The sequence below is a fragment of the Mesoplodon bidens genome (genome assembly GCF_964165515.1).
Source record: "Mesoplodon bidens genome assembly, chromosome: 12".
In the NCBI taxonomy this organism is placed as follows: domain Eukaryota; kingdom Metazoa; phylum Chordata; class Mammalia; order Artiodactyla; family Ziphiidae; genus Mesoplodon; species Mesoplodon bidens.
In genome coordinates, this window is record NC_138168.1 from 67,621,750 (window position 1) to 67,693,838 (window position 72,089).

The following is a 72,089-nucleotide window of genomic DNA, read 5'->3' on the forward strand; positions in this document are numbered from 1 at the left end:
CCCGTGTCCCCTGCATCGGCAGGCGGACTCTCAACCACTGCGCCACCAGGGAAGCCTAGCCGACTTTTTTATTGAATAAATTTGACATGTAACATTGTGTAAGTTAAAAAAAAAAAAAAAAAAAAGAGTCCCAGCTGAAAACCTAAAATGGGCAGAGGTAAAGCTTCGCCTCTCCAATAGGCCCAAAGTTTCTGCTAAGGGATAGGTGGTGGGCAGGAGAAGTGAGGAAGCACATCCCCTGTCTTTTCCTCATCTTCTACCACTTGCCCCCTGGCTTCTCCAGAGTGGCCTCCTTTCTCCTGGTCCACCATGCTGGGAATGGCCCCATCCGAGGTCTCTGCGCTGGCCCCTCCCTTTTCCTAGAATACTCTTCCCGGGATTTCCACATGCCTCATTTCTTCATCTCCTTTAGGTCTTTGCTCAAATATCATTAAGGTGGAAGCAAATTCTCCTAAGCCCATGGTCTCAGCTCTGAACATTCAAGATGTGTTACTTTCTAATGAATGGGGCTGTTTCCTTAGGTAGTTATTTTTACCAACCAAATAGTGTCATTACTGTTATTTGGTTTTTGTTTGTTTTTATTTTTATTTTTGGACCTCCTTCAGTGCATCAAGTGGTGATGTGTACTTGGAAAGAGTCAAATGCCACCATTGGTTTTGTTCACCCAGATCACTACCCAATCAATCGTATTTAGCACATAAAATTGTACTTAGCAGAAGTTTTCAGGAGGTGACAAGCATGCACAATTTCCGGAAGATCCTTCCTAGAGTTGATTTGCTATCCTGAACATAGATAGTCCAGTGTCCTTTACCTCGTCTGTCTCCAGATTTCTTCTCTCATTTTTGTAACACCACTGCTAACCTCCATCAAAGAAAATAGCAATCCCTCTGTACCAGACACAGAGGAGATTTTACCTGTCTTCATTGAGTCTGCCCTGCTCATCTGTGAAAAAGATATTATTGTGGTCTTCCTCTTACAGACCAAAATCCAAGCCTTGGGGAAGTAAAAGAGCTGGTGCAGCTGCAGACGGTGAGGCTGATTTTGTACCCAGGCTGTCTGGCCCTGGAGCCTGCCTCTCACCCGTCACAGCAAACCAACAGAGAAGCCTCAGGAGAGAGGAGCTAATGGAGGAAGCAGAACAACGAGAGGATGAAGACATTCCTTCTTCTTTCCCCCCGCCTCCTCCCCCTGGCCGGCCTTCGTTAATCACTGAACGTGTTTGAACCTTAAATGTATATCAGGTCCTGTGCTCCAAGCTTTACATCTTCTTTCATTCTCACAACCACCCAATAAGGTAGGTATTTTTATTAGTAGATTTTACACGTGGGGAAACTGAGGTCTAAAGAAGTTGTGTATCTTGCCCATATGGTTACAGGTCTGGTAAGATACAGAGCCAAGGTCATTTGGGTAGCACTTAAATTCCTGCCATATTCTGCTAATTGAGTTCTTGGTCTGACCAAAGACCAAAGGCATAGTCTACTCAGATCCACACATTTCTGGGAAATGGAGGATTGAATTGTTTTTATGTTATCAGTCCTGGGCAACTGTACAGTCTTGTGAAAGTTACTTGAGACACTTATACTGAGAGGTACCCATCTGTTAACTGGGGGTCCTAATGGCCTTTCTCAGAGGTATGTTGGGATGATAAGATGCTCTCTGCTCTTGAAGAGTTCTCCATGGATCCCACCAGCAAATTCTCACATGTTATTTATGGTCTATTCTGTGCTAGGCACTGCTCTAAGCACTTGTCATGTATTAACTCATTTAAGCCTCACAGTGACCTACAATCCCCACCTTACAGATGAAGTAATTGAGGCAGAGGGGGTTTAAGCTAGTTGCCCCAGTTTTTCTAGATAATAAAATGGCAGAGTTGAAATCCAGATTCAGGCAGTCTGCCTTAGGAGCTATGCTGGTAACCAGTATGCTATCTTGTCCTTGAAGGTGAAAGAAGGGCTCAGGAGACAGAGAGGGGTCTATGTTTGTCCTGTGGGAAGTTTTTGCACCCACAAGAGTGCCTCCTCTTTAGTAGCTACTCGTGAAGTCCGCATGCTCTTATTCAGGCTGCAGAGAGAAACGGATCCTGTGTCTGTCTGGACCCGTTTGTGACAGGAGAGAGCTGAAATTTTTACAAAGCCTAGAAATGCACCACTGCCATGTCTAACAGTCCCCTTGAGCAGACTCAGATGACAAAGCTGTGAGCCATTAAAAAGAAATGAAGCACTTACCTACCACACCAGGCAGGAGGACAGCGATGAGGAAGCCTAGAAAGCAACATTTAGGTGTCATGGTTGTGAGTGTGATTGGTCAGGTGACCAGCGTTCCCCTCAAGGAGAGGACAGCTCTGGACAGGAGAGGAAACTCGAATCCTCCCACTCAACATCCCCTTTTGGTTGTAACCATGGTTCTTGAAGCAAACACAATTTCATTTTGTTCATAAATTATATTATAATTTGGGGGGTAATAAGTATTAAGAATCATTTCAAAAAACATTTGCTGTTAAGTCACTTTGATGTGGGCGCTTGTTGTTTTGGGAGCTTTGCTAGCTGAGAAAAGGCAAAACACTGAGGGTTGGTGGCCCGGAGGGCAGGTAGGGTGAGGAATTATGCAAGATGCTCGCAGATGAGTGAAGGAGGGCTTCAGGGATTCTGGCAGAGAGGGCAGAGGGGCTGCCAGGGTGATTCTGAGTAGAGGGCTTGGCAGTTGCAACTATCAGGGCCCCTGGCAGTGGTTCAGGCAGGTGGGGTCTCTGGTTGATTCTTCCTTTTCTTGCCTTCATGGAAGCTCCTCGCGTAGCCTCCCTGGTGTAGACCTCATACCCTCTGCCCACCTCAGCCTCTCTGGAGGGCTGCCTCCCACCCTCCACAGCCGCCCCGGTCAATGGGCCCCATTCAGCTCATGCTTCTTCCTTTTCCATTCCTGCCCTCGGTTTCCAGCAACCTAGCTGATAAAGATTTTGAGCCCATCAAACCAAGTAATTCCTTAAAAGGATGAATGTGGGGGCAGTGTTCATTTTGAACTACATTAAATCTTTGTCCTATCTTCTTATCTAATCAAACTAGGTCATCTGTTTTTTGCCCATGATTCACGTCATCAGTTTTATGACCAAAAAAAAAATTTTTTTACCACATGTTTTTAGAGACACTAAAATTATACATTAAAGCACAAGAAAGTCATAAAGATTTTTTTAAAGAGGCTTTTTGGGTCAAAAGAAGAAATATATGCTGGTTTCTTCTTCCTCTTGGGTAGTCAAACTTTCAAGTTCTTGGTAGAATAGCCCTTTTAGTAAGGAAGAGTGATGGCTGCTGAGCAGTACTAATTAATCAAAAATTATTTAAGTAATAATTAATTAATTAATGCAAGAACATATATTTTCTGCCCTACGATGTGCTAGGCATTGTTCTCAGCAGCAAGGATGCAGCAGCAAATAAAATAGACATTGCCCTACCTACCCAAACCAGACTTCTAAAGGGGGAAGTAGGCATACTGCCCCAGCAGGATGGAGGGTGTTTCCCAGTGCCGTTGTGCTGGGTCAGACTTCTGAATCCAAACTCCTTATCTCCTCCAGGTGAAGCTTCCATTGCTTCTAAGTTGGCTTAGGCTTTCAAAGAAGAAACAAGCAGCCTATCTTAGGTGCCCTTTGCACCTTCTGGGGACTCCTTGTCTCCTAGCCTTCTCAGCATCATCCTTCATTTCCTTGCTCATGTTAGCCACTGAACTCTAGACTTTTCATTCACCTTGGTTTTAAATGGGGAATAGAAATCTGGGTTTGAACTATCGATGTTCAATATCTCTAATGCCAATAGCTTATGTTTTGGAGCAACCAAATTACTTAAAATTCCAGTTAAGAAAAAAAATCTTAATTTAAGGTTTAATAAGTAGCAGCAGAGAAGGAAATTGGGGTTTCCACTGGGTTCCTGATGTTGTAGAACAAATAAGGGGAAATGGGGGAAAGAGCAGAGCATCGAATATTCTAAGGACTGAATTCTCTCAGAGATGTGTGAGCTTCTGTGCTATGTTAAATTTCAGAAACCAGGGACTTCCCTGGTGATCCAGTGGTTAGGACTTCACCTTCCCATGCACGGGGTGAGGCTTCAACCCTTGGTCAGGGAGCTAGGATCCCACATGCCTCAGGGCTAAAAAAACGAAACATAAAACAGAAGCAATATTGCAACAAAATCCAATAAATAGTTTAAAAAATGGTCCACATCAAAAAATCTTTAAAAAAATTTTTCAGAAACTAAACTAGTCTTGTCACCCTTAGATGAGCTCTCTGTGTGACTTCAGAGTCTGCATAAAAGCCACACTACCAACTGTGACTCAAGGTAATGAAAAGATACAATTAAATTTTAAAATCTCACCAACTTGGAAGCGGAAGAATTTGTACAGAATTGTTTCAAATGAAATGAGATTTGCTTTGGGAAGTAAGAAAATTACAGATAATGGGAGACCCTTGCTTTACTTTTCTTCAGGCATGAAATGCTGGCTTCAAACTTATTCCCTCCCCTCCCCTCTACCTCGCCCCCCCCACCCCCCCAGCCATCAGACCCTCAGCACAAAGAGACCGCCTTGACAGTGACAGTGGATGCCTCTATCGTGTTGGATCTGGAGAGAACTTACCTAAAGCCCTGCCTTGGACCGACTTGATTCTCTTCTTTTCTCCTGTGGCTTCCAGCCAACCAATAATTCATCTAATTAAGGAATCATCATTAATTTATTTTTAAGTGTGATATGGGATTTTGGTTATTATTATTGTTTTAGAAATAGATATTGAAGTATTATAGATGACATGACATAATGTCTGGGATGTGCTTCAAAATAATCCAAGTGTTTGGGGAAGGGGATGACCAGCCATGAGCTGATAATTATTGAAACTGGGTATTGGGTGCATGGGGTTTCATTATACTCTGTACTTTTGTATATATTTGAAAATTTTCATAACAAAAGAAAAAAATTTTAAGCTTATCTACAAGATGTCATCTTTATAAAATTTCTTACAGAAATTTTAATGATGTTTTAGTGTTGATAATAATATCTAATAATTGTGGGGCACTATGGTGGATTCTTTTCGTACATTATCTTTTTTTAAAGTTAATGAATGAATTTATTTATTTATTTTGACGGTGCCAGGTCTTAGTTGTGGCATGCGGGATCCTTAGTTGCAGCATGTGGGCTTCTTAGTTGCAGCATGCATGCAGGGTCTAGTTCCCCGACCAGGGATTGAACCCAGACCCCTGCTTTGGGAGCAAGGAGTCTAACCCACTGGACCACCAGGGAAGTCCCATTTTCATACGTTATCTTACTTAATCATCGCAACAAGCCCAGGAGGTCTGTATTATTATCCTGATGTTACAGATGAAGAAACTGAGACACAGAGAGGCTAGGAGAACCTGACTAGGCTCCATAGCGTGCAGTGACACAGTGAGGGGTACAGTCAGATCTCGCTGTCCTCAGGATATGAGGTTTATTATAAAATCATGCGTTGTTTTCACTTGTAATGTTGATTCCGTAAAGAAAGATTTGACCATTCATTCCTTTCTTTATTCGCTCAAGCAAATCTTTACTGAGCATGTGCTGTGTGCCAGGCCCCAGGTTAGGCATCCAGTACTGAACAAGCCAGCAGAGCCCATCCACAGGGGGACAACATCATCTTCTTCATCCCTTCTTGGTAATGTAGGGCTACGTGGTCCTTATTCTCTTCAGAAAAGTCTACAAATTATATTTTCTTTAGAAGAGTGTGCACTTCATTTATGCTTTTAAATGTATTTGCAGAGAGTTGAGCAAATTATTCCCTTATGATGTATGCAATTTCCCATTTCTGTAGTTTCTCTATTATAATTTCCTACATTAAGTAGTGATGTTTTCTCCCTTGTTTTCTTATTTTTAGTTAGGTTAGCTAGTTATTTATCTTTAAAATTTTTTCAAGGAACCAGATTTTATGATTAGTTATATATTCTGCTTTTTAAAAATTTAATGTCTCATTCTTATCTCCTTTTACCTTTTAAAATTCCTTTCTTCTATCTTTCTTCTATTTAATCTGTTTTTCTTTTTTTTAATGAAAAACTCCTTTTGTCAGATGTTTGTTTCATTTGTTTTATTCTTTATTTTATATCAGTACCAATATTTACACTAGGAATTTACTCTGGAAGGTATCCCACAGGCTCTCCCTCTGGCTCTGAAATGTAATTTTTTTCTCTATTTATTTCTTTAACAATTCTGCAACTTAGATTACTTTTTCTGATAGGAGGGTTTTTACAGAGAGAATTAAAAACAAACCTTCTAAGTGGAGAAGTTTTTTAAGTTCAATTCTCATTGTTGCTTTTTCATGATTCCCAGGGAAGAAAAATATGCTGACTTTGGCAACCATTTGCAGTTTGGAAATCCCCTTCCCTATTGCTTTGCTTTCTGGGAGTTGAGGGGCAGAGAAACAGATTAGTGTTAACTTATTATTCATGACCAAAGGTAACACATCCAGACAGTACAACAAGAGGGACACTGAGCTTCTGAACAAAAGTTTTTAAATCCTCATGAACCTCAGAGTAAGGAAAGTACCTTTCCCGTTTTAAAATAATGCCTTTATGTACTATTTTACTATAGCATCATGAGTAACCATCGTAAGTAACTTATTCCAGTGTATTTATAGCTTCACTGAAGGCTGTACCTGGAGGTAGGTGCCTGTTGTCAAAGTTAAAGAATAACGTATATTCAAAGACAAGTGGAAGGTTTTATTTATATAGGAAGCTAGAGACATCAGACCACAGTGGATAAAGCCTGGACTTTGGAGACAAGTGAAACTTGAGTTTGAGTCTCTCAAAATACATTTCTCTGAGATTCATTCGTTTGCAGCGGGGTCCCCATCCTGGTGGTCAAAGTCCTATAGGATGCCGTTTCTTATCCCCCTCCCCCATATGCCCAGACAAACCCAGAACACTGACTAAGTTTTGATTTCTGGGGTCTCTGGACTCTTTTAAACATCCTGTATTCCCCAAAATAGGGACTCCACCTTCGTACTGCAGAGGCCGCCTGCCTTCCCCCCATCCCTGGGGGAAGGGATGTGTCCTTCCCTCAGCCCGACAGACTCCCGCAGAGGTACCTGCTCAAGGTCACACTGGGCTCCTGTCTCCCATATCCCAGCACTTGGCTGACTTAGCCTCTGAGCTGCACCTGCCCCCATGCCCTAGCTGCACAAGGCCTCAGCCCTGCTGCCCTCAAAGTTTCATTTACATTCTGAGTTCCCATTATATTCCCAAGGCATACCTCTGTGATTTCTAGTTGACCTAACAACTTTTAGCTTTCCTGTGCCCCAGTTTCCTCACTTGGGAAAAATGTATAATACTTGTCTCACCAGGTCTCTAGGGGATCAGTAAGAGAAATTTGCCAAACATCTGCTTATAACAGAGACTTGAGAAACATCAGTCCTACCTGCAGGCTGGGTGTGTGGGGACAGCTGTCGTAATGTTTCCCAAACATTCAGCAGGAGTCAAGTGGGAATCCTGCTATGTGGAACAGGGGATCCCTACAGATCTGGAGAGTGAGTCATATCTGGTTCCACGCAGCCCTGCACGACAACACTGGAAATGACGGAAAGGAACAGTTCCATAGATGGCATAACACAGGTGGAATGGTTGAGATAAAATCAGTTCACTGAGTTTGGCACCCTGTTATGGAACGTGAAGGTTGGTACTCTTAAAAAACCGAAGAGCCGATTTTGGACTTCCCTGGTGGTGCAGTGGTTAAGAATCCTCCTGCCAATGCAGGGGATACGGGTTCAATCCCTGGTCGAGCAGCTAAACCTGTGGGCCACAACTACTGAGCCTGTGCTCTAGAGCCCGGGAGCCACAACTACTGAGCCTGCGTGCCACAACTACTGAAGCCCGCATGCCTAGAGCCGTTGCTCAGCAACAAGAGAAGCCACCGCAATGAGAAGCCCGCGCACAGCAACAAAGAGTGGCCCCCGCTCGCCGCAACTAGAGAAAGCCTGCACACAGCAACCAAGACCCAACGCAGCCAAAAATTAAATAAATAAATCAATTAATGAATTAAAAAAAAAGATTTATGCCCATTTGCGTACGATTGGTATCTAAACAAAAAAATAATAGCAGGCACAAATCCATTTAAAAAAAAGAGCTGTTTTTTTGTTTGTTAGTTTTGCAAATTGTCTAGCTTTTCTTAGCATCTGACTATAATTCCACACATTCATGCCATATTTTATTGACTCAGTTCTGGCTTGCAAGAACTTCCGTGATTCTGCGGAAGTTCTCAAATTTTCTGGAATCACAGAAACAGACTCTCTTTCTCTCTTTCGCTCTCCATACACACACACACACACACACACACACAATTTTAACTGCTGCAAGAGGAGTAAAACCGACATGGACATAATGATAAGCCAAATAGAAATGATTGTGTAGACAATTCACTTAGTCAACCAATGTTTTTTGAGCGCTTTCTGTGTGACGGGCACCATCCTAAATTCTGGAAATATGACAGTGGATCAGACAAGTTCTTCCTCTCGTGGAGCTGACATCCTAGCATCTGCGTGTACGAGGCAGACAAGGAACAGACACATGACTACTTAGGCCGCGGCCAGCGCTGGGGAGACAAAGCAGGGTGCAGGGGAGCGCACGCCAGGAAGATGCTGCTGCAGATGGGGGGAGGGGAGGCCTCCCTGAGCGGGTGACACGTGAGCAGAGGCCTGAGTTGGGTGAGGCAGGGAGCCCTGCATAACCTAAGAGAGGGGAGAAGAAAGCTCAGATGAAAGAGCAGGAGGCCCTGTGGCTGGTCGGGGGAGGGCATTGGCCGTGAGGCCAGGAGCACACAGGGGCCTGAGCCAAAGGCCCTGGACGCCACGGCAAGGTCTTTGGATGCATTCTGAGGGAGGGGGAAGCCACTGGAAGGTTTTGAGCAGAGAACATCTGTAATAATAAAATGTCAATATGAAGGCGGTTGGGATGGGAACATTTCGGTTGTTCCTCGTCCGAATCAGTGTCCAACAGAAGCCATTTATCTTTTGCCTGTAAGTGGCCACACTTGACTCTGCCTGACAGCACTGCTGAACTGTAAGAACAGAAGGACAGTTTGAAATGGGAGAGAAAGGAACTGAATTAAGAATAATGTGTACATTTAAAGAGGAAAAACATAGTGTTTGCAGCTCAGGATCCCACACGTGTTGTCCCTTAGTTTTGGAAGTTCCTTCTCAATTCACTCTCCCTGCACCCACCACCCTTTTGAGGCTTCAATGCCACCTCCTCAAGAGGCTGACCCGATCCCCGGTCTCAAAACTTGGTCCCCTTGTTGTGCTCCGGCTGCACCCTGTGCTTCCTCTTCATTACATCTGTCAGTTTGTTTCTAACTAAGAATTTGATGATTTAATTGGTGATTCCTTCCCACCCCTAGGGTAGCTCATTTTTAGGAAGTGCTTGCCATGGGCCAAGTTCTGCACTAAAGGCTCCGTGAGATGATCTCCTAACCATACTTACTATGAGCTAAGTACTGTTATTACCCCTGCTTCATAGTAAACTGGGACAAAGAGAAGGAATCACTTGGTGAGAAGCAAAGTTGGGGTTCTAACTCAAGTGCTCTGACTTCAGAGCCCCTGCCCTTAATGAACCACTACCCTACACATATTCGGGACTAGGGAGCACTGTGTGTGCTTGGCTGTTAGTAGGTGCTGAATAAATGTCGGCTGAAAGAAGAGATTTCTTAGACCACATCATCATTTGAAATTGATCCATCACTGAGAGTTTATATTTAGTACGCCCCTTCTCCAGCCGTCATCTCTAACCTAGGGTGGGTTAGAATCAGTGACGCCTGTCGCTCAGGCCCACAGGCTTTGCCCTACCCCTTGTGTGCGACAGGCTGTTCTTGAGCCCCTACCAGCAGGAGAGAAGGGCCAAGTCCATCCTCCACTCAGTGGTGCTCTAGATTCCCTCTCCTTCCTGGAGCAGCTAGTCTGGCAATCCCTCATCACTCTCCTCATTTTGAAGAAATGCTTTGCACTATGTGGCAAGTGGAAGTTACTCTTCCTCTCCAAGCCTTAGTTTCTTCATTTATCAAATATAGGTACTCTGGAATTTTAGCAATGAGGTAGCACGCATGAAGCTCTTAGCGTAGTGCCTGGCACATAGTCAAGACTCAATAAATGTCAGTTGTTTACTCCTCAGCTCCCAGGTTACAGAACTTTCTAGAGAATCTCAAAGTATCCCCTCAAACCTAAACATTAATCTTTAATGGGGATCTCAGTGCAAGCCAGCAATCCTTTTTCCATCTCCCGTTGGCATAGATAACTTAGAAATTTATCATAGATAATTTACCTTCCTCTATCTGCTTAATTCCTCCCCTTTAGTTTTTAACTATTTCGAAAATATTTCTACTTTAAGAGTGTCTGAACACAGGTTAAACATCCCAGGTAACATCTCTACTCTAAGATCTCTCTACCACTAAACATGTGAATAACCACCAGCCCGCGGCTGAGATTTACTGGAGAAAGCACTGGAAGCAGAAGCCCCATTCCGCCACTTACTGGGTAAGTCTCTTAATCTGATGGATTCCTCACCTTAAATGCGGACAGCAATTCCTCCTCACGGGGTGTTGTAAAGATGAGACGAGGTGGGTATTTTTGAAAACAGTTCAATAATTATACATCTGCTTTTGTTTGTTCATTCATTCCCAGCTGGTAGTGACCAAAAGAGTCCGAGCTCCAGAATGTAGAGGCATAGAAGGGGAAAATGTAGAGTAAGTCCTGCACCTCATAAATGAAGCTGGGATTTATGATCTAAGTCATCCATTTATACTCTTCTTAGGCATAATCCAGTATCCTAAAGGTGACACAGGCCGTAATCTTAGACAATTTAACTTGGCATGAAATGATGATGCAATGGCACGAGTTTTTGGAAAGCAGTAATAATTTAGGGGAAAAATTAGTTTAAGAATCAGAACTGTGTTAGGAAGAGGATCCCCTTATTAGTTAATGTAAATGGAAACACTGATTCTTAGAGCCAAAGGTAGAGAGAATTTAATCCAACTCCCATGAGGCTAAGTGATTTACCCACAGTCACCAGCTTTTGACCGATTTAGTAGGTATGTTGCTCTAGAGAAACAGACTATTCCAATTTATCAAAGTTTGAAGACAAGGGAATAAAATACAAAGTACATTATTGGCAACAAGAAGGCAAGATGATTCTTATTTATAGACGACACAGTTGTATACTGGGAAAACCAGACTATCAACTGAAACTTCATTAAAAAAAAAGTTTAGATGTTGGCTGGATTAAAAACAATCTGTAACAATAGTTTTCTTACATACAGTCATTTAGAAGTCATAATGCAAGATGATATTGCCATCAGCAACACAAAATATCAAGGACGAAATGTAAGAAATGCCATACACCTGTAGGAAGCATAAAACTCTAATGAGGGATATAAGATTTGAATAAAGAAGTACTATATTCAATACTCCATTCTTGCAGAACATCAAATTTGGAAAGTGCTAGTTATTCCTAAACATTGTACAAAGTCAGTGCAGGTTAATGAAAATCCCAAAAGGACCTCCAAATTTTGGGGAAAACTTGGGAAAAATTTCTACCGCTCACCTGAAAGAACAATCATTTGTGAGAAACATGAGCAGTGAACACTGACCGAAAGTATTAAGGAGGGGCTCACAAGGTAAAACAACCCCAGTAGAAAGCTGTAAGAATTAAAACAGTGTGGTATGGTTACAAGACAAAACAATGAACAGTCCCAGGAATACTGAGGATCAGCATATGACAAACCTGACATTTGAAATCAGCACAGAAAAGTTGGATGTTTTAATAAGTAGTGTTGGGACAACTGAGTAATTTGTAAGGGGAAAATAGATGATGAGTTGAATTGTGTGTCCTAAAAAGATATGTTAAGTCGTAACCCTTCGTAATTATGACTGTGATCTTATGTGGAAATAACCTATTTGCAGATCTAATCAAATTAAAATGAGGTTTTACTGGATTAGAGCAGGCCGTAATACAATGGCTAGTGTTTTTATAAAGAGAGACTTGGACACAGAGACACATAGGGAAGAATGTGACGAGAGGCAGAAATTAGAATAATGCATCTACAAGTCAAGGAACGCCAAGTGTTGCCAGCAACCCCCAGAAGCTGGTAAGAGGCAAGAAAGGACCTTTCCAGGGAGCTCGGCCTGGTCTCCAAAATGTGAGGGAATAAACTTCTGTTGTTTTAAGCCACCCAAGTTTGTGGTAATTATTATGGCAGCCCTAGAAACCAAGATAATAAAGCTGAATCCCTATGTCATGTCTTATATGAAAGAAGAAGAAACTAGACGGATAAAAGAATTAAAAGTAGAAATGAAACAAACAATGACTCCCAAATAGTAGAAGAGAACATGGGTGAAAATTATCTTCTTGGGAAAGGGAGTTGTTTTCTTAAGAATGAAAGGAAAAATGAATTTAACTTTATAAACGTTTTAAACATGTACGTAGTAAGACTTGGGTGAAAGGCAAGAAATTATAAAATAAATGTGTAACTCATGGCAGACAAAGGATACAGTCAATAAAAAAGATGTGCGCAGCCCAGAAAGAAGTGGACAAAAGACAACTTTAGTCGTCACAGAAGTATAAACACCTAACATATAAAATATGCCCAACTTTACTAATTATGAAAGAAATGCAAATGAAGGCATTAAAGTATTTTTTCTATAAAGACTGGCAGCAATGAAAAAGATTGTTATCAGAATTAGCTAGGGTAAAAAGAACAGGTACTCTGTTTACATTTGGTGGTAATACCTATTACTTTCCTTATGAAGAGTGGTAACTATCACCTTATCCTTGGCTATATCCATTATTTTCATATTTTTGCTTTTTCCTATTCTAATGTGAACATTTTTCATTTGCCTTAAAAATTTACTTTTTATAATTTTCCTACGATAGAGATTAGATTCTGTAAAGGATATGGATTTTTATGGGTTGTTATGTGTACTCCTATATCAGTTTAAAAAGCAATTCATAAGACATTGTCCCCCAAATGAGTATACTAGTACCTTTTTCCCCACTAATAAACCAGCAACGCGTTTCCATTTGCACTTTTAAATGAGGAGAAATATTTTTTCCATGGCTTAATTTACTCATGTAATTTGTATTTAACATTTTTTTTAGTCAGTTAATTCACTTGAGTCTTAAAATTCCTATCCTCTTAGTAATTCTCAAGAACTTTTCTGTGGTATATAAACTCCTGGTTTGCCTCTGGTTGGGGATTCTCTCTTCACGCCACATGCTACTTAGTTCTTGCTCACCCACTCCTGTGGTTTTGACCACCATCTTTAAGCTAGAGACTCCCCACTCTACACCCTCTACAGCTCAATCTCTGCTTTTCCCCCCAAACAGCTTGGGACACACAGCTTGTGTGTTCTGCACACTGATTGCTAAATATTAAGATACAGATATAAAAGGACAATTTTTAAAGACTAGGCTATTTTTAGGACTATTTTAAAGATTAGAGATGAATAATTAGAATGATTCTATAACATTAATGGATGGAAACAAGCAAATGAATAAAAAAATATTCTAGTTAACTCTGAATAAATGAATACAAAAATGAACTTTGAAGTTACTTTATTATAAAAATCCTTAAATGCAATGTTCCATAAAAAATATATACATGTTTTTATTTACACACTCTATTAACACTATTGATTTCAATTCAATTTTAAGTACAATTTTGAAAAGCATTAATGTTTTTTCTGAAAGTATTTGAATCTAAGACTATATACATGAACTTCCAAAAACAAATACCATGCTGTGGCACACAAAGGAAAAAATCCATTTTATCTCTTGAAGTTGTTACAAAGGACCCTGGGCGTAACACCTACCATTACAGGAAGCAGGGTTATTAGAGACCGTTCACTGCTACTGTTCACAAACCTAGATGGAAAGGTTCACATGTGACAGGGGTTTTTGGTTTTTTTTTAAAGACTCTGCAGTTTTCCCACCAAAAGTGACAGTGTCAAACAGGCTCTTTACACTTTTATCTAAACCATGACACTCCATTTGATTAATGTCAAGAAGACACAATTTCTGAAATCATGATCTTTTCATGAAATCAAAGCAGGAAAACTGTTCAGGAAAAGCAGATCCTTCCAAGCTGGTGACCTTGGTTGATCTTATGAAAACTCTTTGGAATCTGCTGTAGGTCTATAACCAATCAAGGACTCTTTACCACCTTCATCTACAAGCAGATCGACTAACACATGGGGTTTGTCATAACCAAAGGAGGTGGTAGTGTTTCTCAGTGTTATGGACTCTTGTCCTTCTGTCTTTATTTCAGTTTTATTACTTGGGGGAAATTCTGAGTCACAGCAGTTGTCCGATACCACAAGGTCACTATCAGAACCATTTCTGGAGTGATACACATTTAAAGTGATGCTGCAGGTTTCAGACTGGGTACTGCTTGCGTGGATAGAATTTTCTCCCTTTACTGGGGTCAGAGAGCTACCAGGGGCCAAGTCAGAAATATTTTCTTCGGTGATCACCACTTCTGTTTCACTAGAAATATCTTCTCCATGTTCTGCTTTTCCTGGATTGTCCTCAGTATGCACACTTGAAATTGTCCCTGGGGAGAGCTGCTCATTTTCTATGGCAATTGGTTGGTAGGTGATGGGCGATATATATTTTGATTCAGATTTTGTCTCTGAAGAGGCACTTTTTACCACAGACAGCTAGGGGAAGAGAAATCAGTGATTAAAAATAATAAATTATTAAACTTAAGTGCTCATCCTCAAAAGAAAAATGGTCTAATGGTAATGGTTAACTAAATATACAACTGAATGGCATATTTAGGATAACAGTGTAATAGAATCTGATAGTTGCCTTTTCTTTCTTTTTAATGGAAATATATTAAGATTAAAAACAATATTTTAGAATTTTTAGAAAGTCACTATCTCACCAACCTATGTTGCTTTTTGTGTACTACCTTCGACACGTATGCATGTTACATTTGTAATGGGAGTACAGCTACTTATTTTACGTAGTATTTCATCCTTTTCATAATTCTAATCTTCATGGGCTCAGTAATTTTACACTGATGGTTAAATAATTTCTCTAATACTAAGTATTAAGGTGTTCCAATTTTCACCATTTATAGAACATGCTGAAGTGAATATTTCTATACATCTTTTTATTTATGAAATTAAGAATTAATTCTTAAGAAAGGAATTACTAAATCTAAGAGTGTGGCATGTTTAGGATGCTACTACTCTGTACACCCACTGTATGCTTACCTTCCCCTCAGGGCTATAATTACTTTTTGCCAGCATATACCAGTTTTATTACAAGGTACTAATGGATATTCAGGTTTATTTTTCCTTCTCTAGTGGGTGTAAAATAGCATACTGCAAGGTTGGTTTGTGCTTAACTACTAGTAGTAAGAGTATTATAATTCACAGGTGAATTGTCTACTAACTGTTGACAGTTCTTAACCCTTCTACTTAAAGATAATGTTTCCATAACAAATTTAAATATGCTCTTTGCATATCACAGATATTTTGCCTGTCGTATTTGATTTAAATAGTTATCATTCTGATACTTTTAAATGTTCTTTTCATCAGACAAAGACTTTTAAATGTTAGGCATTAAAATGTCACACTTCTCCTTTAGACTCACTGTTGGGTCATCTTTCCTTCTACCCTCTAACCACCATGAAGAGTTTCTGTATTTGCAGATTTTCAAAAGCCACGCTTTCCTGACACGGAGCCTTAGCACACACTGTCCCTTAGTACCTGGGTAAACTGCTATCTGTCCCTTAAGACTGTTCAGGCATCACTGCCTCTGGAAAAGCCATGACTAAACCTACCCTGCAAAAGTAGAAGAAAAGAAGTCCTCACTGGCATGTATATAAACGTCTATCTTTGAACCTATCACACTGGACAACCACTGAATACTTACTTTTTTCCCACTAGACTTTAAGCTCCTTAGCACCGTCTCACTGTGCCTTTGCCCCATGCATAAAAAAGCATAGTGCATAGTAAAAAATACGTGGCTTCGGATGTGTGGAAGACTGAGTTATTTATGATAGGTGACATGCTGCCGAACATCATTCTACTTTAAAAAACAAATTTTAAGAATTATCGAAAATTTCAAATTAACATTCTAGTGTACATTTGACCCTTGAGCAGTACAAGGGTTAAGGGCACTGAGCGCCTCTGGAGTCAAAAAATCCCCATATGACTTTTGACTCTCCAAAAACTTAACTACTAATAGCCTGCTGTTGGCCAGAAGCCTTACTGATAACATAAATGGTCAATTCACAGATATTCTGCATATTATATTTATATTTACATCTATTTTATACATTCATAACATACCTAACTTTTTCTTAATTTTTTCAGTATTTCTCGACTAATGTGGTTTGTCTGAGAGTTTTTTCAAATTCTCACAAATCTCAGAAAAAATTTCCAGCATATTCATTGAAAAAAATTCAAGTATAAGTGGACCCACACAGTTCAAATCTGTGTTGTTCAAGGGCCAACTGTATATAATTAAAGAAAAAACATTTAAATATATTACCAAGGATTTGGGTAACATGATGTTTTCTCTCTTAAATGGATTCATCTTCTTAACGAAACAACATACAACTACCGGGGTAAGTACTAGAAAGAGTAGTAAAGCAGCAACAATTGGAATCCAAACAGGATCTAAGAAAAGGGAAAAATCACAAATTAGAATTACAATGGAACACTGCTATATCCAACAAATAGTTATAAAGTCTTAGCGCTATTCTTTAACAGATTTACATATCAGGTAATTAGTATGGTCAGAGTTTTAAAGAACACTGACACAGAAGTCAGGAGAAATGAGTAAAAAATTATGTACCTGTCCTAGATATCAACATGATTCTTCCCAGCTTTGAGATTCTAAACTTTCTGTGACTACACTGTCATGACATGATGTGGCTAAAATAACGTTTTCATAACAATTTCCGTACAGCCTCAAATACAGAGTGTTTCTAGAGTTACACTTTTCTCTCAGTTGAAGAGGCAAAAGAAAAAAATTTTAAATATATCTCTTTAGAAATAAATTCTGGCAATGTCTCTAACTCTTAAAATAATTTAGTCCCACCCTTCTGAATTCTTAAATTGTTATTTATTTAAACATTACAAAAACTTATAAAAATACACAGATGTGTACACACACAGGAAAGTTGAACAGGAATAAAGTTCCCCTGAATGAAAACTAGATACAACGAATAATATAAAATTGGGAATATCTGTTTCAGAGCACAAACATCTATAATCACGGTTGTATATTTTTCTCTAATGCGGCTTTTTATTTTCACAGCACAATCTTCAATATTTTTTTTCCATAGTCCTCTCTTCCAAATTAACAGTACTCAGGACTTCCCTGGCGGTCCAGTGGTTACGACTCCGCACTTCCACTGCAGAGGGGTGAGGCGTGGGTTCGATCCCTGGTTGGGGAACTAAGATCCCATATGCCGTGTGGTACGGCCAAAAAAAAAACAACAACCAAACAAATCCAAAAACAAACAAACAAACAAATAACACAAACAAATTAACAGTACTCTACATATTGTAGTGGTGTTTGCCTTCCTTCATAGCATTTTATTACCTTTAATTTCTATTCTAATAATGACTCTGGAAGTTACTCAAATAAACGCCTCTACCACACCTGTTACAGGAGGTGAAAAAAAGTATTACAATAGGAAAAGATAAAATAACCCCATAAGAAACACTGGCATGTTGCTTAGAAGCACTGAGCAGGCAGGTAGGGAATGCTGCTTATGAGCCACGATGGTGCCATCATGTGGACACAATAAAAGCCCAGTTTGTAACTCAGGATTTTTTTTTTTAAATAAATCTGGGGCATTTGCATTATTTCAAATTTATGCATTAATTAGGATTTTCTTACTCCAAATAGTATAACACAAACTGATATTAAATGCACTGCATTATTTTAAGTCACCTATTTGAAACCCTCATATAATGGCCTAAAAGTTTTTAGTATTAATTTTAGGTGTCTGGTCTGATTCTTCAGCCTAGATTTCCATTCTTCAAAAAGAAATTTGTACTGTGTTATTTTTTGTACACTTTTTTAACCTAGAAAATATGTTCTAAAAACATCTAAACAATCAAAAAAATTATATATACACCCAAAGACAATCACCAAAGCATGATTTATCATAGAGAAAAATCTACAAGTAATCAAAAGTCCCAAAATTGAGAAACATTAAATAAATATGATCTTCATAATAAAATGTTCTAGAGATATTAAAAATAATATTAATAAAGTATGTAAAATAACATAGAAAAATATTTATAGCATATGCTTAGAGCAGTATACAAAGTTACATATACTACATAATATGATCAAGGCTACATAGCAAAAGAAAAAACAGGATGGAAAAAAACCACCAAACTGTGAGCAACTGAGTGTTTGTAATTTAGAACTACAGATAATTTTGTTTCCTTCTGGCTTTTTATATTTTATAAATTATCTGTAATGAACATTTAAATTTCATACCATGAAAAAGAGTCTAAATTTTTGTTAGGTACCTGCCAAATGAGAATGCCAGTTCTGAAGTTCTATCATATGTATCCCCCTCACACACACAAGAAATAATAAAATAAAAATAATGATTTTAAAATGTGTTATAAAATTGACCTACAATCTAGCATTTAAACCAATCCATATTTATTTTTGGATGTTAATTTCCAGTGCTTGTCCAGTTCACATATCACACAGTTTTAGTCAATGAACATTGTGGCTTTTAGTTTTTAAACTTACTGTCCCCATAAAGAACATTTTAAAGGATATATAACATCTTGTTATATTGGAGTAATAAACTAACTTATGTCATTATGCATGATCCTGCAATGAAGACATTTATGCACATGGTTTTATGTTTTTGTTATATTTTTTCTTTCCTGGGCCAAAAGGTCATCACATGGCTTTCTAAATTGGTTGCTTTGTATCTCTTAATGCCTGAAAAATGGCCTTACTTTTAATTTTGAACTTCTCTGAAGAATGGAACTACTGAGTATTTTTTAAAAGAGCAGGGACTTATTGAAATTACAAATTGCCTCTTTTTACATTACCCTTTTTTAGTGATCACTCCCTACATTTAGGGGAAAATGGCAAGAACTTACCTTCTGTGCTGTTATTATCAAAAACGGTAATACAGAGTTCTTCCGACTTCTCAGTTGTAACAGCCCACATTTCTGAGACTCCTTCTGCTGAAACGCAGTACTCAGAATTCAGCGAGGACACAGGAATACTTAAGACGCACTGAGTCTCATTACAATCATCTTCTTTCTTTATGTACATTTTATTTGTGGTCTGGAAAGAGGAAAAAAACCCCAATGAAAACGCATGACTCCTTTTAATTTGGAAAGAAAAAATCATTCAATATGATGAATGTTGGGAGCATGTCTGAAAATAGTGTTGATATCAAACAATAAGTCAGTTTGTTACTTCAACATGGCATGGTGCTCTATATCCATTAAAATGTTCTTTATAGAGATAATACATTTAAAAATTAAAATAGAGATTATGAATTTAAAACTCAAATAGCAGTAGTGTTCACTCTTAGTTGTCAAACCAACAAATGTTCATTAGTCCTATTCCTCTAGTGCTAGAAACGTAGCTGGTGAGAGAGAAAAGCATCTCATGGTGAGAATAACACAGGCACGATGCAAAGGCTGTAGGACCTCTTGGCAGTGATACACAGAAGGGATTGAAGCAATCTCTGGGAGTTGATCATTCAGTCAAGCAGCCACAGTGCACGGATCACTGTGCTAGGGCCTGAGAACACAAAGGTAGGGCAGTGGTGCCTGACCTCAAATAACTTATGATAGAGTGTGGAAGAGAGATAAGAAAGAAATGTAAGAGAGTAACAAGTACTCCAAGAGGACCACTCTATGGAACAAGGAATAACCACCATGGAAGAGGAAACAGTCCACCTTGTCAGAAAAGATTTCGAAGGAGAGATGATATGCCAGCTGAATACTGAAGAATGAGTAGAAATTTTCCGAAGTAGAAAAGGTGGAGGAGGGCATTCTGTGAAAGAGCAGTGTGCCTGCAGGCAACTAAGAACAGTAAGCAGTTCACCAAAGCACAAATGAAAATGAAGTTGGAAGGACTGGGGAGACAGGTAGCTGGAAATGATGCAAGAGGCCAAATCATGAAGGCCTTGCAGGCCATGCCATGGAAGATGATTTAGAAATTATTTTGTAGCTGATGGAGATTTGTTAAAGAGTTTTAAGCAGTGAAGTAATATGGTCAGATCTGCACTTTAGAAAGATGACTCAGCTAGCAACCAAAGTGATGTTTTAAAACCTAAATCAGATGTCATTTTTCTGCTTAAATCTTGCCAGAGGCACAATGTCTCACTGAGAATAAGTCAAATCCCTCCGAAGCCCTTAGAGGAGTGGCCCCCAGTAAACTCTCTGACCTCATCTGCCCCCACGCTCTAGCCAGCCTCGCTGCTCCCTTCACATGCCTGGGTGCTATTGCCAGGCTCTGCCTGATACACTCTTCCCACATACATCCACAGAGTTCACCTCCTAACCTCCTCCAGCCCTGGCTCCGGTTAACACTTCCCAGTGAGGCCTGGCCGCCCTGCTGAAAATCACTACTGCCCAGCCCTCTTCTCTGCTTTGTTGTTCTCCACAGTACTTATCACTGGAGTTTTTTTGTCTGTACTGTTCACTGCTATCTCCTGGTGCCTAGAAGGCACCGGGCATGTGCTTAACAAATATTGTTAAATAAAGGAATGGCAGTGCTGTGGAGAATGGATGGAACAGAAAAAGTATAGTCAAAGTGTGGTCTGCACACCAGTGCTAGAATGTAATCATATCACACAGTAGTACTGTTGGTGTTTTCTTTCAAAAACAAACATTCCAATTAGAGCTTCATATTATTTCACATCACTACATAACTACCAATGAGGAAGAAAAGATTAAAATTATCCTCATCTTACCAGTGGAGAAATGGAAAAACACAGGTTAATATCCTAGATTAGGACCATGCTGTTAAAAGAGGCAAAGAAAAACTTAAAATGTTTCCACATGGCCAGTGTTAAAGATTAACGCCAGTACTGATTCCCTTCAGCAGCATTCATATATTTCTTTTTTCTTAGTAAAACTTATGATCCATGAGTCTTGCCTGAATATTCATGAACATTCCACTTTCATTACACCACATATAGAAACAACTTATGCTAGAAACAGAAAAATTTCCATTTTGAGAAAGATGAAATAGAAACATACCTCACTTCCATTTATTCTCACAAACACATTGTATGTGAATGTATAACAAGTATTTTCATCATCATATATGGCTTCTGGTTCGTTTCCATTTACAGTAATTAAAGGGTGAAATATATCAACAATGATTTGGTCTTCCTTCTTTGTGATATCCAGTTTAGGTGGTCCAATTTTCCCTGCGGGGACAAAAAAAGAAGTAGAATGTGTACCAGCCTTGGAACTTCACAGTGTATTATGTATCACTACCAAAACTCGATCAGCCTACACTTTTTGTTCTTGCTGTTCTAAAGCAAGACCACATTTAAATCATTCCACAGATATCTAGAAGATACTTTAACTGTGCTTAGTGAATCTTGGTAAAAAGCCTTGACATAATAGAAGCTCTATGAAGTTATTTTTCCTTTATCTTGCTTCTGTGGGTTAAAAAACATTAAACAGAAAACAGACAATGTTCTCCAAAAATCGTTTCAGAAAAGGCATTTTAGTTATCTTTGAATCCTCACTGAAACTCTTTGTATTTCCAATGCCCATGGATATCTGGAATGAAGGCCCTATAAAAGTTTGCTAAATACATTGAATTTTTATTATGAAAATTAGAACTAGATATTCACTGATTCCACAAATATTTATTATATGTCTTTGATGTCTGGAACCTTGTAGGTGAACCATTTATCTATTTTTCACGTATTTATTGCACACCTACTGAGCACCAGGCAGGTCTGTTTTTACTCACCAATGTATCCTCAGGAACTAGCATACTTTCTGGCACATAGTATGCCCTTGATAAATCTGTGTGGGAAAAATCTGACATAGATGGTATAATTGTCAGGTGACAAAAGCATGGACTCTGGGGAACAAAACTACTTCAAGGGCAAGTAGAGGAGGGGCCTGTAGAAGAGAAAAAGTAGGCATGATCCAAAAAGAAGCAGAACCAAGGTGGGGGCTGAAGCTGAACTAGGATGAAGGCGATTATGGAACTCTAAAATTTTTAATGTATTAAACTGGTATTAAAATTCCCAAAGGCCTTGAGGAGTTAAGGTAGAGGGGAAGACGGAGAGCAGCTCTCACAGTCCTCAGTGAATGTGACTAAGGGAGCAGTGACAGAGGACAGAGAGAGGAAGGGGTGCAGAGTCCATACCCACACTTGCATGCGGTGGAAGCGTCACAGCTTAGAAGGCGCAAAGTGAGGGGAGCCTCTTAGCCCTATTTTGTGGGGCTTGGAAGGAGAGAAGACAGGAACTCCCTAAATTCCTCCAAATGTTTCTGGGGCATTCTGATAATTTTTAGAAACTGCTTATAAAAGCAAATCTATACAGAAGACATGCATAAGATTAAAATTTAGACACGTATACATTCCACTCACCTTCTTTGCATAAGATAAATTCTCTTGACTGTGCATAGACTGATTCCTCTTGTCCAAGCCTAGCTTTAACTCTAGCCCAGAGAGGACTTGATGGATCATCAATTATGGAAAAGATATTACAAGAATGATGGGAGGTATTGCAGGCATCAGTCCATTGCCCGTCCCTAAAATGAAGAAGAACAAAGAAACACAAAGGTAATTTTTATTGTTAATACATAAACTTGAACCATCTCTGTCTGTGCTTTGCTTTTCATTCATAGCATGGAGCTGGTAGTAAGAGTTTAATAAGAATAGGATGGAGAAGCTAGACAAAGTAGGAAACCTTTGGTTAGAAGGTCTACAGTAAATTCATTTACAATAAAGAGGCTCAAGTCAAAATAAGACCTGTACCAACCACATTCCACATGTAATTTTTAAAAATCTGTTCTTTAAACAAATCGATTTCATTGAGTCATTACTTAATTACAGAATCCAACATATTACAATCACTCCTAACACTTGTCAAAAAACTTTTGGAAATTTTTCTTTCTATTCAACAGTACATACACTATAGGAAGTAAGAGGACTTCACTGTTTTTTGTTTGTTTGTTTGTTTGCGGTACACGGGCCTCTCACTGTTGTGGCCTCTCCCGTTGCGGAGCACAGGCTCCGGATGCGCAGGTTCAGCGGCCATGGCTCATGGGCCCAGCCGCTCCGTGGCATGTGGGATCTTCCCGGACCGGGGCACGAACCCGTGTCCCCTGCATTGGCAGGCGGACTCTCAACCACTGCGCCACCAGGGAAGCCCCGACGTCACTGTTTTTAATATGAACTGTAACCTCTATTTGTCATGCCTTAAAGTGTCAGAAGTTAGTGATACTCCTCCACCTCAATTTTGACAGGAAGAACTAAATGGCAGGAATTCTGAAAAGAACTAATTCTCATCCTTATTACTTCTGGAAGTCTATAAGCAGTTCAGGAAGTTTGGTCACATGGGAAGGAACAATGATGGAAGGAAACAGTCATGAAACGTGCAAGGACCTAGGCAAAAACAGAATGAAAAAGATAAAAGAGTGACACTCACCTATAGGTCATCACCTGTACGGTAAACACAGGGCTCCGTGGCATAATTGGGTAATCCCAAAATAGAACAGTATTCAAGTTATAGGCCTCAATTGTAAGATTGGTTGGTGTCGGCACTGTAAGATGGATGGATGTAAGAAACTAACATTAACATTAGAAAACCTCAATATAAGAAGCCAAATTAGCCAAATATGTACTTGAAGAAAAGAATTCACCAGAATAGATAATAAATTTATTTAAATTATTTCTAAAAATTAATTTTATTAAAAAATGTATAGAAGTGTTTGAATTCATTTTAAATTACTGAAACAACATTGTAATGCAAGGGGAACACAAATATAGTATGAGCAATAAATTCCTAGAATGCTTGAGGAGTTTTTATAAATAACTGCACTGTCTGGTGCAATAATAATCCTCAATTCATTTAATCACTAGAATTTTCTATATTTGATACCACAGACTGTATTCAATGTCTAGAGAAGAACTGGCTACAAGAGGGATGGTCAATTTCACTCTAAAATACTACCTGGGCTCTCAACCCTCCACCCAGTACTATTACACACTTTTACTACCTTTTCTCTAGCACAGGAATAGATGCCTAACGATTGCCTGATGGAGCCATCAAGCATTCCAGTTTCATCAACATTTTGCTCTCTGAGGTGTGCAGGGCTTTTTTCAAAACATACCCTACATTTCTTCCTGCTTTTGCTCTTTTAAACCGATTTAGAAAATGTTTGTTGATAAGACATGAAAGTGTCACACAAGAGAATAGGCAGAAGTTTTAACATCTTATAATCTAACACTACCATGACCATAATCTAGTTACTAAAAGCAGCTATTTTTTTCCCTGCTCAGTGTAAAAGGTTATTGTCCACCACCCCTTAAAAAACTGAACACACACACATCTCCTCCCTTCCTCTCTCTCTCCCTCTTTCTTTCCCTCCTTTCCTTCCCTTCTTCATGAATGAACATGAAGGTATAGACAGAGTTAGCAATATGACCCGAAATTTAAGCTTATTCAATCCTATCTATCTGGAAAATTCCACTGAACATGATGTGCTTATACAACTAAAATAAATAAATGAATAGCAATGTGGTCAGGTGCAGTGGCTTCCAAACATAACTTATCATCCTAAAAAATTCAAAGAGAGCCAGAAGTTTATACTTTTTTAAAGTATCCCAGATGATAATGATGATCACTTATGTTTATACCTAGTAGACTGCTCTAATAAGAAAAATATTCCCTGGGTTGGCTATTAAGAAATCTGGGTTCTTTCCTTGCTATACTACTAAAGAGTTACTTCAGAATTCCTCACCTGTCAAGTGAGGTGTTAATTTCACACACATAGGATATTTGCTTACTGTTGAAGAAAACACCTACTATATATTTTCCCAAAATAAAAATTCCAATATTTGAACCCGAACTGGTACATTGTCTTAAGTTACAACGATTTAGCACCTGTATTATCGTTTCAAAGCAGAACATGGATCAAGAGTTATATGGACTAAAGGACAATTAGATTCTACTGCCATTTTTTCCCTTTTTTCTGATTATTTTTTCCTTTATATCAGTGGTTTTCCACAAGGGGTGATTTTGTCCCCCATGAACATCTGGCACTGTTGGAGACATTTTTGGTTCTCCTAACTGGGTGTTAGTGGTGGGGTGCTACTGGCATCTAAAGGATAGAGACTAGGGATGCTGCTGATATCTGATAATGCACAGGATAGCTTTCCACATTTTGGCAGTCCAAAATGCCATCAGTGCCAAACACTGAGAAACCCTGCTTTATTACAATTTTAGGAAACTTTTTTATTTAGGAGGAAAAACTAATTTAAAAACAGAATGCAGGGCTTCCCTGGTGGCGCAGTGGTTGAGAGTCCGCCTGCCGATGCAGGGGACACGGGTTCGTGCCCCGGTCCGGGAAGATCCCACATGCCGTGGAGCGGCTGGGCCCGTGAGCCATGGCCGCTGAGCCTGCGCGTCCGGAGCCTGTGCTCCGCAATGGGAGAGGCCACAACAGTGAGAGGCCCGCGTACCGCAAAAAAAAAAAAAAAAAAAACAGAATGCAAAAAGAAATCATCTCACACCAGTCAGAATGGCCATCATCAAAAAATCTACAAACAATAAATGCTGGAGAGGGTGTGGAGAAAAGGGAAGCCTCTTGCACTGTTGGTGGGAATGTAAATGGGTGCAGCCACTGTGGAGAACAGTAAGAAGATTCCTCAAAAAACTAAAAATAGAGCTACCATATGACCCAACAATTCCACTCCTCGGTATATATCTGAAGAAAACGAAAACACTAACTTGAAAAGATGCATGCACCCCAACGTTCATAGCATCATTATTTACAATAGCCAAGATATGGAAGTAACTCATGTGCCCATCAGTGGATAAATGGATAAAGAAGATATGGTGTATATATACACAATGGAATACTACTCAGTCATAAAAAGAACGAATGAAATTTTGCCATTTGCAACAACATGGATGGACCTAGATGGTATTATACTTAGTGAAATGAGTCAGAGAAAGACAAATACTGTATGTTATCACTTATATGTACAATCTAAAAACAAATGGCAGACTATAACAAAACAGAAACAGGCTCATAGATATAGAGAACAAACCAGTGATTACCGGGGGGGGGGGAGGGGCAAGATAGGAGTAGTGAATTAAGATGCATAAACTATGTCTAAAATAAATAAGCTACAAGAATATACTGTACAACACAAGGAATATAGCCAATATTCTATAATAACTTTAAATGGAGTATAATCTATAAAAATACTGAATCGGGCTTCCCTGGTGGCACAGTGGTTGGGAGTCCGCCTGGCAATGCAGGGGACATGGGTTTGAGCCCTGGTCCGGGAAGATCCCATATGCCGTGGAGCAACTGGGCCCATGCACCACAGCTGCTGAGCCTGCGCTCTGGAGCCCATGAGCTGCGGCTGCCGAAGCCCGCGTGCCTAGAGCCCGTGATCCCCAACAAGAGAAGCCACAGCAATGAGAGGCCCACGTACCACAACGGAGAGTGGCCCCTGCTCGCCTCAACTAGAGAAAGCCCATGCACAACAATGAAGACCCAACGCAGCCAAAAATAAATAAATAAAATAAATTTATTAAAAAAATACTGCATCACTATGTTATACACTTGAAGCTAATATAATATTGTAAATTATACTTCAATAAAAAAATAAATTAAATGAAACAGAATTTTTTTGATAAACCAGTACATTTTATGTTTCCTGCTCAGCGAATAGCTTTGGTTACTGTTGAAATGTCTAACTTCCATATGACTCACCAAAGCAGCAAAACAATTTGTGCCTAAAGGTTGAGATTATGAAGTTGGAAGGATGTCTCAGATTCAAGTACTCAGTAAGTACAACATGCCCTTTGATCTGCAGCCAGTGGTCAGATATCTACCATTTTTCTACTTACTCTTTCTTTCTGGAATACTGCTGATGGCTGCTGGTACTTATCATCTTTGGTTCTCTAAGCAATTTCCTTGCAGGTGAGTCAGGAAGCACTGGTCTTGCCAGATTTAGCCCTGGTTTTGGTGGAGTTCCCATGGCCATACATAGCAGGGTAGACTAAGCCCTCCTTAACAGGGTTCCTTTTTCTATGGTGTGTTCGCACCTCAACTTCAGAAACAACCATCTCAAACAGCTTACATTCTATGGTTGAGGAGGAAATTAAGGCAGCCCCCTCCAGGTTCAATTCAACATTGATATCCAATAATAATCACACATACAAATATAATTTTGCAACTAGATAAGAAAGAGAGGTACCTGATGTTAAGCAAACTCATAATGAATCAGAACTTCCCTCAGAAGCCATTTCTTAATTTTAGCATCTTTTGCTTCTCTCGTGGCTGAGAATTTACAAACCATCAGGTCCTGGTTTCTTTTTGTTTAACAGTCCTTCCCTTGATTATTCTCTCTAATCTTATATTTTACAAGAAACAAGAAGAAACCACATGGCACCTTCAATCTGCTTGGAAACCTCCTTCACTCGGCCACTGGGCTCACCAGGAATATTTCCTACTTTCCGTGCTACTGAAGGTGATGGTGTTGCTAAGCTTCCTGCCACTGTGTAACAAGGATCCTCCTTCTCATTTCCAGTGAAGTTCTTCACTTCCTTTTAAGCCCCCTTTAAAAAAATTATTCCCAATAGGAATGACATTTTAACTGTATGTACTCAATCTAAGATTAATTTCTGCATTTGAGGAAAAGGCATATAGAAATCAATCTGTATTCTAGAATATCAAATAAAGTGCATTTAAATTTAAGAGGTTACTGAATCATACATTATAAAATACAAACAGCAATAGACTTGTGCTACATTAGATCAGTTTTTCGTGAGTCAGGTAATACTTCCCATAATTTAAGAAAAAGCTTGACATGGTTAGACTAGGATAAGGACTTAAACCATAGCTTCCAAAGCAATCAAGACAGGTGGTAGGAGAAGAGGTTTCAATGGAACCAGCAAACAGAAATTACTACTAGATTATAGGAGAAACTTTTGAATATTGACACCAAAGGATGTAACCTGTGGTTTTAACGCTACCAGAAGAGAAACCATGTGGTTATTAGACATCTACCTTTGTCATCTTTGCTAAAATCTCATCATAAATCGACATGAGTAACTCGTTTTCTTAAGTTTCAGAATTTTATAACCTAAAGTTTACATGGCTACATATTCAGATAAATAACTGAGGCTTACAGCAAACTTCTATTCATAAAAAATTTACCCTATGTCAATAAAAATATATGTAGAAATAGCAAGAGAGTGTGGAGTTAAAGGAAAGATCCTACTAGAGTATTTCATGAAGTAGAATAATCTTGCAGATTACCCTATCTCTTAAAAATGCTGACAGTTTTCTGTAACACGTGTTGTTTTTGGAAATGGGTTCAGAGTTATTTGGAGCATTATATCTGCATCCTACTCAGAGTAAACTTTAGCTCTTTTAAGATCTGCTTCCCAGAACTCCTCTAGGAATTAGCAGCTGAGGATTAAACAAAACCAAACAAAGGACAGAAGAATCACTTTTCATAACATTCTAAGTACAATGAAGACAAAAAGGAGAGTTCTGGTTACAACTAACTGTTTCCTGGTGATAAGTATGAAAAAAGACCAAGGCAGAGAACAGAAAAGACGTATGAAGATCAGCAAGTGGTGAAGCAGTGCCGCTAGATGCGGCAATGGAGATGTCACGGAAGCCCCCACACCAGCAGCCAGAACAGCTCTGTAATAATTACTGGGGAAGGCAGCAGAAGGGGAAGCAAACAGCTACAGACATCTCCAGGTTTCCTCTGCATGGACGGTGACAGAAGCATGGGCTGCCTCCTGTGCTCCATCCCACAACCACCAAAAGCATCTGTGCCTCTACTGGAAGAGGCATAGCCTCAGTAGTTCACCGATTTTTACATAATAGCCTTCGAAGACTAAATAAAAGATGCATACATCTAAGGACAAACAGAGCTCTGTACTCTGTAGACACCATGTGACTATCTGCTCACCAACCTCTCTATGGGAAGGACAAACTGAGAAGCATAAAGACGTAAGGATACACGGGCCAGTAATTAAATCGTTTTGGAGGATTCTAGGTCATCTGACACTACAACTCAAAAACAAACGCTCCAAATTAAAGCATCCAGACCCCTTACTGAATTAACAACTCTCAGAGAAAAGAGCTAACAACTTCCTCGTGTTAAAGATGAGGGGCTGGGCTTCCCTGGTGGCGCAAGTGGTTGAGAGTCCGCCTGCCGATGCAGGGGGCACGGGCTCGTGCCCCGGTCTGGGAAGATCCCACATGCCGCGGAGCGGCTGGGCCCGTGAGCCATGGCCGCTGAGCCTGCGCGTCCGGAGCCTGTGCTCCGCAACAGGAGAGGCCACAACAGTGAGAGGCCCGCGTACCGCAAAAAAAAAAAAAAAAAGATGAGGGGCCATGGAGCGTTTCACAAAGGTCTCTTCTTACACTGCAAAATGAGAAATGGCATGAGAAATCCAGGCAGAAAAAGTGAAAAACTTCAAATCAGGACTTTGGCATCTTTTTCAGATATATTTATGATTATGATCTATCTACTGAATGGTTTTATAGTGCTGATAAAATAACTTTTTCTTAATGCTTTCCAACTTTTTCTCTTAGCAAGTAGCAGCGTCCTCTAGATTTAAGATGAATAAAGACATTTAAGAATTCTTGCACATGGTGTTTCAAGCATTCATAAAAGTTTTAAAACTGAAACAGATCAGTATTTTGGGGCTTTGAAATGAATCATATCTATCACTTTGTGAAACTAATGGAAAAACGGTCCTTTTCCTACTTCCTTCTGTTATTTCCTTGTACCTTCAGAAAAAGAGTACCAGAACTAAGGGTTCAAGTGAGGACATCTAAAATATTTCAGGACTATTTCACCTTCCATATGATAGCTCCTTAGCCGGGTCAAGACCCCCTGCAGTCTTCTCTTCCTCCTGTCTGTCTTCATGTTTTACCACTCACTCTCTCTTTCTTAAAATGTGGGCCCAGAAGTAATGTACCTGATGTGAATGAAATACTTTTCCTCCTTTTTTTTTTTTTTAAAGAGATGGGCATATCAAAGAGTGGCTTACACTGAACCCGTAATTAACTAAAATCCCCCCAGATCTTTCACTCAAATCACCAAGTTAGGGCTTATCCAAAAAACTTCTCCCCAGCCACTTTTCTGATCTGAAATGCAGGGTTCTATTATTGTTCCTGTTTATTCAATTTCATCTAGTTGGGTTGCTTGGCATGCCAATAAATTCTAATTGAACCAGATCCACCTAGTCCCTGAGAGAAGTCATTTCTCAAGACTAATTCCCTTTTGGACTAATTCATTCTAAGCTGAGAAATAGTTTAGGAACTGAAAAAACTAAAGAGGACTTTTCAGTCTTTGAAGAACAGGAAATAGGTGGAAGGAGTCAGCTGCTGAGCTGACTTTAAATTTCTCATATTGATCTGGATGAGTTTTTTTTTTAAAAGCTGACACAATTTCTCATTCATAACTAAAACAATTTAATATTTAAAAATATATTTGTGAAAATAATGATGCACATAATTGAATGATAGTCACCAACATATATTAAACATTTACTACATGACAAGCTATGAGCTCAACTTCGTTACGCATTATCTCAGTTAAGCACCAAAACCATCCTAGGAGGGAGATAATATTTACCAAAAAGAGAAAAAAGGCTTAGAGAAGCTACTTAAAGACTTGACAATGTGTAAAGTTTTGTTGGTTTTAATTAACAAAAGCTGCTTAAGCATCATTTCTATGATAGTTTAATAAAAGATGGGGAAAATAAGCTCCATATATAAATAGGAACTGGAGATAATTGTTTTCTGATGACATCACAAGCATTTGCTTCAAGTAATTTTGCCTGATTTCTCACACCATCACAATCACATGATGGCACTGCAAAATCTGAACAATGTATTAAATCATTTATTTAGAATGGACATGATTGAAATGGATACCTATTGAATAGTATTGGGATAATCTAAAATACACTCCCTTAATAAGAAAATTAAAGGAAACTCATTCCTTCTTGTCAGGAACTCATTTAATTCTGGTTCATCTTTCATTCTGATTCTTTGTCCAATTAAAATGGAACCACAAATTATCCATTTAGCTTATACAACAATTGCGCTATTGCTGCCAAATTGTATAAGACAGCTCTTTAAAGGGGTTATTTTTCTCTTCAATTCTTTAGGGTTTCTTTTATATAGAAGCAAAAGGTGGATCTTTCAAAAATCCATACAAATCATGAATCAGAATAAAATGAAAAAACTATTATTAATACCTTCTTCAATAAATATAATTGAAATGCACTGATTTAAGAATTTTGAATCTCTGAAAAACATACAGATTCCAAAGAAAATAATGAAAAATTTCAACACACCCAGAGCATTACCTAAAGTTAGAGAATGAAGGGTTGATAAGCAAGTGCAGAAGGCGAGTTAAGAGCCCCACCACTGTGCTAAAGCAGTATGCTCTTCAGGTAATACCCAGAGTGGAAGAACAAACTGGAAGAAGGTAGCTGACACCTGTGTTTATAAAATGCTGGAGTACAGAAGCCACAGAAGATCTTCCTGTGGGGGGAAGGCAGGCAATCCTACTCCCAGGGCCGGCTTCAAGGACATATGAATTGTGTAGTCACTACAGGCCCCATGCTCAGGAGGGCTCTGTACTCAGAAGGAAGGGCCGTGCACTTGGTTTAATGCTCTGCCCTAGCCAGGAACTTCCGTCACCCTCTTCCTCTCTTCCCACATCCAGCGAATCACCAAGTTATGCTGAGTCTGTCTTCTAATTTCTTCTTCTCCATTTAAACTGCCTCTTCCCATGGTCTCCTCCCAGACTTAAGCAGCAGTCTCCTAAGTGACCTCCCTCCTTTGAGTCTACCCCCAAACTATTTTGTAAGATGAATGGTCTTTCTAAATGGCCTATCTGATCCTGCATGAAATCATTTATCTCCTTAAAATAACCCCATGGCTGCCCACTGACTTGAGCAAGGGAGAGTGAGCTATTATTTTGCTGGCTCAGCACCTGTACTTCTTTCAGGAACATTATTGCGCTTCCTCTGGGAAGTCTCCTACTGCCACCACCTGTAACAATATCCTTCCCATCCTCGCTGGCGTCTGATCCAAGATAGGCAAATCAGAGCCTTCTTCCAGGATTTGGTTATGGTGGAGGAAGCTGCAAGATGTCAAAACCCAAAAGCTGTCAACATCCATGATTCCTGCCAAGTCGAGAAGACTGCCAACACTTGAGTCAGTAGTAAGAAATGGAGGGTCTGGGCGCTTTTGAGTTCCAGGTTCAACTTCCTGAGGCCCAGCTGGCATCTGTACCTTTCTGTTTAACTCTCACTTGGATTCTCTGAGCCAATAAATTCCTCTTTTTGTCTATGTGAGCCAAAGCTGTGTTTCTGTCCTTTGCTGTTACACATGACAAGGCACTTCATTAATTGGTTCCGACCTCTCCACATATCCTTTCTCCCCTTATATCCTCACACACGTACTGTACAATAAAATACATAAATTATTCCACTAGTTCAACCTGCTGTTTCACAGCCCTTCCTCTGCACACACAAGTCTCTCTGCATCTCCAGTTCCAACTCTGGGGTCATCTTCTTTGTGAAGTCTTTCCTGATTCCCCTGCTCAGAGGCAGACGCCCATATCTTGCTTTCCCGTAACCTACGTGTAAGTTCAAGCTCTTATCACAAAGGACTGCAACTGCCCTTGTGGATGACTAACGCCCTAGGTAATGGCAGAGTGCAGAGTTAAGAACTTGGACTCTGGAACCCAACTGCCAAGCTCCCCAGTGAATAGCAGCAACTTGGTTAGACCTCTCTGTGCCTCAGTTTCTCATCCATATTTGGAGATACAACAGCACCTACTTTATAGGACTTCTGGGAAATGGTGTGCTAAGAACTTAAAACAGCGCCTGGTAACTGTTAGCTATAAAATCACGATCCTTGAAGGGAGAAACTAAATAACTCCCATTTTTGTATTCCCAACACCTGGCACAATTTCTTTTCCAAGGAATGACTTATTTGTTTGCTTTAGTTCTAAACGGCAAGCCAAAGGAGAGCTGGATATGAATGGAGCACATCTAACAAGTGTCACTGAGGAAGTCGTAACAGAGGTGCAGACCCAGAGTTTGCCAAGGGTAAAGGAGGCTGGGTCTCCCTGACCCCTTCCAGACAGCTGCTAACTGCCTGCACAGAGGAGACACTCAAGACTGTCCGATTTTCTGAAAATCTACGTTTATCCCTTTTGCAGAAAAACTACTGATTTCACTGGAGCTCTTAATTATCATTATACCTAGCTTTAGAAAAAACATGTTCTCATCATGTTTCCTGGGAAACATCAAAAAGCAGGCGGAGATAAAAACGAGGAACTAGGCTATGCGAAGAGACCTACTGTCTGACAAATGGGCTCGTGAGCGCCCGCACTGGACCACTTCCAGACTTACACATAAGAGACGGTTACTGCCTTTTCATAATTCTCAGCTGGCGAAAGAACTTCTAAGGATTCGGGGCCTACTTACGAATATTTAAGTCATGAGCTGTGGCCATAGTGTACAACTGCTGACCAGGGAACTCAGTTATTTAAAAATTAATTAAGAGAACGTGTTTTGTTGTTTTGGTAACCACGGAAGGGGCCAGAGAAAGGGAAGGGAAGGCTGCAAACCGCGGAAACCCTGCGTCGCCTTCCCGGCGGCCGCCCCCTTAGGACCCGAAGCCACCGGGCGTTGAGGACAAATGCGGACACGGCTCCTCAGAGCGGGGGAGGGTTCCTGGTCGGTGGGGTTCCCTCCCTCCCCTCCCGTCCCCACCCGGTCGCGGCGCTGCCGCGAGCGACAATACCCGAGGACAGCTTCTGATCCGCGGCGCCCATCTCAGCCCAGCTTCCGGCCTGCACGATAAGGACGAGGAAAAGGAAGAGAGCCATGCTGCTCCGGACCGACTGGGGTGCTGTCCAGAACTGCGGGAGGCCCCCGGCGCGGCCGTCGGGCCTAAGCCTGGCGTCATTTCCTCCACCGCAGGCCATCCCGCCAGCGGGAGGCGGAGCGTGGACGGGAAAGTGGGGCGCGGACAGCAAAGCCGCGACCAGGACTGGGACGCCAGCCTGGACGGGAGGCGGGGCCAGAGTGAGAGAGGCGGGGCCGGGGCGGGAGAGGCGGGGCCGGGGCGCGGAGGCAGGTCTGCGCGTGGTAGTTAGGACGCGCGGGGTGGTGGAGGTGCGCGGGGTGGCGGAGGTGCCCGGGGAAGCGGGGCCTGGGAGGGGAGGAGGACTCCAATGGGAAGGCTGCCCCTGTGGAAGCTCGGCGTTAGGGGCACAACAGTCTGTGGTCGCGACCTTGGCTCGCAGGTTTGTGAGTAACTTGGGTCCAAAGGTCATGTTCTTTCAGGTTTGCACGACCTTCCGTGATGCATCTTCCTCTTTTTGCAGTGTTCTGGACTTGCAAAACTTTGCCCTAGGCCACAACCCAGCCACAATGCTTACTTTATCTTATATAAGACTTCGGCATCAATGCGTCTGGGAACTTAGATTTTAGGGCAGAAAGAGCCCTTACATGCCTTCTCTAATCCCTGCATTTGTAGCTGAGGAATCCGAAGCTTCGCGGGTGAAATGGTTTGTGCAAGCTTGCATAGCCCAAAATAGAATTGGCTCGGCCATGAACTACCTTATTCTTGGAGGAAAAATAGCTTGCATTACCTTTTCAGCAATTAAAAATCAAATAGCGATTTATTAAGCAGCCTCTCATCATGAGATCTTTCCTCTCTGACCACATCTCCTATTACTCTGCATCACCTCACCTATTCTACTCGAGGCGCATTGGCCTCTGCCCTTACTAGAACACTCCAGGCTTGTGCTCAGTTGTGCACATGGCTAACTACCACACCTGCTTCAAGTCTCTGCTTATCATGGCCTTCTGCAAAAATTTGAAATTGCAGCCCATCTTCCCGTCCTCTTTACACTGCCCTACTGTTTATTTCGTGGCACTTACCTTCCCTCACACTCTGTGATATGCATATTGATTTTATTTTTCTCCCCCTTCTAGAATGTAAGCTTTGTAGGGCTGAAATCTTTGGCACTCATTTAGTATTTGTTGGATGAAAGTAGGCATGATTACACTAGCATTAAGTAAAAATTTTAGAGAAAAATCTTATGAAGATGCTGTACAAACTAGAGGATTTTTTATATTAATTTATTTATATGAATAAATATTAATTTTACTTATATGAATAAATCCCTTAGCTCAGTATTTCTGAAAATCAATGTGAACCACCTGGGTTCTTGTTAAAATGCAGTTTGGATTTAGTTCTGATTCAGGTTGGGCCTTGAGAGTGCATTTGTAACAAAATACACAAAGAGTGCCAATGCCACTGGCTCTAAGGCCACACTTTGCATAGTAAGGCTTTAACTCAACTAGACTAAGTTTTGGGAAATATTTTGTTTCATGTATTTGTGATGTCCACTGTCTTAGTCTGTTTGGGTTGCTATAACAAAATACCACAAACTCAATAGCTTATAGACAACGGAATTGTATTTCTCATGGTCTGTAGACTAGAAGTCCAAGATCAGAGTGCCAGCATGGTCGGGTGAGGGCTACTCTTCTGGCTAGCAAGCTTCTAGTTGTTTCCTGGCATGACAGAAGAAGGAAGGATCTCTCTTTTATAAAGCACTAATCCCATTCATGAAGGCTCCACCCTCATGATTCAAGCACCTCTCAAAGTCCACACCACCTAATATCATCACCTTTGGGAGTTAGAATTTCAACATATGAATTTTGGAGGCACGCAAACATAGCACTCACTATATAAAAGTCACCTTCTAATCATTGCAAGGATACAAGGATAAGTAAGAAATGATCGTTGCTGTTTAGGAGTTTATGGAGCATAACATTCAAATCAATTGAACATAATATTCAGTTTGGTTCAGTAAATATCTTCGTAGCAGACATCACAGGTTGGGTTACCCACGAAGTAGACTCTTGGGGGAGATTGATGTGCGAGACATGCTCTTGTATGCTCTTGGGATCGATGCCTGTGAAAGGGAGGTGGGGGGAACAGGACTGAGCAGGAGAAGATGATCTATAATGCCATCCTAACAAAGGCTTCAGCTGACCCCTTGGAGCCAGGATGGCCTTCTAGAGGTATCTTTGAATTGGCACGAGTGGCTTTACCTTCAACTCCCAGCATTGATTAATCACTGGATACGAACCACACAGAGAGGGGACATGATTTGGGGTTGCCTGTTTCTTTAAGTAAGGCATTCTCCAAAGAGTACTGGCAGCCTAGGGTGTCTGCCAGTAGCACTCCCAACAGCAGGGCGAGGATGGAGCTAAGTCTCCTAGTCCTGGGCAGAGCTTCACAATCAGCATCCATTGGCGGCACTGTGCTAGTCACTTGGAGACTAAAGATATTTATTAATTCACTAAATATTATTGAGTGCCACTGTGTGTATCCAACACTGCTACACACTGAGGTGTAGACCAGACATGGCCCCTGCCCTAATGGAGCTTACAGTCTACTGAGAGATTAAGCAGGTGTTAATCAAGCTATTATAAGTACTGAACTTATAACTATTATCAAGGAGAGTCATGGATTTACAGGAGCATAAACAGGAACTTAGTCTAAGCAGGAACTTAGTCTAAGTTTTAAGGCAATTCTTTCTTTAGGTGGTTACAATTATGTTAGGACCTGAAGGATAAAAGAGGATTAGCCTGAATAAACCTGGGGGAAGGGAGAATCACAGAGAGGTAAGAGGAAGATCAGTAAAATAATTTAAAAATCCAATAAATAAATCTTATATAATCACACAGAAGGCGAATGAACAGTGCCAGTTCCCTTGGTAAACATCTAATGCCTAATGGCCAGAGAATATCCAAGTATACGTTGATCCCCACTATATCCTCTGTTGAGTTTTTAAAACCAAAAAAAAACCAGTGTGGGCTATGGGGTGGCTAAATCCAGGGCCAAGTGTAAAGAGAAGTGCTGCTCAGGAGCAAAGCTGCATTTTGTAGGCCACGTTCAACATGGCCTAGAGGAAGTTAAATAAAGGCCAAATAAAATAATTTAAGAAATTAAAACTATGTTGTAATAAGAACAGAGACTGGGTGTACAGCAGAAACTACACTTTTGGCTCCTGGCACTGTGCATTTCCTTCCCTTTTTCTCCAGAGCAGAAATGTCTGCCGCTTTCCCTGTAAAGAAAACAGATTGAAAAGTTTGTGGTTAAAGCATTTATTTTTTCTTTTTAAAATAAATTTATTTATTTTTTGTTTTTATTTTTGGCTGTGTTGGGTCTTTGTTGCTGTGCGCGGGCTTTCTCTAGTTGCGGCGAGTGGGGGCTACTCTTCGTCGCGGTGCGCGGGCTTCTTGTAGCAGTGGCTTCTCGTTGCGGAGCACGGGCTCTAGGCACGTGAGCTTCAGTAGTTGTGGCACGCGGGCTCAGTAGTTGTTGCACGCAAGCTCTAGAGCACAGGCTCAGTAGTTGTGGCGCATGGGCTTAGTTGCTTCGCAGCATGTGGGATCTTCCCGGGCCAGGGCTCGAAACTGTGTCCCCCCGCATTGGCAGGCGGATTCTTAACCACTGCACCACCCTGTGGCTAGGGAAGCCCCTGTGGCTAAAGCATTTAGTTCTGAATTCTGATTGTTCTATAAATTAAAGCCGATACTTCCCTACCTTCTCACACTCTACCCTTGCCTCCACACTGCCCCTTACTTAACTATGTTTTACCCATTATGTATCCACAAACACATAAGCACTGAAATTGTGGTGGTTATTACAAAGAGAAGAACAGGATTATTGGAGCATACATTCTCTCTCTCTTCCACTAGAAAGTAAGCTCCTTATTTTCTTCACTGCCATATCCCCTGCACCAGGGTAAGTGCCTATAATTCCATTAATATTTATTGAATAAATGTATGAATGGACAAAGCAAGCTTGTGAACAAAGCAAGCTTGTGGGAATGTAGCAGGTATAGTTAAACTTATGGTCGATCAAGCTATAATTGACTCACTGATGAGAATTTAGCCATGTTTGGATATCATACTGGTACCAAACCAAGTACTCTCTGTTCTTGCCCTGCACACAGCCCCCTTTTGAGGAGAGCTCTCATGCTGACATCTGATCATATCAGATCAAACCCCTGACTCAAAGGCAGTTATCCATAGACTGCAGAGTCTTCTAGTAGATGGCTTGTTTTGGAGCACTGCCTAAGATCAATGCCACATGCTAGATTATGACTGTGGCAGGCATTGTTCATTGACTGACTGCTAATAACCTTTCTCCTTGCTTCCTTCCCACTATAGAGTCTATAAAAGCTCAATAGTCACTTTCCCAACCTTCATGGCAGCTGCATAGTCATATGACATAGTTCTGGTCAACAAGACGTAAGCAGAAGTCTGAGCACGTGCGCGTGTGTGTGTGTGTGTGTGAGAGAGAGAGAGAGACAGACAGACAGATGCAACAAGAGAGCTTGCTGGCTTTGACCCTTCTCTAATCTTCCTGCCTTAAATGTAGGCACATGATGCCTGGATCTACAGCTGCTATCTTGCAACCATGAGGAAACACGATTAAGGATTAAAAACCAACAGCTAAAAATGGAAGAATAGAAAAATAGAGAACCTGAGATACTGATGTTTGCATTGAGCAGCTGAGCCGATATCTGCAATCACCTACCTCTGGACTTTTGTCATAGGAGGAAAAATAAAGCCCTATTGATTCAAGCCATTGCCAGTTTGGTTTTCTGTTAATTAAGTTGACATTTTTTCTCACTCAGGGTCAGACCAACCTAAACAAATTCTCTTTCAGAGAGCTGGGATGTAAACCTCAATGGAAGGAAGGTTGGCTGAGGGGGGCAGGGAGGGGGAGGGAAGAAAGAAAAAAGAAGAAACAAGAAACTCAGGGACAGAACGTAGAACACTAGAATAGTAGGCAAAGAAGATCCCTTGTTGAGGGGAGAACAAGAGGCCCAAGTCTTGGAGCTGCAGCAGCAGCCAGAGGCTTCATAGCACTGCTGTGTACCCTGAAGAGTGCTCTCCCAGTGTGGTCCCTAAGGACCAGCTTCAATGGTGATTGTTTCCTCTTTTGACTTTCCCATACATTTGCACCAAAATTCCTTGTCACTCAAGGTAATCAGAGTGTCTCTGTCCCTTGCAACTAAAAGAACCCACCTAACATAATTTCTAGCCATGTGTGGTCAGTTCCATAAAGGACAGCTATCATGTTCTTTTAGAAAACATTTCTCAATATCACACAAAACACTGGGCTGGATAAACTGTTGCTGAGCAAGAATGAAGCAGTGTCAAGAAGCATGCAATTTGTCTTCAGTGCTTCGCACTTCCTCTTTCAGAGCTTCGCACTTCCTCTTTCAGAGCTTCTTCCTCTCAAAGTGCTTTCCCACATCACACCAATGCCCTCTTGCTGCTTTTCAGCTACCGAGAGTCCTCCTTTGAGAATACCTAGCACTGCCCTGGGTCACAAGGCTTCAGCTTAAGGTTTCTCTCCACTTTAATCTTTGATCAACATTTAGATAAATGGTTCTGTAATCTGCAGGCGGATGCTTTTAGCTGGCTCTGAGGAAAGATGAATAAACAGATCAATTTATAGATATCAGCATTTTGAAAGCCATTTTTGGGTTAACACTCCTATATATTTTAGCATTATAACTTTCTAACTAGCATAACAATGAATTTACAACCGTGACATTGGAGGTCTTGACAAAAACCGAGAGTAACATATTTTACTCTGAAAGAGGGGTCTTTTAGGTACCTTTAAAAGTATAGGACAACCCACTTTCCAAAAGACAGGGCACACCTAATACTAGTTACTGCAAACTGGCAGCTCATGGACTAAAGTCAGCCTATAGACATGTTTTGTTTGGTTAGCAGAGATACTTTTATTTTCATTGGCTCTAGGTAGAGTATAGATTCCTTTTAAGTTTTTGATATTTCTATTTATTAATATTATCCTGTACACCAATACTGGGTTTCTAGAGCAGAGCAGATTATTTTTTTTTTTTTTCTTTTGTGGTACGCAGGCCTCTCACTGTTGTGGCCTCTCCTGTTGCAGAGCACAGGCTCCGGACGCGCAGGCTCAGCGGCCACGGCTCACGGGCCCAGCCGCTCCGCGGCATGTGGGATCTTCCCGGACCGGGGCACGAACCCGTGTCCCCTGCATCGGCAGGCGGACTCTCAACCACTGCGCCACCAGGGAAGCCCCAGAGCAGATTATTATTTACTTACAGCAAGTAATCATCCCGTATCCCCTTTGTCCCAGTTCTTATCCCTGAGCCATACGATGTCATGTTACTTGTAACAGTGTCTCCTGTAGGTGAGCAAATCACTCTCCCCAAAAATCAACCTACACATTTATATATCTCTCCCTTTCTGAGAGAAAAAGTGAAATCTTTTGCTCCCTCTTGTGAACAAATTCTCCTTGAGGACACAGAGGAGACGGATCCTGGGTTCTTACCCTTTGGGATGTGAATACATTTATCCACATACAAGATAAGACTAGAGTCTCCAGCTTTACATCATAGAAGATGTCTGCATGGTCCTATGGGGGTGGGGTTGAGGTGGGGTGGGTGCGTGAGGGGCTTTCATTGCTCTTTGACTCTAAAGAAAACAAAAAGCTCTAGGTAAATCTCTCTGGAATTCTCATTAGGCAATCACTCATAAATTCACCGTCCAGTCTTGTTCTTTTAGCTCAGATCCCAACTGTCAGTAAAATTTGCTCAGAAAATCATAACATGAAACATAAAAACATAAAACATAAAAATTTTCTCTACAGCCTCCCATTCCCCAGTTGAACCACAAGCCCACTGTCTCATTCACTTCACACATTGCTTGATTTATGCTACTTTCTGGGTTCTTGTAGGCATTTGAGTTTGGGACCTCTACTTCATATCATTCTTTAATTTAAATTAACCTTTAATGAAAGCTTTCCACGAAGCTATCATGATCAATACTTTGATCAAAGAATGTATATGTCCTACCATCCAGACCTCTAAAAAGAGAATTGAAATACATTAAGTTTGTGTGAAAGAAGAATTCATAATATGATATTTTGGACTAGAAATCAAATCAAAATAAGAAGATAATTTCTTACTACTTGCTACAGACTGAATATCTGTGTCCCCCTCACCCCAACAATTCATATGTTAAATCCTAACTCCTAATGTGATGGCATTAGGAGGTGGGCCCTTTGGGGGGTGATTAGGTCATGAGGTGGAGCCCTCATGAATGGCATTAGTGCCCTTATAAGAGAAACCCCAGAGAACACACTTGTCCCAGAAGATGACAGTCTATGAGCCAGGAAGAGGACCCACACTAATTCTGCTGACACTTTGGTCTTGGACTTCCCAGCCTCCAAAACTGTGAGAAATAAATTTCTGTTGTTTATAAGCCACCCAGTCTATGGTATTCTGTTACAGCAGCCTGAACAGACTAAGATATTCCTCCAAAGTATGTAGAGAACAATTTTATCTACATGGAAATTTATCATGTGGAAGTGTGTTAATCTTGTTACAGAATCCAGGCTGCTGGTTCGGAGTGGGCAAGACAGTCTTTTCTTCAGTCAGTTCATCATCAGACATTTTATGAGAGAGACAGTACAGTGCAATGGTCAAGCATGAAGCCCCTGAAGCTGCTCTGCCCGGGTTCATCACCATTGAATAACCCATGTGGTCTTGGTCAGGTTACTTATCTTCTCTGTGCCTCAGTTTCATTACCTGTAAAGTGGAGATAGAATAATGTATACCACATAGGATCATTGTGAAGGTTAAATGAGATAGTTTTGAACATTGCTTAGCCCCAGGCCTGACAGGAAAGTAGATAAATGTTAGCTGTATTATAATTTGCTCAATACCCCCCAACGCAGTGATATAGATAAGAATAAGCTATCATTCCTTTTCTGAAGGAACTTATTTTACAAGAGAGAAGGGGGGGAGTTGTAAACTAAAAATGGTATCACAGCTTTATTTGTCTTGTAATAGAAGTCTGTGCCAGCTCTAGGGAGAACACGGCAGGGAGTGCTCAGTTCTACTCAAAGTGGTGGAGAATAATCAGGAAATTCTTTACAAGAGGCAGGTATCTTTGAACTAAATTTTGAAACCAGTTTTTACTCTTACCTTGGTCTCCTAGCTGCCACCAAATAGTGGCAGACAAAAGAAAATAGAAAATTTCAACAGTACGTTTTTTCCTATTGACTACTAAGAAATGACTATCTTTGATGAAAAAAATGTTCATAAATTTCTATGATACAAGTACCAAATCTGCTTGCATTTCCCCTGTTTTTGCCTTCTATAGCTCCTGAACTACAGACCCACAAACTCTGCACCTCTACCACTCTCCATTCCTTAGTCATTCATGTCAGATTTAAGAACGTTCGCAGTCAGGTAGAAGACCATAAGAACTTGGTTTTTTATTCTGAGGTATAATTGACATATAAAATTTTATTAGTTTCAGTTGTAAAACATGATTCAACATTTGTATACATTGTGAAATGATCACCACAATGTCTAGTTAACATCTAACATCACACATAATTACATTTTTTTCTTGTGATAAGCACTTTTAAGAGCTACTCTCTTAGCAACTTGAAAATATGCAATACAGTATTATTTAAATTTTTTTTTTTTTTTTGGCTGCACAGTGTGATGCGGAATCTTAGTTCCCCCACCAGGGATCGAACCTGAGCCCCGTGCATTGGGAGCGCGGAGTCTTAACCACTGGACTACAAGGGAAGTCCCTTTGTAACTTTTTTTTTTTTTTTTTACAATACAGTACTATTAACTAGAGTCACCATGCTGTACATTACATCTTCATGACTTACTTATTTTATAACTGGAAGTTTGAAGTTTGTACCTTTTGAAACCCTTCACCCATTTCACCCACCTCCACCTCCCACCTCTGTCAACCCTTCAGTTTTTTCTGTATCTATGAAGGAGCTTGCTTATTAAAATCAAGATGTAATGAAGTTAACACTTATCTCTTAGGCCAAAAGAGGGAGGAACAATTTAATTGTGACCTAAGTGAAGATATTAGCATAATTTAAAAAAAACTGCATCAGAAGAGGAATGGTTATGATGGAAACACAGAAAAAAAGTGGAGTTCAGGAAGGTAAAACTGTTAAGTGTGTCCCCAGCAGAGTCCCAGAGAGAGATGTCATTTCCTGATTGTGCACGTATGTAGTCCCTTTGTCAGAGAATACTGCAGTTAATTAAGAGTGTGGTAAACCAGACTGCCTGGGCTCAGATCCCAGCCCCATTATTTAATAACTTTGTACATTTGAGTAAGTTATTATACCTCTCTGTGCCTCAATTTTCTTGTCTGTGAGATGTGGATACTCACCTCAGTAGGGCAGATGTGAGGATTCAGTGAATGGGGGTAAGAGTATTAGTGCAATGCCTGGCACAGAGAAAGTGCTTGAGAAATCATAGCTAGTATTTCTCTTTTCTTAGCATCATCTGGTCACAGTTTCATCATCTTTCCTCTGTCCCCAAATCCCAGCACACTCTATATAAAAGCCCATTCCATTTTGACATTTCTGACATTAACTTTGGTTATTTAGTGGGGCTGAAGCTGAGACTTTGGCTAGTGGTATTAGGTGTGATGGAAGAAATTTTCACATACTAGTGTATGTGGAAGTCATTCTGGCTTATGCATGATTTGGCTTGAATTTTATGCTAACTAGAACAGCCTGTCTTATGGCCTGTCAAACATGCATTATACATCTGCATTAACCATTAAAGACAAGAATGTATTTAAAAATCAAAAATGGAGTAAACATGGTCCAGGCATCCAAAATAGAGCAAGGTGGCCATTGTGAATATAGTTTCAGGCATGTTCCTGCATCACTGAGAACCTGAATTTTCTGAGCTGTATCAAACTCAAAGACAACATCAGCCGTTCTCAAAACAATACCTGCTAACAGCTTCCAGCTGCAACCTTATGGTCTCAAGGTAACTATGCAACCAGTTCGGATTCCAACTAATCCTTGCATAACAATCACCCTTATTTCTTGCCAGCTCCAGCAGGTTTTGCCTTTATAAGACTCCCCCATTTTGTGGTCCAGCAGAACACAATTCAAGTGCTTCTTGAACCTATGTCTCCCAGGCTATATAGTTCTCAGTTTGGCTCAAATAAAACTCTTTTCTATTCCTGTTATAGATTGTTTATTATTTCTGTCAACAGTTGAAAGCCTGCTAAAACCCCTCAGAGTACATGGAACAAACAAGCTGAGGATGGTCATGGAATATTGGGGATTTGCTGACTGTCATGAAATGTTCAGGAGGCTTAAACAGGTGCTAGGCCATATGCTCTGATTATTTTTTTTAATTAATTAATTTATTTTTGGCCGCCTTGGGTCTTCATTGCTGCGTGCAGGCTTGCCCTAGTTGTGGCGAGCAGGGGCTACTCCTTGTAGCAGTGCACGTGCTTCTCACTGCGGTGGCTTCTCTTGTTGCAGAGCATGGGCCCTAGGCTCAGCAGCTGTGGTGCACAGGCTCAGTAATTGCAACTCATGGTCTGTAGAGCGCAGGCTCAGTAGTTGTGGCCCACGGGCTTAGTTGCTCCGTGGCATGTGGGATCTTTCCGGACCAGGGCTCGAACCCGTGTCCCCTGCATTGGCAGGCAGATTCTTAACCACTGTGCCACCATGGAAACCCTGATTTTTTTTTAATATGTATGTTTTACTAAATCACCTTGCTATACACCTGAAACTAACACAATATTATATTCATTCATTTATTTATTTTTTGGCTGCATCAGGTCTTAGCTGCAGCATGCAGGTTCTTTCATTGCTGTTGTCGGGCTTCTCTCTAGTTGTGGCATGTGGGCTCCAGAGCGTGCAGGCTCTGTAGCTGTGGCACATGGGCGTAGTTGCCCCGTGGCATGTGGGATCTTAGTTCCCTGAGCAGGGATCGAACCAGCGTCCCCTGCATTGCAAGATGGATTCTTAACCACTGGACCACCAGGGAAGTCCCTGTATCCTCTGATTTAAATGGGACTGGGAACATCTTGAGATGACCTTGAACCCTGCCTGCAACTGGGACTCAGGAACATAGACCCTGATATGAAGGACCGGAGAGGTGAGAAGCAGGCCTCTGAGAGAAAATCACCATGAGAGAGAAGGCTGGCAGGAGGACCCATGATAGGCCACAGGGCCGGACAATTAGTGAGGGCCTCATTCAGTGAGATGAACGTCTTAATAGAATAGTGACTGACCTCCCATTACAAGAAGGAATTCTGCCAGCGACAGCCTTCAGACTTGAACTGCAACATCGGCTCCTGGGTCTCCAGCCTGCCAGCCCACCCTGCAGATTTTAGATTTGCCAGCCTCCATAATAATATGAGCTAATTCCTTAAAATACATCTTGCTTGGCTTATGCAGTCATGCTGAGTGTTTCACACGTTTAGTTGGTTATTTATAGACTATGCTGACAGCCTTTCTGACCAAGTCAGGGAGAGTGTGGGGATCTGCTCTGAACGCTGTGGCTGTCCTTACAACACCTCTTCAAGCCCTTCCCTGCTCCATAGCAGTCATGGGTTTTGGGTTGAGTTGCCCCAGCCGTACATTCTAGGCCCTCCTCAATTATTCAGGGCAATTTGCCTTCTCAAGGTCCATCAACTTAAATGTAAATCTCATCCAAAAACCCTCTCTCAGAAACATCCAGAATAATGTTTGACCAACTATCTCAGCACTGTGACCCAACCAAGCTGACACATAAAATTAACCATAGATACTAAATGTAAAGTTAGACTCTGAGCACTTTCTCAGGATAATACAATTCACTGGCTCATAGGTTTTTCCTACTCACGCAGGTATTGGTTTGTGATATGGAGAGAACTGGGTCTTGCTATTGCAGTTTGGGGGGTCTTTGTCTCCAAGCCGGCTAAGGAAGAGGGTAGGGACTGGCATAAAACCAAATTCCCAGAAGCAGTCCTGGGAGAGTCAGAAAAGGCCTAACTTCCTAGCTACACTGTTGAACTTGGACCTTACTACCTGTGAGAAGCAAAACATCCAGAAAAAGGCAAATTAGTAGAATCTGCTTCGGGAAGAAGACAATTGGTGTCCACTACAGTTTTCACATACGTGCTGGGCATGGTACCTCAAGAAAATTGGAAATCTGAGATGGAGGCAAAATTAAGGAGGTGAATAGTATCCTGATCTTGACTTGCAGGACCTGGGCCGAATTTCTGACTGGGTGAGGATGCAGGTAAAACCCCCGATCCTTAAAATTTTCAGAATAGTTTCATTATAAAATGATTATTGTAATGATGACTGTATTACATTTAAGTTATTTTTTGTCTTTTTTAAGTAAAAAAATGAAAATAGAGAAATAACAAGTTTTGATGGTAAAAATTGTTGTCATTTTCTCTGTCGAAAAAAATTAGAGCCTAGAAGTTTATATAGCTATAGCGAGGCGTTTCCTTTTTCGAAGGTGTTAAATTCTAATCATTACTTCATCATCACTTCAAAAGATTTGTTTTCAACTCTGTGGTTGAAAATGTGTGTGTTAATGTGTCAGCAGTGAAGAGGACCTGGGGACTTGGTTGAGCCCCACAACTGTAGTTTTTAACTAGATCACTCACTGTACACACTGCTTTAGTCCAGATTTACGTGAACGAACACTTCTATTTTACATGGAAGATTTTGGAACAACAACAACAAAAAATGGACCGCGCATACAATGTATTTTTAAAAGGTGAAGATTTGGATTTAAAAATCTGTAAACCCAGTGTGGTTTGGAGGTTAGGAAATGAGAAAGAGTAAAACATCTAAAGACGTTTGAAGAGCCTAGACTTGCCACTAGCTACTGTGGCCGCTGAGCACTTTTAATGTGGCTTGTCCAAATAGAGATGTACAAAATGCTTACCGGATGTGGGAGACTTAGTACAAAAAAAAAAAAAAGTAGGACATATCATTAATATTCTTTTAATTTTAATGATATGTTGAGCAATCATAAATTTTGAATATATTGGGTTAAATAAAATATATTATCAAAGCTAATTTCATCTGCCTCTTTATACTTTTTTATGCTTATTTAATGTATCTATTAGAGAATTTCAAATCACATAGGTGGCTCACATGAACATCTCCCAAGCTAGAAAATGATGTCCTTCATTTCTGCCATTTTCTTTACATACCTGTGGTCACCATGTCGGTCTCAGGCTCTTTTGCTTGGTTACTGTTGAGGTTTAAAAACAAGTAAGCAGAGAGAGGAGAAAAATAGCCTCCAAATTCTTCTTTTCCCTTCCCTCTTTTCATGAACAGTCTTACTATGACGTTTCTTACCTGCCACAGACGTAACTAATTCTAACAACTTTTTGTTAAAAATTAATTTTATTTCCCGACAGTGTAGTTTGCTTTCCCTACCATGTTCTTAACTGACTCCCTCTGTATAGGTGCTGATACATATACTTCACAAGGTAGTTTTTCAAAAATCCTTTCCTGTTAGTGTTTGGGTGTGGCCTTAATTAGACAAACCTAACATTCATCACTCTTTTCTTCTAGTTTTGCTTGGCTGTTCTCATCCTCCTCCAGCATTTTACCCATTTGCAAGAAAGTGTTATGAAAGGTGAACTTACTCCTTGCCAGGAAGGAAGAACAATGCATTTTCTCGCCAGTAGAAACACATAGATGAGTCATGTTCACAGCGTAATTCTTTCCTGCATATGTATGTTACTTAAACATTTTCTTGCCAGCCTTTAAATGCTTTTTTTTGTGTATTTAGTATCATCTGTGAGAATCTGAAGGACTAGTTAGCATTAAGGTCTGAGCTGTTATTTTTCTTACTTTACTTGCTGTAGTGGGATGAATGAAGTCTCTACTGAGAAAATGATGAATTGGACAACGTTATGTTTGGGCATAGTTTTATGAAGACTTGGCCACTGTTACTCTTTAATCTTGTTACTAATTGAAGCATCCTCCATACACTATACCTTGGGACCACACGGACTCTTACACTTGAACTTAATATAGTAGAAGTTTGACATAAAGCACACTGATTAATTAAAGGCAGTTCTCTTTAAGGTTTTATTTCTGGCTACTGGAACTCACTAATGTTTACTTTGATGATTCTGTGTAGAGGAATCTAACTTTGAATGACTGATTTTGACTCCTAGCTTAGGCAATTTGCATAGGAAATTCTACAGTTATATGCCAAGGTAAATTTGTTCTATGTTCTTTTAGACTCCCAATCAATTTAAAAATGTACTATATCGTGAGTTTTCTTTTTTTGTTTTATATCTGTATTATCTTAACCAGAAATGTATATAGTTTCTTAATCCTTATATTGACCTTTACTCTCTGCTCTAGACTATAAATTTGAAATCAAATGTTTAATAAATTAAGGCTCTAGAATGGGCTACTTACTGGTTCCAGAATTTTTGTATTAGAAAATCTAAAGAATGTTCAGCCTAAAATCTAGAGTTAGATCTTCCTTCCCCTGCCCTTTATCTCTTCCTGTCCTTTCTTTCTCTTCTCTTTGTTTCCTTTCTTCCTTTCTTCTTCCCTCCCTCCTTCCCTCTCTCCCTTTCCTTCCTCCCTTCCTTCCTTCCTTCCTTCCTTCCTCCTCTCATTCTTATATTCTTTCCTTTCTATAAATACTTACTATGTGCCAGTCACTGTTCTAGGTGCTAGGGATAAAGCAGTGAATATAACGAAGTACTTGCCCTTATGGAACTTCCTTTCAAAAATTAGGTTTATGGAGGTATTATTTACGTGCAGTAAAATTCCCCACTTTTAGGTGTACAGTTCTATGATTTTTGATAAACCTATACACTCATGTAACTAGCACAACAATCAAGTTACAGTAATTTTTCCATCACCGAAAAAGTGTCCTCAGGGTCCTTTGTAGTCAGACCCTCCAACCACCACCAGTCCCTGGCAAACAGGAATCTGTTTTCTCTCTCTTTAGTTTAACATTTTCCTGAATGTCATATAAATGGAATCATGTGGTATGTAGCCTTTTGTGCCTGGCTTTTTCTACTTAGCATAATGCCTTTGAGATTCATCCATGTTGTTGCAGGCATCAGGAGTTTGTTCTTTTTATTCCTGAGTAGAATTCCATTTTATGGATGTACAACAATTTGTTTATCTGTTCACCATTTGATGGCCATTTGCGTTGTTTCCAGTTTTGGGTGATTATGAATAAAGCTGCTGTAAATATTCACTTATGAGTTTTTTTTTTACCTACTTTATGGGTGTATGTGAATATATGTTTTAGTTTCTTTTGGGTAAATACCTAGGAGTGGGACTGGTGGGTCCTATTTTAAGTATTTAACTTTATAAGAAACTGCCAAACTATTTTCCAAAGTGCCCAAATGGTTTTGCATTCCCACAGGAAGTGAATGAGAGTCCCAGCTGCTTCTTGTCTCTGCCAATATTTGGTGCTGTAAGGTTGGCTTTGTTTTTGTTTTAATTTTACTTTAATCATTCTACTAGGTGTGTGAGCTTTTTTTTTTTTTTTATTGGAAAGCATCAGTCCTTTGCCCAGTTTAATCTGCGTTGGTATTTTTTAATCTCCCACATTTCTTGGTAGATTTAAGAGAGTCCATCAAATTTTGGCAAAGAGAGGGGCCCAACCATTCTACTGGTGGTTCAAACTGTGGCTTCTTTTCTGTGGGGTCCAGGCAGACCTTTTCCATTCACAGGTTCATCGGGCTCTGCTGGGTATCTGGAAGGCATGTTCGTGCATTGGAGTGGGGAAGTGGGTGAGAAAAATCTCTTATTAGTATGTTTCTGACGACAGCCAAAGAGCTTGGGGAATCCCTGAGAAGAGCTTTGTTCCAGGATGACTTATCAGGATGGACTGCTGGTGAGGAGACTGGAAATCAGGAGGTAGTGTAGGAGGGGACTCAGGAACCCAGTCCTGAGGTCACAGGGACCTGAATTAGGTTGTAGTATTAGTAAAGGCTGGATAGGATATTTTTTTTTAAAAAAAAGGATGGATAGGATAAAAGTATAATCTAAATTAAAAGCTGAATATTGGAGTGAGGATAATAAGGTGTTGATATGCTTGAAGTTTCACATTTAAAGAATAAGAAAAAGGATTCCAATATTAAAGAGAAACAGCATTTTACAGAGTCCTCATCTTACTAAATCCAGTGGTCAGGAAATCCTCCAGGTGCGTTTTACTTAAGTTATCACCAGCATTGACGTAGGTCAATTGACGCACCAGATACCCCTTTCTTCCCTTAACCTTAAGATACTACTCCTTCTTGAATCCCCTTCTGCAACACTGCCTGCTCTTTCTCATTCTCCTTTGTTGATTCCTCCTTATCTCTTCCACCTCTGAATATTTATATCTCTAGCCTGAACCTTTTTCTTGAACCCAACTTGCATATCTAACTACCTACCTAACACTGCTGTCCTGATGTCTAATAGGCGTCTCAAATGTAACATCTCCACAGCCAAACTCCTGGCCTCCATAATCCCAAACCTGTGTCCCCCTGCAGGCTTCCTCTTTTCTTCTAAACGCTCAGTCTCCAAACCTAGAGATCAGCCTTGACTTCTCTTTCTCTCACATGTCCATCACCTCCATCAGCATTTGCTTTTGGCTTTACTTTCAAAACATGCCCAGCATCTGACCATTTCTATCTGCCTCTGCTTACTACCACCCTAGGCCAAGTCACCTACTCTTTAAGCCTATTTTCCTCACCTGTGAAACAGAGATAATAACAATAACAATAACAACAACAACAACAATGTCTTTTTCATAGAATTCCACAAAGAAAAAATCAGTACAGTATCTTGCACACAGTAAGCACTAAATAACTGTTATTTATTATTTCTGTAACTTACAGAAACAGGTATTCCCCATCAGAAAGCACATAAAGGTACATTTCAAAAAAACTGTCCCTTTTCCCTGGTCCCTACTTTGGATCTACAATTTTCAGTTGCTCTCTTTTAAGGATCTGACTGTTTACACTGTGACAGTTTGTGGTTTGGTTGAGGGAAGTTGCACAATGTACTCTATTTATGCTGACCGTTTAAAAAGTTTCTCTGTTGTTACAGGGAATTGAATAGTTCTGAATAACCTAAAACATGGCTTAAAACTGGGAATTTGGGGGTTACTGAGAAGAGCTCTAACCTTTCTAAATTGTTGTTCAGCAGTTCTTTCTGCTTAGGGTAGAATGGGAAATGCTTTCCTTGGGCAGCCCATTCTTCTGATTGTAGAGAATAGAACATGTGGTATTTCTTGTCTCCTTTATTTTGCCTCTAAAGTGAGGCTTCTAATCCTTACACTGGATGTCCCTTTATTAAAAACTGGAAGATGGTTTTATTATCTATTATTTGGTATAGAAACTTTTTTAGGGAGGACTTTTTTTTTTTTTTGTAATTAACCATAGTTATCGAGAAAGAGAAGCTATACATTCTCTTATTCAAACTCCCTTAACCTTTTCATCCCGAAGATATGAGGTTTAGATTTTGTAAAGATGTCCCACATAAATGTTCTGTTGGCCACTAAAAAAGTCTTTATTATTGACTCATTATCCTTAGGATATAGGTTGTTTTTCTGGTCATGATTTTTAAACATACAAAAAAGAATGTTCACACAAATTTTCTCTCAGTTCTTCATGTGAAAAGTGACCTCCTATTAGAGGCTGACCAGGATGTGAGACACAAACTCTAGCCACTGAAAGGAAAGCTAACTGGCGATGAAAGCAGTCTGTATCTAGCTGGAGACAACAATGTAGGGCTGTGTTCACTCTAACAGCATCTAATGTGTGGTAGTCAAATATTTGAGGGGACAAACCATAGAACTATGTTGGCTTCTCGGAAGTTCTGTTTGCTTGTGGATTGTCTTGACTGGCTGTGACAATTGCTGTCACCGTGTATTTGCTAGAATTGTACCAGCTCAGTGCTGGGAATATGCATATATTAAAATGAGGATATGCCAGAATCAGCTGAGCCTTGGTTCATGGTCCAAATGAGGAGTCATCATATTAGAGCTAAGATTCAGATATGAACTTTACGTTTTTCCTATTAGGAATTTCTAAGGAAATCATAAAACTTTAAGCCTGAACATGATTATTTTTCTTTCTTTCTTTCTTTCTTTCTTTTTATTTTTTTATTTTTAGGGAGTGAACCCGGGCCCTCGGCAGTGAGCGTACAGAGTCCTAACCACTGGACAGCCAGGGGATTCCAGCATGATTATTTTTCTGATTGAAAAATATAATTAGAACAAGAATCAAAGAAATATAGATGCTTAAATATAAAGAACATTTCTGTTTCATAAACACTGGTTCTTCATTCATTCTTCACTGAAAAAAAAAGTCTTTAGTTTCTCTCCAAACCTCAGTGCTTCATGCCACAAACTCTCTCATGTTATGCATGTTTCAGAGCTTTGAGAGTTTGACTTAATTTGTGAGTCAGAATACCTAACATTCTTCTTGCAACTTTCTGACTGAGTATTAAAATTCTTGCCAGTTTTTCCAGCCTTTCCTCAAGGTAATTCTCAGAGGTTCTCATTCCCTTTCATTGAGATTTCTTTTTTCCTTCCTTCCATAGAGATTGCATCTTCCTATGAAGGGCTTTACTCTTGCCTGGATGAGCCTTATAGATATTGTTTAACTAATCAGGAAATTCTATCTTCTCTCGACCTCAACTCCAGCTTTATTGTTTTTCTAGTGTATATTCAACAGTCTCTTCACATGCACCCTTCTCAGATGTTGGAGCTACAAAAAACACAGTTATAACAAGTCCTAACTTTCAAAAGTATATTTAAACACTTCTTTTTAAACAGCAAGATTTGAAAACATATGTAAGTCATATCCCCGTGCAGGCTTATTTTACCATAAATCCCATAAAGGCAGATACAGTACTATATATTTTACTTATGTATTTATAATCCAACCCCCCCCCCAGTTTTGTCTGTTTTGATTGACTTCTGTACTCTCAGCACGTAGAGAGTTTCCTGGCATATAAAAGATATTAAAATATTTCTTGAGTTAATGAACTAATGTCTTTTGCTTCCTTTGTGGCTCCTATAGACGTTAAGGGTCTTACCATATTATATTATGTTGAAAAGATCGGTTTGAATGAGAGGTAAGAGGTTCCAAGCAATAAACCCATATATTTTGGTTATTAGTCACAAAAAGATATAATTATATGATAGATGCATCTTATCTTCTGAGAATTCTGCATAGGAAAATTGAATAAGGTGTATTTATTTTATTTTATTATTTTTTTTATTAAATTTTTTTTATTAGTTTCTGCTTTATAACAAAGTGAATCAGTCATACATATACATCCGTTCCCACATCCCTTCCCTCATGCATCTCCCTCCCTCCCACCCTCCCCATCCCACCCCTCCAGGCGGTCACAAAGCACCGAGCTGATCTCCCTGTGCTCTGTGGCTGCTTCCCACTATCTATCTACCTCACGTTTGGTAGTGTATACATGTCCATGCCTCTCTTTCGCTTTGTCACAGCTTACACTTCCCCCTCCCCATATCCTCAAGTTCATTCTCAAGTAGGTCTGTGTCTTTATTCCCGTTTTACCCCTAGGTTCTTCATGACATCTTTTTTTTTTTTTTAATTCCATATATATGTGTTAGCATACGGTATTTGTCTTTCTCTTTCTGACTTACTTCACTCTGTATGACAGACTCTAGGTCTATCCACCTCATTACAAATAGCTCAGTTTCGTTTCTTTTTATGGCTGAGTAATATTCCATTGTATATATGTGCCACATCTTCTTTATCCATTCATCCGATGGTGGACACTTAGGTTGTTTCCAGCTCTGGGCTATTGTGAATAGAGCTGCAATGAACATTTTGGTACATGTCTCTTTTTGAATTATGGTTTTCTCAGGGTATATGCCTAGTAGTGGGATTGCTGGGTCATATGGTAGTTCTATTTTTAGTTTTTTAAGGAACCTCCATACTGTTCTGCATAGTGGCTGTACCAATTCACATTCTCACCAGCAGTGCAAGAGTGTTCCCTTTTCTCCACAACCTCTCCAGCATTTATTGTTTCTAGATTTCTTGATGATGGCCATTCTGACTGGTGTGTGATGATATCTCATTGTAGTTTTGATTTCCATTTCTCTAATGATTAATGATGTTGAGCATTCTTTCATGTGTTTGTTGGCAGTCTGTATATCTTCTTTGGAGAAATGCCTATTTAAGTCTTCTGCCCATTTTTGGATTGGATTGTTTGCTTTTTTGCTATTGAGCTGCATGAGCTGCTTATAAATTTTGGAGATTAATCCTTTGTCAGTTGCTTCATTTGCAAATATTTTCTCCCATTCTGAGGGTTGTCTTTTGGTCTTGTTTTTGGTTTCCTTTGCTGTGCAAAAGCTTTGAAGTTTCATTAGGTCCCATTTGTTTATCTCTGTTTTTATTTCCATTTCTCTAGGAGGTGGGTCCAAAAGGATCTTGCTGTGATTTATGTCATAGAGTGTTCTACCTATGTTTTCCTCTAAGAGTTTGATAGTGTCTGGCCTTACATTTAGGTCTTTAATCCATTTTGAGCTTATTTTTGTGTATGGTGTTAGGGAATGATCTAATCTCATACTTTTACATGTCCCTGTCCAGTTTTCCCAGCACCACATATTGAAGAGGCTGTCCCTTCTCCACTGTACATTCCTGCCTCCTTTATCAAAGATAAGTTGACCATATGTGCGTGGGTTTATCTCTGGGCTTTCTATCCTGATCCACTGATCTATCTTTCTGTTTTTATGCCAGTACCACACTGTCTTGATTACTGTAGCTTTATAGTATAGTCTGAAGTCAGGGAGCCTGATTCCTCCAGCTCCGTTTTTCGTTCTCAAGATTGCTTTGGCTATGCGGGGTCTTTTGTTTTTCCAAACAAATTTTGAAATTTTTTGTTCTACTTCTGTGAAAAATGCCAGTGGTAGTTTGATAGGGATTGCATTGAATCTGTAGATTGCTTTGGGTAGTAGAGTCATTTTCACAATATTGATTCTTCCAATCCAGGAGCATGGTATATCTCTCCATCTATTTGTATCATATTTAATTTCTTTCATCAGTGTCTTATAATTTTCTGCATACAGGTCTTTTGTCTCCTTAGGTAGGTTTTTTCCTAGATATTTTATTCTTTTTGTTGCAATGGTAAATGGGAGTGTTTTCTTGATTTCATTTTCAGATTTTTCATCATTAGTGTACAGGAATGCCAGAGATTTCTGTGCATTAATTTTGTATCCTGCTACTTTACCAAATTCATTGATTAGCTCTAGTAGTTTTCTGGTAGCATCTTTAGGATTCTCTATGTATAGTATCATGTCATCTGCAAACAGTGACAGATTTACTTCTTCTTTTCCAATTTGGATTCCTTTTATTTCCTTTTCTTCTCTGATTGATGTGTCTAAAACTTCCAAAACCAGGTTGAATAAGAGTGGTGAGAGTGGGCAGCCTTGTCTTGTTCCTGATCTTAGTGGAAATGGTTTCAGTTTTTCACCATTGAGGACGATATTGGCTGTGGGTTTGTCATATATGGCCTTTATTATGTTGAGGAAAGTTCCCTCTATGCCTACTTTCTGCAGGGTTTTTATCATAAATGGGTGTTGAATTTTGTCGAAAGCTTTCTCTGCATCTATTGAGATGATCATATGGTTTTTCTCCTTCAACTTGTTAATATGGTGTATCACATTGATTGATTTGCGTATATTGAAGAATCCTTGCATTCCTGGAATAAACCCCACTTGATCATGGTGTATGATCCTTTTAATGTGCTGTTGGAGTCTGTTTGCTAGTATTTTGTTGAGGATTTTTGCATCTATGTTCATCAGTGATATTGGCCTGTAGTTTTCTTTCTTTGTGACATCCTTGCCTGGTTTTGGTATCAAGGTGATTGTGGCCTCGTAGAATGAGTTTGGGAGTGTTCCTTCCTCTGCTATATTTTGGAAGAGTTTGAGAAGGATAGGTGTTAGCTCTTCTCTAAATGCTTGATAGAATTCGCCTGTGAAGCCATCTGGTCCTGGGCTTTTGTTTGTTGGAAGATTTTTAATCACAGTTTCAATTTCAGTGCTTGTGATTGGTCTATTCATATTTTCTATTTCTTCCTGAGTCAGTCTTGGCAGGTTGTGCATTTCTAAGAATTTGTCCATTTCTTCCAGGTTGTCCATTTTATGGGCATAGAGTTGCTTGTAGTAATCTCTCATGATATTTTGTATTTCTGCAGTGTCAGTTGTTACTTCTCCTTTTTCATTTCTAATTCTATTGATTTGAGTCTTCTCCCTTCTTTTCTTGATGAGTCTGGCTAATGGTTTGTCAATTTTGTTTATCTTCTCTAAGAACCAGCTTTTAGTTTGGTTGATCTTTGCTATCGTTTCCTTCATTTCCTTTTCATTTATTTCTGATCTGATCTTTATGATTTCTTTCTTTCTGCTAACTTTGGGTTTTTTTTGTTCTTCTTTCTCTAATTGCTTTAGGTGCAGGGTCAGGTTGTTTACTGGAGATGTTTCCTGTTTCTTAAGGTGGGATTGTATTGCTATAAACTTCCCCCTTAGAACTGCTTTTGCTGCATCCCATAGGTTTTGGGTCGTCGTGTCTCCATTGTCATTTGTTTCTAGGTATTTTTTAATTTCCTCTTTGATTTCTTCAGTGATCACTTCGTTATTGAGTAGTGTATTGTTTAGCCTCCATGTGTTTGTACTTTTTACAGATGTTTTCCTGTAACTGATGTCTAGTCTCATAGCATTGTGGTCGGAAAAGATACTTGATACAATTTCAATTTTCTTAAATTTACCAAGGCTTGATTTGTGACCCAAGATATGATCTATCCTGGAGAATGTTCCATGAGCACTTGAGAAAAATGTGTATTCTGTTGTTTTTGGATGGAATGTCCTATAAATATCAACTAAGTCCATCTTGTTTAATGTATCATTTAAAGCTTGTGTTTCCTTATTTATTTTCATTTTGGATGATCTGTCCATTGGTGAAAGTGGGGTGTTAAAGTCCCCTACTATGATTGTGTTACTGTCGATTTCCCCTTTTATGGCTGTTAGTATTTGCCTTATGTATTGAGGTGCTCCTATGTTGGGTGCATAAATATTTACAATTGTTATATCTTCTTCTTGGATCGATCCCTTTATCATTATGTAGTGTCCTTCTTTATCTCTTCTAATAGTCTTTATTTTAAAGTCTATTTTGTCTGATATGAGAATTGCTACTCCAGCTTTCTTTTGATTTCCATTTGCATGGAATATCTTTTTCCATCCCCTTACTTTCAATCTGTATGTGTCTCTAGGTCTGAAGTGGGTCTCTTGTAGACAGCATATGTATGGGTCTTGTTTTTGTATCCATTCAGCCAATCTGTGTCTTTTGGTGGGAGCATTTAGTCCATTTACATTTAAGGTAATTATTGATATGTATGTTCCTATTCCCATTTCCTTAATTGCTTTGGGTTCGTTATTGTAGGTATATTCCTTCTGTTGTGTTTCTTGCCTAGAGAAGTTCCTTTAGCATTTGTTGTAAAGCTGGTTTGGTGGTGCTGAACTCTCTCAGCTTTTGCTTATCTGTAAAGGTATTAATTTCTCCATCAAATCTGAATGAGATCCTTGCTGGGTAGAGTAATCTTGGTTGCAGGTTTCTCTCCTTCATCACTTTAATTATGTCCTGCCACTCCCTTCTGGCTTGTAGAGTTTCTGCTGAGAGATCAGCTGTTAACCTGATGGGGATTCCCTTGTGTGTTATTTGTTGTTTTTGCGTTGCTGCTTTTAATATGATTTCTTTGTGTTTAATTTTTGACAGTTTGATTAATATGTGTCTTGGCGTATTTCTCCTTGGATTTATTCTGTATGGGACTCTCTGTGCCTCCTGGACTTGATTAACTATTTCCTTTCCTGTATTAGGGAAGTTTTCAACTATAATCTCTTCAAATATTTTCTCAGTCCCTTTCTTTTTCTCTTCTTCTTCTGGAACCCCTATAATTCGAATGTTGGTGCGTTTAATGTTGTCCCAGAGGTCTCTGAGACTGTCCTCTGTTCTTTTCATTCTTTTTTCTTTATTTTGCTCTGCAGCAGTTATTTCCACTATTTTATCTTCCACCTCACTTATCCGTTCTTCTGCCTCAGTTAGTCTGCTATTGATCCCATCTAGAGTATTTTTTATTTCATGTATTGTGTTTTTAATCGATGCTTGATTCATCTTTAGTTCTTCTAGGTCCTTGTTAACTGTTTCTTGCATTTTGTCTATTCTATTTCCAAGATTTTGGATCTTGGAAATAGAATCTTGGATCATCTTTACTATCATTATTCTGAATTCTTTTTCAGGTAGACTGCCTATTACCTCTTCATTTGTTAGGTCTGGTAGGTTTTTATCTTGCTCCTTCACCTGCTGTGTGTTTTTCTGCCTTCTCATTTTGCTTATCTTACTGTGTTTGGGGTCTCCTTTTTGCAGGCTGCAGATTCGTAGTTCCCGTTGTTTTTGGTGTCTGTCCCCCGTGGCTAAGGTTGTTTCAGTAGGTTGTGTAGGCTTCCTGGTGGGGGGGACTAATGCCTGTGTTCTGGTGGTTGAGGCTGGATCTTGTCTTTCTGGTGGACAGGTCCACGTCTGGTGGTGTGTTTTGGGGTGCCTGTGGCCTTATTATGTTTTTAGGTAGCCTCTCTGCTAATGGGTGGGGTTGTGTTCCTGCCTTGCTAGTTGCTTGGCATAGGGTGACCAGCACTGTAGCTTTCTGGTCATTGACTGAAGCTGGGTGCTGGTGTTGAGATGGAGATCTCTGGGAGATTTTCGCTGCTTGATATTATGTGGAGCTGGGAGGTCTCTTGTGGACCCGTGTCCTGAAGTTGGCTCTCCCACTTCAGAGGCACAGCACTGACTCCTGGCTGCAGCACCAAGAGCCTTTCATCCACCCGGCTCAGAATAACAGGGAGAAAAAGTAGAAAGAAAGAATTAGTAGAAGAAAGGAAGAGAGAGGGAAAGGAAGGAAGAAGGGAAGAAAGGAAGGAAGGAAGAAAGAAAGAAAGGAGGGAGGGAGGGAGGAGGGATGGAAAGAAAGAAAGAAAGAAAGGAGGGAGGGAGGGAGGAAAGAAAGCAAAAGGAAGAGTGAATGGAAGAAGGGAGGGAGGGAGGGAGGAAAGAAAGAAAGAAAGACAGGAGGGAGGGAGGGAGGAAGGAAAGAAAAAGAAAGTGGAAAGAAGAAGGGTGGGAGGGAGGGAGGGAGGAAAGAAAAAGAAAGAAGGAAAGGAGGAGTGGAGGGAGGGAGGGAAGAAGGGAAGGTAGGAAAAAAAGAAAGAGCAGGTAAAGTAAAATAGAATAAAGTATGAAATATAGTAGCGTTATTAAAATTAAAAAGTAATTATTGAAAAAAAAAAACGGACGGATAGAACCCTGGGACATATGGTGGAAGCAAAGCTATACAGAGAGAATCTTACACAGAAGATTACACATACACATTCACAAAAAGAAAGCAGGGGGAAAAATCAAAAATCTTGCTCTCCAAGTCCACCTCCTCAATTTGGGATAATTCGTTGTAAAAAGAGGAAAAGGGCGAGAAGTCTGAAATCTTGCTCTCTAAGTCCACCTCCTTAATTTGGGATAATTCGTTGTAAAAAGAGGAAAAGGGGGGAAAGTCTTAAATCTTGTCCTCAAAGTCCACTTCCTCAATTTGGGATGATTCGCTGTCCATTTATGCACTCCACAGACGCAGGGCACATCAAATGGGCCGTGGAGCTTTAATCCGCTGCCTCCGAGGCTGCACAGAGAGATTTCCCTGTCTCTGCTCTCACAGCTCCCGGGTCTCAGCCTTGGACCTGGCCCCGCCTCTGCGCGTAGGTCGCTGGAGGGCGTCAGTTCTTCGCTCAGACAGGATGGGTTTAAAGGAGCCGCTGATTCGGGGGCTCTGGCTCACTCAGGCAGAGGGGAGGGAGGGGCGCGCAGTGTGGGGCGGGCCTGCGGCGGCAGAGGCCGGCGTGACGTTGCAGCAGCCCGAGGCGCTCCGTGCGCTTTCCCGGGAAAGCCGTCCCCGGGTTCCGGAACCCCGGCAGTGGCGGGGTGCACAGGTCCCCCGGAAGGCGGGGCGGACAGTGACCCGCGCTCGCACACAGGCCTCGCGGCGGCGGCGGCAGCAGCAGCCCCAGGGTCCCACGCCCGTCTTCGAGGTCCGCGCCTATCTCCGGCGCTTCCCCAAGCAGCCCTCTTAATGCCCTCTCCTCGCGCACCAGGAAACTAAAGGGAAAAAAGTCTCTTGCCTCTTCGGCAGCTCCAGACCCTTTCCCCGGACTCCCTCCGGGCTAGCCGTGGTGCACTAACCCCTTCAGGCTCTCTTCCTGCCGCCAGCCCCAGTCCTCTCCCTGCGCTCCGACTGAAACCCGATACCCGAGCCTCAGCTCCCAGCCCCGCCCGCCCCGGCGGCCAAGCAGACAAGCCTCTCGGGCTGGTGTGTGCCTGAGGGCACCGGTCCTCTGTGCCGGAATCTCTCCGCTTTGCCCTCCGCACCCCTGTTGCTGTGCTCTCCTCCGCTACTCCGAAGCTTTCCCCCTCCGCCACCTGCAGTCTCCGCCCACGAAGGGGCTTGTAGTGTGTGGAAACCTTCCCTCCTTCACGGCTCCCTCCCACTGGTGCAGGTCCCGTCCCTATCCTTTTGTCTCTGTTTATTCTTTTTTTCTTTTGCCCTACCCAGGTATGTGGGGAGTTTCTTGCCTTTTGGGGGGTCTGAGGTCTTCTATCAGCGTTCAGTAGGTGTTCTGTAGGAGTTGTTCCACGTGTAGATGAATTTCTGATGTATCTTCTCCGGAGGGATCGAATCAGCGCATGTCCCCGCGCCGGCTGCCCCGGGGCCGCAGTGCCGCCGCGCCGGGTCTGTGCTTGGTCAGTTCGGCCGGCCCCCACCCCACCTGCCAGCTGCAGCAGCTGCTCCCGCCGCTCCCGCCGCTCCCGCCACCGAGCTCCAGCCGCAGGAAGTCCTAAGGTGTATTTATTTTAAATCTCATACAAATATAACATTTAGACACATAAAAGAAATTGGTGCAATAGTTAGAAGTTCTATATTCTGGTCTCAACTCTCTCCTTAATTATATCTGGGACCATGAGCAAATTCACTTTTACTTTTCTGGACTTAGTTCTGTTAACAGTGTCCACCAGATTGGATTAAATATCTCCATTATCTTCACTTGGCCATGTTCTCATTGCACCCTGGTCATCAAACATACATGTTTCTTCCTACTTCCCACCTTACATTGAACATATCTACTTATGTGTGTCCCCCACTAGGTTTAAGAAACTTGTACTCTACCTCGTAAAAATAACTGCTTCTATTTTTTAGTACTTTCAAGTGTCATACTCTACCTAATTGAATATTTTAAAGAAAACCGCTAAATAGGTATATCTAACTCCATTTTGCAGAAGAGGAAATTTAAGACTTTGAGAACTTAACCATCATGCCCTGGGTCTATAAATATTTGGGATTACAACCTCTACTCTGACCCCAAAGTCTCAGCTCTTAACCACTTTATACTAGATCCTAGTGTCTCTCTAAAAGACGATTATCATGTCCTGAACACCTACTAAGTGTCAAATACATAGATATTGATTATAATCCTGTAAGCCTTGCACAGTAGGTATGATTATCTTCAGCTCAGGATAGACCTATAGACCAGGAAACTGATGCTCAGAGATGACATGCGAGTAGTATAGCTGTGCAGTTAGTACATGCTGATTAGTCTAGAACTTCTTTCTGCAAGTAATCACAAGATTAGTTGATATTTATGCTAGTTGATATTTATAATATTTATTCATCCTCTATCCATTCATATTCTCTTTTCCCTTAGCCAGCAGCTTAGCTGATTGGAATTCTTTACAAGGTTGGATGATTTTTTTACTTGGTTGAGTTTTTGAAATCTTCATTCCTGAAAGGCCTGAGCCCTTAGTGGTCCTATCCCGATTGAGTTGTTCTGGTCTTCCACAAAATTGACCACTTAATATGAAAATCATGACAGATAGTCCCTGCCCCCAATGATTTGCTGGGACTGAATTGGGTTGATTTGCTCCAGGAAAGAGACCAGACTTGTAAAAATACCTTAATTGGAGTTGTCCCTCTTGCGATTTACATTTATGATAATTAACAGGCATTCTCAAGACATATGTCTCCTTCACAGGCCAGACAAGTGAATTAAGTGGGGATATCATAAGAGTCACCCTTCAATCCCCACATTTTCCACATCTTTCATGGAGGGTGGCACTGATCTCTGTGATTCCCTTAGGATGTGCTATTGTTTTGATTGATATTTTAGGAGGAAGAGGCAGTCAGAGGGATTCCCACTTTGTCTTTTCTACCATAATATATCTTACTCCATGGCTGAAAGATTTTTATTACAATTGTTTCAACTATACACCCAGGGACTTGAGAAGCAGTCACAAGTTGAGTTTGCAGACTATTTGAGACCAATTCAGGCCAACACTTCACTTTCATCTGCCCCCTTGACAAATGGACACAAGCAGGATACTGGTTCCACAGTGATTAGGGTCAGCTCAGATCCAGTGTCTAATTATATCCCCAAAGTCTGGGAGTGTTCTTTTCCCCAGTGTTTAGTCACCCTGGTAAAGGACCTCATGCTTATTTGTTAGAGATTTAGGAAAAGATTTATGGTACATAATTATGGCAGTAATGAAGGGTCCTTCCTCAAGGGAGCTCTATCGGCTCTTCATTCAAGTGACTCTGCCTCTATAACTGGCCCATATCTGGGAGCTGGGTGAGAGACCGTGCTTCTTCATTGTAGTGACTCAAGTTAGGTTCCTATTCACTGGTCCCAAAGGGTTTTTAAAAAATATGAGGTATAAATACATATATTCTGCAAGAGTTACCTTGCTGATTGTATATAAATGTCTAATTTATTTAGATAGTATCGTGCTGTGATCTTTTACCTTACTTTTAAAACTCAACACTGTTTTTAAGACTATGCGTGGGCTTCCCTGGTGGCGCAGTGGTTGCGAGTCCGCCTACCGATGCGGGGGACACGGGTTCGTGCCCCGGTCCGGGAGGATCCCACATGCCACGGAGCAGCTGGGCCCGTGAGCCATGGCCGCTGAGCCTGCGCGTCCGGAGCCTGTGCTCCGCAGCGGGAGAGGCCACAACAGTGAGAGGCCCACGTAATGCAAAAAAAAAAATAAATAAATAAAAAAAATAAAAAAATAAAAAAAAAAAAGACTATGCGTATTCCTTCCGACTGCTGTGTAACAGTTCCATACCAGAGTTTACTCATCTGTTCCTCTAGTATTGGACACCTGTAATGCCCTTAGCTTCCTGCTTTGTGAAGGAGCTACTGTGCGCAGACTCAAGTCTGTAGACTTCTGTGGAGACCGCTCTAGGAATATAGCCAGGGGGTAGGAATGCCTATTCATGGGACCTGCTGAGGACAACCTGTGTGCTCTCCTGAATTGCTAAAACACTACAGTCCCACCTGCAGTACATAATCGTTCCCATGTCCCTCTGTTTTTACTAAAACTTAACATTTTTTTGATTACCTAATTGTTGTCTATCTAATGTCTAGTTTATCTACCTAAATTTACCTAAAGTTCAATCTTTTTAGTTTGCATTTCTCCAATTAATAGTAGGGTTGAGCATCTATTTATATACTTGTTAGCCTTTGTATTTCCTTTTCTTTAAATTGTATCCTATCCTTTGTCCATTTTTTCTATTGTTTCCTGTCTTTTGTTGACATGTCTCTGTTCTAGAAATAAATCCCTTTTAGATTTTAGGTATCACAAATATTTTCTCCCAATCTTTCACCAATGAGGTTATCTCATCTGTGTGATTTTTGTTGGAAAAAAAATCCTTAATTTCAGCATAAGTTTATCTATCAATTATTTTTAAACTTGTAGTATTTGGGTCTTATTTAAAATACTCCTTCTCACCTTAAGTCTGCAAAAATATTCTTCTACATTTTTCTCTGTTTTCATATTCAGTTCTTTAAAACATGTAGAGCTAACCTTAATGTATGTTGGGAAGTAGAAATCTATTTTTCTCTTTATAATAAGCTAAACAATCCATCATTTCCTTACTGATTACATGTGAATTTATACAAAGGACTGTTTCTGAGCTATTTTGTTCCTATGCTATTTTTAAAAAGTTGTTACCATGGCTTGTAGTATGCTTAATATCTGTTAGCAGGGAGCCCATCACTGTGTTCTTCTTTTTGAACAATTGTTTTATGTATGCATAATTTTTTATCTGTTCATATACTTTTTGAAATTAGTTTGTTGTATTCTTCAAAAAAAATTCAACTGGAACTTTTATTGGAATTGCATTAGATCAGTTTGAGGAGAAATGACATCTTAATAATGTTAAATTGCTTTTCTGTGGTGTCCTTTAGTAGATGTTTAAACTTTTCTCCAAATACAACTTTCTTTGCTATTTTTATTGCTCTATTATTTTCAATCACATTTTTCTTTGGTAATTGCTTATGTAGAAGAATGTAAGTTGACCATATTTTTGGCAATCTTACTAAATCTTCTTGTTATTTCCTGGAGTTATTCTGTTGATTCTGTACACTTTTGTTTTTGCTAGTTGATATCACTTACAAATAATGGCAGTTTTGCCTCTTCCCTTCCAATCATTAAACTTTTGTTTTTGTATGTTGGCCAAGGTCTTCAGTACTGAGTCAAGTAGAAGCTGTGATAGAGGGTCTTGCTCCTGATCATAAAATGAAAGCATCCAAAATCTCTCCATTAAGTAAGATATTTGTTAAAAGTTTTTGCTAGATAATCTCTTTCACTTAAGGAAATTCTCTATATTCTTAGTGCTCTGAGATTTAAAAAAATAATAAATAGGTGTTGAATCCTTAAGATTCGTCCATTTGGCCTCTGCTGTATAACATTCCTTCATATGTGTCCAGCATATTTTATCCATCTGCTCCACCAGTAATGGAATCTGGGCTGCCTCTAGCTCCATAATACATAGATAGTGCTGCAAGGTACCTCCTTGGCTAGGTCTTCTAGGAGCCTTGCCTGTGTAGTTTTTCTGAAAGTCTTTTCAGGATGTTGTTTTACCTTATGCATTTATTCAAAAAATTACTTTTTTATTGTAGTATTTTGTTGTTGCTTTTATTTCTAGTTCATTAATTTCTAAATATATCTTTATTGTTTCCCTTATTATTATTTTTTCCTTCTCTTTATTCACTTGTACTCATGTTTTTCCTCCATGGCTTCTTGAATTTCAGATATTCTATCTTTTGATAAATGAGTTTAATCGGTTTTTGCTTACTGTAATTGAGGCTTATTTTTGCGATGGTTTGAAAAACTATATAGATTTATCATGTAAAGTTAAACATTTGTGCAGCTTATGCCCCAGCCATTTCTCTCTAGTTACATGCAAATGAGAAACTTGGCACTGATGAATCAGGGGAGAAGCAGAAAAATATTAATAGAATCTTGGGTTATAATAGCAAATAATTTGTAAACAACTCAAATTCTCATTTATCAGACAATGGATAAATAAATTATAGTACATTTTCATGATAGACCAGTATATTACATGGGAAATGAATCAAGTACAATTGCATGCAACAATGTGAATTAATTTTAGGAATATAATGTTGAATCAACAGTTCAAATCAAAAAAGGCAACACACAGTTTAATATCCTTTTTATAAAGTTAAAAAACACATAAAATTACATAGTAGAGTATTTGTGCATCTGTCTATTTTTAGCTCACATATATTTATTGTAAAACAGAAAAGACAAGGGAAACATGAATATAAAATTCAGGATAGCTATTCCTTCTGAGGGAAGAGGGAGAGATAAGAAAGAGGAAGAGCAAATAGGAAGATGTAGATTATTTGTAATGTTCTAATTTGTGGGTGATGTGTTCACGGGTATTCATTGTATTATTTAAAACTTTATATATAAATTTAAAAAAATTATAGATGCTCAAGCCCCTTATATAAAACCGCATAGTATTTGCATATAACCTACACACATCCTCCTGTATAATTAAAGTCATTTCTAGATTACTTATAATTCCTAATACAATATAAATGCCACATAAATCGTTGTAAATACAATGTAAGTAGTTCATGGCTAATGCAAGTTTTGCTTTTTGAAGCTTTCTGGAATATTTTTTTTCTGAATATTTTTGATCTGCGGTTAGTTGAATCCACAGATGCAAATTCTGTGGATACAGAGTGCTGATTGTACTTCAGAAGTTCTTTAGTGAGTTTCTTTGCTTGTAACCTTTGTCTTTGTCTGCAAATGTCTTTATTTTACCCTTGTTCTTGAAAGACAGTTTCATTGAATATAAAAATCTCTTAGCACTTTGAAGATGGAGGTAAATACCTGTTCTTTTTTGGCAACTTTGGGATCTTTGGGGTGTTCTTTTGTTTCAGTACATTTTCAATAGGTATAGATTTCTTTTTGTTTATCTTGCTTGAGGTTCCTTGGATTCACTGAATCTGAAAATTGTTATTCTCTATAAATTCCAAAAGTTTCTTCATCAATATCTCTTCAAAATTTTTTCTCTCATTCTATTGGTTCATTCTGGAAAACTGATTAGCTATACTTCACATTTTCTCATTCTATGACCCGAAACTTTCAACCTCTTTCCTAATTTCCATCTCATCATTTTCTGACTGTGTTTTGGTAATCTTTTCTTCAGTTGTGTCTAATCTGCTGTGCAACTGTCAAGTAAAAGAAAAATGCACAATGTGAGAGTTGTGAATTTCAGTCTTATTCAGGGGCTGTATTGAGGACTATAGCCCTGGAAACAGCCTCTCAGTAGCTCTGAGGGAACTGCTCCACAGAGGTAAGGGAGAAGTCAGTATATATATGATTTTTGGTTAGGGAATCTGTATTTCCCTAGCACACATCTCTGTTAAAGTTTACTGCTAGTCACAAGGAACTGATATTTCAGTTAATGATTTTCGTGCTTTTCCGTGTATGGGAAGATGCAAGAGTCCTCCTGAGACACACAACTAACTATCTAAGAGGTCTGGTTTTCCAAAGCACAGAGTGCCCCATCCTGCTTCTCATCCTACATTCTCCTCAGGGTGCAGGTCGGTTAGCATCTGCAGTGGCTAATGACTCAGTCTTTGTAGAACTGGTGGACGAGCAACGGTTTTCTACATCCATTGTGTTTCTAATTTCAAATATTACTTTCTTCATTTTACGTCTTCTATTTGGCTATTTTCAATTCTGACTGGTCATTTTTGATAACCTCTTACTTCTTCATCTTATCTTCAGTTCCTTCTATTATTTCTTTAAAACACAGTAAACATTTATTTGATAACCTGTATCTGATAACTCCATATTAGCAGACACTGTGTGTCTCATTCTGCAGTTTGTTATTCCTGATGACTCTTGCTGATGATGGCTTGATTTCTTGATGGCTTCAGGTCATGACTGTCAAATCATGCTCCTTGGAAAAGTTTTTTTTTTTAATGGGAATTCCTTGATGTCTGGATTTAAAGTGCATCCTCCTAGAGCATATTTACACTTAGTTCGGCTAAGCACCTTAGTATACTACCAACCTAGAGATTTTAAACTAAATTTTTAGCTTGGGTTACTGGGAACACAGATTAATTGAATTTTAATTCTCAAAATCACGTAAGTTTCAGGTTAGGATAGAAATGCTCTGAAAGGACCCTTTCCTCTTCCCCTTCACCTCTCTCCCTTCATTTCTTCTCCTTCTCTCCCTACATTCTCTTTTTCCCTATATCTTTAAACTCTCTCTCTTTTCCTTCCTTCTTTCCTCCCTTCCTTCCCTCCCTCCCTTTCTTCCTTCCTTCTTTCCTCCCTTCCCTTCCTCCCTTCCTCTCTTCCTTCCTTCTTTCCTCCCTTCCTTCCCTCCCTCCCTTCCTCTCTTCCTTCCTTCCTCCCTCCCTCCCTTCCTTCCTTCCTTCTTTCCTCTCTTCCTTCCTTCCTTCTCCCCTCCCTCCCTCCTTCCCTCCCTTCCTTCCTTATTTTATCTTCCTGCTGCATGGCTATGATTGGCAACTGGCCCCAGCACCTACCTCTGCGGAATGCGTTTTTATTTCTCAAGTTAGTCTCCCTTTATGTTTTATGCAGGGAGCTTCCATCTGACTGGTTTGAACCCCAGACTACATGCCCTGGGCCACCAGAATTAGGAGTATACTCTCAGCATAAACATCACTTTAGCCCTATTGTATGGGGCCTCCAAGAACTGCCTTACTGTCCCAGAAGTTCAATCATGCATTTCAAAATATTTCTAATGTAATTTTAATGTAAGCGTTTTGTACTGGGAGGATTTCTCAACACAGTGAAGGGGAGCAGAATACCTCACTCCAAAATATGCCTCTTTGGCATAAAGATTACCTTGAGCTGGTTATTTTCAAGAAACAGACACAGGAGAAGCTCTGAAAACCAGTTACCCTTTTGTAAGAGAAATTTACATTTGTAAGGGAAACCTCCATTTGGAATCATGTTTTCCGTTTCTGTACCAAGAAGAGGAAGATGTCTAAAATTCTGGAAACTCGTGTCAGTGGAGAGGGACAGGACTTAAATCTGCAGAACCTTGCCCCTGTTTACTGTGCTTTTCCTGGCAACCCCCCGCAACTGGCTCTCCACATCCTCACCCCCAACACCTTTTATGTTTAGCTGGTGATGGTATTTAAGGTGGTGGCTTGGGTCACTTTGGGGAGTTAGTTTTCTTGGGTATCTCCCATGGATACAGGAGATATACACGTTATTAAACTTCTGTTTGTTTTTTTCCTGTTAATCTCTCTTTTATTGGGGGGGCATTCAGCCGAGAAACTGGAGGTGTAGAGGAAAAATGATTTTTCCTCTCCTTCAGTAAACAATATTCCATCTGATGAAAATGGAAGTGGAATAAATAATGTGATATGTATAAAACTTTAGTAAAAGATATGATGTAAAAGAAATGAAAATTTTTGGTTTAAATATTTTGATTTAAATTTTTGAAATAATTATAACCATTTTTCTGTGGTGGAATGAAGAATGTGTCTTCAAAAATCTAATTTTACCTGTCACAGTTAGAAGCACATAGCACCATTCGTGTCGGTTATTCAGAGAAGAGAGGGGATTTATGCTTGCTGGAATTTTGGGTCCAGGACCTATGTGGATAAGACATCAGGGAAAATTATTTCTCATAAGATTTTCCTAAAACTGCAGTGAATTAATAGCACGATTCTCTGCGGTGAGCATTCTCATAGCCTGTCATATTGATAGGTTCACTTCCCACATTTTGTTCCCTAAATACTAAGGACAATGCCTCTTAGCATGAAAGCTGAAACCAACAAAAATTGTTAATTGTAGATGCAAATTCCCTATTGATAGTAATTCTCTTCTCTCCTTACTTGATGAGAAAAAGGCCTTTCATGTTCTCAAGTTCAATGGTCTTTTCAGCAAAAGGGCAAATGCTTAGTAAATATAATTTTCTACTTATCAGGGTGTGTCTAAGTTAGTGACGATAGCGAATAATAACACCCTGCATCTATCAAGGAAAAATGATTACACTCTTTGGAAAATTCTGAAAAAGATTCATTTTTCTTAAAACTACTGTGTATTGTTTTACAATTTCCTTTAAAAAGTAGGTCATAGAATCCTTCAGAGTACTAAAATAGTGTATTTCAGTTGTAATAACTTCTGTGAGTCAACTACTTTATATATTTTTTTCTTATAACTCTGCAGGGTAGACATTATTATAGTCAGAAACTGTGGATCAGAAAGGTTAAGTCATTTGCCTAAGATAACACGGCTACAGAGTAACAGATCAGAGATGAGAAACATGTCATACTTTGCTTTATTTATTTATTTTTTTATTATAGCATGCCAATGCCTCTTCAAGCCTTAAATATGTAAACCCACATAAATGTAGAAGACTTAGAGCAGGGAGGAACTTCTACAGTAGTCTATGGTCTACCCTCCTAATTTTACAAATCAAGAAATCAAGGGAGGACTTCCCTGGCAGTGCAGTGGTTAAGAATCCACCTACCAGTGCAGGGAACAAGTGTTCGAGCCGTGGTCCGGGAAGGTCCCACATGCCACGGAGCACCGAAGCCCGTGCGCCACAACTACTGAGCCTGTGCTCTAGAGCCCATGAGCCACAACTACTGAGCCCACATGCCACAACTACTGAAGCCCACGTGCCTAGAGCCCATGCGCTACAAGAGAAGCCACTGCAATGAGAAGCCCACACACTGCAGTGAAGAGTAACCCCCACTCACCACAACTAGAGAAAGCCCGCATGCAGCAATGAAGACCCAACACAGCCAAAAAAAAAAAAAGAAATCAAGGCCCAGAGAAGTTAAGCAAATAACCAAGATTACACAATAATTAGAACCTAAATTCTTTTGATTCTTGTGCCACTGGCTGTTTCTCCATACAAATATGCAATTTAAAATTCATGAACTGTGTTGGGACTTCCCTCGTGGTCCAGTGGTTAAGACTCTGAACTCACAATACAGGGGGCCCAGGTTTGATCCCTGGACAGGGAACTAGATCCTGCATACCTCAACTAAAGATCCTGCATGCTGCAACTAAGACCCCGTGCAGCCAAAAAAATAAATATTAAAAATAAAATAAAATAATATTCATGAACTGTGAATGAAAAAATTTTAATGTTTTTAAAAATCCAAATCTTGGATGCTGTTTTAATGTAGGGATATTTGCTACCTAATATTGATACTGATATTATGAAGGGGTGGGGAAGTGGCAAGGGAGAGTGAGACGTGCGAGGCCTTGACCTTCCCTGGTGGCCGACCTGCTCTAGGAGAGGATGTCAATCCATTCCTTCTTTCCTTTTCCATCTTGGCTCAGGGACTTTGCATGTGCTGTTCCTTCTGCCCTGTATACTTCCCTAATCCCTTACTTGGTTAACCCCCATTCTTCCTTCAGAACTCAGCTCAAAACATCAGTTCCTCAGAGATATCTCCCTGGACCTCCCTGGTTTGGAAATGCCTTTACTAGGCAATCACAACACCACATCTTGCCTTTGGATTGCAAATCACAACTGAAATCACACTTGCATCTGTGAGGTTTTGATTAATGTCTGTGTGGCCAGTAACCTGGGAGTTCCATGAAGCAGGATTTGTGCATAATGGGCCTCCTGTTTATCCTCACTGTCTCAAACAGTGCCCTGCATAGAGGGGCAATTTAACATCTACTTATTGATGAAAGGAATAAAGGAACTCAACAAATATTCATTGAGCATGGTTTTAATAAGTCTTTATTGGAGTCAAATTGCTTCACAATACTGTGTTAGTTTCTGTTTTACACCAAAATGAATCAGTCATATGCATGCGTATGTCCCCATATCCCCTTCCTCTTGCATCTCCTTCCCACCTTCCCTATCTCACCCCTCTAGTTGGTCGCAAAGCACCAAGCTGACCTCCCTGTGCTATGCTGCTGCTTCCCACTTGCTAACTATTTTACATTCGGTCGTGTATGTATGTCGATGCTACTCTCACCTCTCCCCAGCTTCCCCCTCCCACCCCATGTCCTCAAGTCCATTCTCTATGTCTACGTCTTTATTCCTGCCCTGCAACTAGTTTCATCAGTACCAATTTTTTTTAGATTCCATATATATGCATTAGCACACGGTATTTGTTTTTCTCTTTCTGACTTACTTCACTCTGTATGACAGACTCTAGGTCCATCCACCTCACTACAAATAACTCAATTTCGTTTCTTTTTATGGCTGAATAATATTCCATTGTATATATGTGCTACATCTTCTTTATCCATTTATCTGTTGATGGACATTTAGGTTGGTTCCATGTCTTGGCTATTGTAAATAGTGCTGCAGTGAACATTGAGCATTTACTAGGTGCTTTGTGATAGACACTATAGTAAGCTACAAGGACCTATGAAGAAGACTCTTTGCTTAAGTAGATAACTGTACAGTGAGGGAAAAAAAATGAAATACAAGGCACAGCTGGAAGTTACACATACAGTTTTGGGGAGTTCAGAAATTGCCTAGG

The 72,089-nt window shown here is 40.1% G+C and overlaps 2 protein-coding genes across 2 annotated transcripts in view; both read right to left on the reverse strand.

Moving 5' to 3' along the window:
* Positions 1 to 2,286, reverse strand: part of IL22RA2 (interleukin 22 receptor subunit alpha 2) — a gene marked incomplete at both ends in the record, with an annotated part of 20,767 nt that extends 18,481 nt beyond the window's left edge. Inside the window, 1 exon segment of the mRNA XM_081250962.1 lies at positions 2,226 to 2,286. Coding sequence (XP_081107088.1) covers positions 2,226 to 2,286 — 61 coding nt within the window.
* An 11,279-nt stretch (positions 2,287 to 13,565) lies between these two features.
* Positions 13,566 to 34,298, reverse strand: IFNGR1 (interferon gamma receptor 1). The gene is made up of 7 exons (XM_081250547.1): positions 34,079 to 34,298; positions 23,689 to 23,803; positions 22,626 to 22,789; positions 21,266 to 21,438; positions 19,145 to 19,334; positions 16,548 to 16,675; positions 13,566 to 14,701 (listed from the first exon to the last, which is right to left on the reverse strand). Exons 1-7 carry the CDS (start codon positions 34,260 to 34,262, stop codon positions 14,147 to 14,149), a joined length of 1,509 nt encoding a protein of 502 aa, XP_081106673.1. The 5' UTR covers positions 34,263 to 34,298; the 3' UTR covers positions 13,566 to 14,146.
* Between the last annotated feature and the right edge of the window lie 37,791 nt (positions 34,299 to 72,089).

Excerpts from the sequence above, each read along its gene's own strand:
- IFNGR1 (XM_081250547.1), bottom strand. The coding sequence starts at position 34,262 with ATGGCCTGCGGTGGAGGAAATGACGCCAGGCTTAGGCCCGACGGCCGC. Across the intron at positions 16,676-19,144 it reads TGATAATAACAGCACAGAAG|ATCCTGTTTGGATTCCAATT; the intron begins GTAAGTTCTTGC and ends CCCTTTTCTTAG. Across the intron at positions 14,702-16,547 it reads TCATGTTACCCAAATCCTTG|CTGTCTGTGGTAAAAAGTGC; the intron begins GTAATATATTTA and ends CTCTTCCCCTAG.